The 59257-nt window shown below is 47.1% G+C and overlaps 3 protein-coding genes across 3 annotated transcripts; all 3 read left to right on the forward strand.

Moving 5' to 3' along the window:
- Positions 1-11632: 11632 nt before the first annotated feature.
- Positions 11633-16005, forward strand: LOC141027535 (uncharacterized). The gene is made up of 4 exons (XM_073504602.1): positions 11633-11768; positions 13716-14722; positions 14881-15114; positions 15612-16005. The coding sequence occupies exons 1-4, from the start codon at positions 11633-11635 to the stop codon at positions 15906-15908; spliced, it is 1674 nt and encodes a 557-aa protein (XP_073360703.1). The 3' UTR covers positions 15909-16005.
- Positions 16006-28115: 12110 nt separating this feature from the next.
- On the forward strand, positions 28116-28679 carry LOC109780880 (polyubiquitin-like). Its single transcript, XM_020339472.1, has one exon. The coding sequence runs from the start codon at positions 28116-28118 to the stop codon at positions 28677-28679; it is 564 nt and encodes a 187-aa protein (XP_020195061.1).
- A 6016-nt stretch (positions 28680-34695) lies between these two features.
- LOC109768362 (aspartic proteinase CDR1-like) lies at positions 34696-48665 on the forward strand. Its single transcript, XM_040396291.2, has 3 exons — positions 34696-34892; positions 38593-38641; positions 47769-48665. The coding sequence occupies exons 1-3, from the start codon at positions 34696-34698 to the stop codon at positions 48663-48665; spliced, it is 1143 nt and encodes a 380-aa protein (XP_040252225.2).
- The last annotated feature ends 10592 nt before the right edge of the window (positions 48666-59257 follow it).

Here is a 59257-nt window from a genome sequence, read left to right on the forward strand (position 1 = left end):
ATGGGTTGAAGAGTTACTCTCATTAGAAGGTGGGCATGGGTGATCAATCCGCTCTTCCTCCTTTTGTTCTTCGCTCTCCTCCTCATCTTTTTCATCCAATGAGCTCACAGTTTCATCAACTTCTTCTTCCATAGATTCCTGCAAAATATTAGTCTCTTCTTGGGCAGCGGAGACTTTCTCAATAAGTGCATTAATATAGGAATTATATTCATAATTATCATAGCAATATTTTAGGATAGCTAAATTTTCAGGCCTATAAACATCATCATCAAAAGCTTCATACTTTTCAAACAAAGATTCAATTTCATAAGCACCCTTAAAAGCAACAAATTCTTATATTTGTTCCACATCATAGTAATCATATATACCTCTAGCATAAGAAGCCAAGGTTTCATTATCATTAAATTTGCATGAAAAGGGAAGGTGTGGAGCCTTCATCCTAGAGCAACAAGTATAATCATAACTCAAGCATACTTGCCGAGCATACCACTTCAATATATAAATTTGATCCCATAATAGTTTCCCTTTTTGTGTCAAGCGATAATCCCTAAAGTATTCACGTTGATCCAACGTTACTCCCATTACCAAATTGAATAGGGTTTTCTCTGGATTATCAAAGTAGTACATAATTTCTGTCACATAACGAGCATCGAGGGTTTTAGGAGGTTCCCCATCTCCATGAGTAGGACGTACACCTAATTTTTTTGGTATCTCGTGTTCCATATCCATAGCTAAAGATAGAGAACAACTAAGAACAACAAATAAAAATTACTTAGTGATAAAGCAAACAAGCACACACGAGAATATTCACCCCACGCTATTGCTCCCCGGCAACGGCGCCAGAAAAAGGTCTTGATAACCCACAAGTATAGGGGATCAATAGCCTCTTTTGATAAGCAAGAGTGTCGAACCCAACGAGGAGCTAAAGGTAGAACAAATATTCCCTCAAGTTCTATCGACCACCGATACAACTCTACGCATGGTTGACGTTCGCTTTACCGGAAACGTATGAAACTAGAAGTACTTTGTAGGTGTTTTCGGATAGGTTTGCAAGAAAGTAAAGAGCACGTAAATAAAAGCTAGGGGCTGTTTAAATGAAGACATAACTAAATTAGTTTTAGTAAAGAGCTTGTTGTCACGAGAAAGTTATTGTCCCTAGGCAATCGATAACTAGACCGGTAATCATTATTGTAATTTTATTTGAGGGAGAGGCATAAGCTAACATACTTTCTCTACTTGGATCATATGCACTTATGATTGGAACTCTAGCAAGCATCCGCAACTACTAAATATCATTAAGGTAAAACCCAACCATAGCATTAAAGCATCAAGTCCTCTTTATCCCATACGCAACAACCCCCTTACTCGGGTTTGTGTTTCAGTCACTCACGCAACCCACTATAAGCGAATCATGAACGTATTGCAACACCCTACAGCGGGAATCCCTCACGCTTGCGTGACACGGAGAGCACCATAGGACAGCACCAATAATAAAACATGCAACTCAAACCAATCACGATCATCAATGAACCCATAGGACAAAACGGATCTACTCAAACATCATAGGATAGCCATACATCATTGGGAAATAATATATAGCGTTGAGCACCATGTTTAAGTAGAGATTACAGCGGGTAAGAGAGAGGTTACACCGCTGCATAGAGGGGAGGGGGAGTTGGTGATGATGGCGGTGAAGTTGTTGGTGAAGATTGCGGTGATGATGATGGCCACGGCGGCGCTCCGGCGCCACCGGAAGAGAAGGGGAGACGGGCCCCTTCGTCTTCTTCTTCCTTGACCTCCTCCCTAGATGGGAGAAGGGTTTCCCCTCTGGTCCTTGGCCTCCATGGCGTGGGAGGGGCGAGAGCCCCTCCGAGATTGGATCTATCTCTCTGTCTCTCTCTGTTTTTGCGTTCTCTTCTGCCGCCCTTTCACCGTTTCGTATATATATGGAGATCCGTAACTCCGATTGGGTTGAAACCTTCGCCCAGATCTTTTTCCAAAAATTAGCTTTCTTGCGGCAAAAGTAGAGCATCAACCGCCTTACGGGTGGCCCACAAGGGTGGGGGCGCGCCTGCCTGTAGTGGCCGTGGGCCCCACCCTCGTGGCCACCTCGGGCACCGTCTCGCGTTGATTTTCTTCCCAAAAATCACAAATATTCCAAAATAATTCTCCGTCCGTTTTTATCCCGTTTGGATTCCGTTTGATATGGATATTCTACGAAACCAAAAACATGCAACAGACAGGAACTGGCACTGGGCACTGGATCAATATGTTAGTCCTAAAAATAGTATAAAAAGTTGCCAAAAAGTATATGGAAGTTGTAGAATATTGGCATGGAACAATCAAAAATTATAGATAGGACGGAGACGTATCAGGCATCGGCGCGAGCCGTGGACAGCCAAAGAGAAGGAACCATCACAGGATCATAGCTCTAGTGAGATCCCTGAAGAACCTCCCAGGTATTGGAGAACCTGCCCTCCAACGCAACCATGTAGCGACGGACGTGCTCGTCCTCCTCGCTGACACGGTGACGTACCACCTCCGCGGTGTCCGGAAGCCTCTTCACCATCACTGGCCCACGCGACCGCCACCAAACAAGGTTCGGGTCAACGACGGGCTGGCTACTCACTAAGTTACGCCCCCGGAAGGTAGCACCTCCCAATACCAGCCCGGCGGAGCCCAGTCCCGGACATGGCCCCTCTGATCAAGCAGGCCTCCTCCGCCAAGTCGACGACGAGGATGCGGGATAGGCATCGTCAACGTTGATGCGGGAATAATTGCTTTAACTAAAAAAAATAAACTAGTTCTCTTAATTTTATTACTAAAAATAAACTACTTCTATAGTAAAATAAAGTAGTTGTATTAAATCAACTAGTTCAACTACTAAGCACTTACTATAAATAAAATAAAGTAGTACTTACTAAAAATAAACTACTCCTATAGTAAAATAAAGTAGTTTTATTAAATCAACTAGTTCAGGTACGTACTAAGCACCTACTATAAACAAAATAAAGTAGTACTTACTAAAAATAAACTAGTTTAACTAGCTAGTTCTATTATTTTTCTAACTAAATCTATTAAACACTTACTAAAAAACATCTAATTCAACTAATCTAAAATGCACAGTAACCTAACATCTAATGCACTAACCTAAATCAGAGAATGTTCAAATAAAGTAGTATTGCTTGTTTTTTTAAAGAAATGTTCAAATAGAAAAAAATACTAGATATATACATGAAAAAAAATACATATATGAAAAAAATAAAAATAAAAAGAGCCGGGGCGGCGGCGGCTCACAGCGGGGCTGGCCGGCAGGGGCGACGGCGGGGGCGGCTAGGGCGTCGGCGGGGGCGGGAGACGGCGACACGGGCGACGGCGTGCGGGGGCGCGCGGGGATAGGGGCACCGGCGACGGCGATGTACGGCGTGCGGGGGCAGGGGCACGGGCGACGGCGACGGCGTGGGCGGCGGACGGCAACAGCGCGGGCGGCGGACGGCGTCGGCGTGGGCTCCTGGGCGGGGGCGACGGCGACGGCGTCCGGCAGCCTTTCGGCGTCGAGGAGGTCCGCGCGCGCGTCGTCGGGGGCAACTGCTAGATGAAAAGTGAAATTTTCTAAGTGTTTGCTATATATACATGAAGCATTGGTCCCGGTTCGTGGCACCAACCGGGACCAATGCAACCTTTAGTCCTGGTTGGTAAACAGAGACCTTTGGTCCCGGTTGGTGCCACCAACCGGGACCAAAGGGGGGGCATTGGTCCCGGTTGGTTCTAAGAACCGGTACCAATGCCACCCATTAGTCCCGGTTGGTGCCAACCGGGACCAAAGGTCGTGTGCTGGAATTGGCGCGGTGCGGTGCGATGTTTAGTTCCACCTCGCTAGCCGAGAGGGGCTCGGAGTGGTTTATAAGCCCTGCCGAGCCGACCACTTCGAGCTCCTCTCTACTACAGGCTTACGGGCCTAAATCCACTCTTTGTGCCCGTGGGCCTACTGGGCCTACTGCGGGCCTATATCCTGGCCCCACTAGCGGGTTTGTAGTCGTACGCAGGCCGTGGTGGCCCAGTAGGTGGCACTTTTTTTTTATTTTTTTCCAGTTTTTTGCTTTCTTTTTTGTTTTATTTATTTTATTTTGTTTCTACTTACAGCAAAATACTTACTAGTTTTTCAGTTATTCTTTTTGGTTTTAGGTTACAAAAATTATAAACTTTCTGTTAGTGCCATTAATTTTCCAATTTGAATAGTTTAAATTTGAATTATTTGAAATTTGTGTGAATCACTAGTTTGTGATTAACTTTACTATAAAAATAGATTTTGGAGTGATTCCTTTTCCTGCTATTTAATATTACTGTGGTTTATCATTATATTCAATTTTTTTTGTTATTTTAGTTTCTAAGAAAAGAAATCTTTATGATAATTCTTTTTGCTATTAAAGTTTCTAAGAAAAAAAGTTCTTTATGAAAGTTCTTTTTGCTTTTAATGTTTTGAACAGAAAATACTTTGATAATTTTAGTTGCATAAATTTTAGTTTATTATTTTTGCTATTAGAGTTTCATAAAGGTTGAGAGGGTTACGGGAAAAACTATATGCACTTCGTGTACAAAATGGACAATCTCTTTCGAAGTATCAGGGTTTCAGACGAAAACTCATCTGTTACAAAGGGATTTCATTTTTTTAACTTATTTGAACTCCAGACTCTTTGTGTGTTCAAAATGCACCATTCAAAGCCACATCATCAATTTTCAACCCTTTCTGACGTCATTTGTTATTTTTCATGCATTTACTGATTTTTTTGAGCTAAATGACTCTGAAATTGAAAAACACTACAGATGAACTCTGAAAAGGTTGCAAGTTGGCGTGGTATCATCATTTCTCCCAAATAGCATGTGCTAAAAAGTCGAGAGGGTTACGGCAAAAACTGGATGCACTTCGTGTACAAAACGGACAATCTCTTTCGAAGTATCAGGGTTTCATACGGAAACTCGTCTGTTACATGGATATTCTAGATCAAAGGCATCATTATAATAGTCGTGGAGAGAAAGTCTTCACTTTTTCTTTGCTTCTGTCCTTTGCTTATTGCGCCGTAACCATGGATAATCTTCATCGTTTAACAGGGTGCTTGGGTCAGCCTTGACTTTGAAGGGAGGAATTTCATGAAACTTTTCATAATCTTCGGACATGTCTGTCTTGCCCTCCACTCCCGCGATGTCTCTTTTTCCTGAAAGAACTATGTGGCGCTTTGGCTCATTGTATGATGTGTTCGCTTCCTTATCTTATCTTTTTCTCGTTTTGGTAGACATGTCATTCACATAGAAAACCTGCGCCACATCATTGGCTAGGACGAACGGTTCGTCTATGTACCCAAGATTGTTCAGATCCACTATTGTCATTCCGTACTGTGGGTCTACCTGTACCCCGCCTCCTGACAGATTGACCCATTTGCACTTAAACAAAGGGACCTTAAAATCATGTCCGTAGTCAAGTTCCCATATATCCACTATGTAACCATAATATGTGTCCTTTCCCCTATTGGTTACTGCATCAAAGCGGACACCGCTGTTTTGGTTGGTGCTCTTTTCATCTTGGGCGATCGTGTAAAATGTATTCCCATTTATCTCGTATCCTTTGTAAGTCAATACATTCGAAGATGGTCCCCTGGACAACGAGTACAGCTCATCACAAATAGTGGTGTCACCTCTGAGACGTGTTTCCAACCAACTACCGAAAGTCCTGATGTGTCACATGTAATCCAGTCGTCACACTGCTCCGGGTGTTTGGAGCGCAGACTGTTCTTGTGTTCATCGACATACGGGGTCACCAAGGTAGAGTTCTGTAGAACTGTGTAGTGTGCTTCAGACCAAGAATGCCCGTCCCTGCATATTATTGAGTCCCCTCCAAGCGTGCCTTTTCCAGTCAGTCTCCCCTCATACCGCGATTTAGGGAGACCAATCTTATTAAGGCCAGGAATGAAGTCAACACAAAATCCAATGACATCCTCTGTTTGATGGCCCATGGAGATGCTTCCTTCTGGCCTAGCGCGGTTACAGACATATTTCTTTAGGACTCCCATGAACCTCTCTCAAAGGGGAACATATTGTGTAGAAATACAGGGTCCAGAATGACAATCTCGTCGACTAGATGAACTAGGATGTGCGTCGTGATATTGAAGAAGGATGGTGGGAACACTAGCTCAAAACTGACAAGACATTGCGCCACATCACTCCTTAGCCTTGGTATGATTTCTGGATCGATCACCTTCTGAGAGATTACATTGAGGAATGCACATAGCTTCACAATGGCTAATTGGACGTTTTCCGGTAGAAGCCCCCTCAATGCAACTGGAAGTAGTTGCGTCATAATCACATGGCAGTCATGAGACTTTAGGTTCTGAAACTTTTTCTCTGGCATATTTATTATTCCCTTTATATTCGACGAGAAGCCAGTCGGGACCTTCATACTGAGCAGGCATTCAAAGAAGATTTCCTTCTCTGCTTTGGTAAGAGCGTAGCTGGCAGGACCTTCATACTGCTTTGAAGGCATGCCGTCTTTTTCGTGCAAACGTTGCAGGTCCTCCCGTGCCTCCGGTGTATCTTTTGTCTTCCCATACACGCCCAAGAAGCCTAGCAGGTTCACGCAAAGGTTCTTCGTCACGTGCATCATGTCGATTCAAGAGCGGACCTCTAGGTCTTTCCATTAGGGTAGGTCCCAAAATATAGATTTCTTCTTCCACATGGGTGCACATCCCTCAGCGTCACCCGGAACAGATAGTCCGCCAGGACCCTTTCCAAAGATTACGTGTAAATCATTGACCATAGCAAGTACGTGATCACCGGTACGCATGGCGGGCTTCTTCCGGTGATCTGCCTCGCCTTTGAAATGCTTGCCTTTCTTTCGACATTGATGGTTGGTCGAAAGAAATTGACGATGGCCCAGGTACACATTCTTCTTGCATTTGTCCAGGTATATACTTTCGGTGTCAGCTAAGCAGTGCATGCATGCGTGGTATCCCTTGTTTGTCTGTCCTGAAAGGTTACTGAGAGCGAGCCAATCGTTGATGGTTACAAACAGCAACGCGTGCAGGTTATATTCCTCCTGTTTGTGCTCATTCCACACATGTACACCGTTTCCATTCCACAGCTATAAAAGTTCTTCAACTAATGGCCTTAGGTACACATCAATGTCGTTGCCGGGTTGCTTAGGGCCTTGGATGAGAACTGGCATCATAATGAACTTCCGCTTCATGCACATCCAAGGGGGATGGTTATACATACATAGAGTCACGGGCCAGGTGCTGTGATTGCTGCTCTGCTCCCCGAAAGGATTAATGCCATCCGCGCTTAAACCAAACTATACGTTCCTTGGGTCACCTGCAAACTCAGCCCAGTACTTTCTCTCGATTTTTCTCCACTGCGACCCGTCAGCGGGTGCTCTCAACTTCCCGTCTTTCTTACGGTCCTCTCTATGCCATCACATCAACTTGGCATGCTCTTAGTTTCTGAACAGACATTTCAACCGTGGTATTATAGGAGCATACCACATCACCTTCGCAGGAAGCCTCTTCCTGGGGGGCTCGCCGACAACACCACCAGGGTCATCTCGTCTGATCTTATACCGTAATGCACCGCATACCGGGCATGCGTTCAAATCCTCGTATGCAGTCATTAGGGCATGCATGTATCTTCTGCACCTCCAATCCTAGAGGGCATACGACGTTCTTTGTTGCGTACGTACTATCGGGCAATTCGTTATCCTTTGGAAGCTTCTTCTTCAATATTTTCAGTAGCTTCTCAAATCCTTTGTCAGAGACAGCATTCTCTGCCTTTCACGGCAGCAATTCCAGTACGGTACCGAGCTTTGTGTTGCCATCTTCGCAATTGGGGTACAACCCTTTTTTGTGATCCTCTAACATGCGATCGAACTTCAGCTTCTCCTTTTGACTTTCGCACTGTCTCCTTGCATCAAAAATGACCCGGCGGAGATCATCATCGGGCGCAATATCGTCTGGTTCCTCGTGATCTTCAGCAGCTCCCCCCATTGCAGCATCACCGTATTCTGGGGGCACATAGTTGTTATCGTCCTCTTCTTCTTCGCTGTCTTCCATCATAACCCCTATTTCTCCGTGCCTGGTCCAAACATTATAGTGTGGCATGAAACCCTTATAAAGCAGGTGGATGTGAAGGATTTTTTGGTCAGAGTAAGACTTCGTATTCCCACATATAGGGCATGGACAACACAAAAAACCATTCTGCTTGTTTGCCTTGGCCACTTCGAGAAAATTATGCACGCCCTTAACGTACTCGGAGGTGTGTCTGTCACCATACATCCATTGTCGGTTCATCTGCGTGCATTATATATAATTAAGTGTGTCAAAAACCATTACAGAATATCATGGATAGATAAGTGACCAAATTAATAGAAGTACGTCATCACATTAAAACCAAAGTACATACATAGTTCTCATTGATAAGCAATAATAAAAGTAAGAAAATTAGACAAGGATCTATCTAAAGTAAGAATTCTTTTCTTTCAGAAAGAAGATAAGAACAAGAGGCTCACCACAGTGGTGCCGGCGACGAGATCGGCGCGGGCGATCGATGGCGGTGAAGACGGGGACAGGACGTGACAGACCACTAAACCTATGCAAATCTCGGGGAAAATGGAGCTTGGAGGTCGAGCTTTGAGAGGAGAAAGCTTAACTAGTGTGGCTCGGGCATTTCATCGAACACCTCATGTGCATAGGAGGTGAGCTAGAGCACCCAAATGCCCTCCCCTCGCCGGCCAGAAAAAATAGAGCACTGTGGAGTGCTCTGCTGCGGTGATGGGGTATATATAGGCAACTCATTTGTCCCGGTTCGTGGCTGGAACCGGGACTAAAGCCACCCCTTCTGTCCCGGTTCGAGCCACGAACCGGGACAAATGTATGTGGGCCAGGAGCGAGGCCCATTGGTCCCGGTTCGTGCTAGGAACCGGGACAAATGGGTCCAGACGAACCGGGACCAATGCCCACGAGGCCCCGGCCGGCCCCCTGGGCTCACGAACCAGGACGTATGCCCCCCATGGGTCCCGCTTCGTGACTGAACCGGGACTAATGGGCTGGCCAGGCCCGAACCAAAGCCCTGTTTTCTACTAGTGTTCTTTCCCCTCACCGCCATCCAAGGAGGTCGCTAGGCAAGCTCGTGCAGGCCCCGGTGACGGTGGCGGTGAGTCTTTCGTTGCTTCGGCTCCCATGGAAGATTTAGATCATGGGGTGGCGGCCCCGGTTGGTTAGGAACATCATATTTGTGGCAGTTTGCGTACACGAGAAAGCGGCTAGTTGGGTAGTAGGAGGCGGTAGGCGGCTGCGACGTGGAGGTCTCTATTCCTCGTCAAATTTGGAGATACATGCCCCTTCTTCTGTCGGATCTGGTGTAGTTGGGGTGCTTGGTAATGTAGAAGACCCAATGGCAGCGATACCCCGTCGTCTTTCCTCCGTGGAGGCATGTTCGTGGTCCCTTCTCTCTAGACCGTCCCCTCTCCCGTGTGAAAGCCCAAAATCTGATCAGACTAGGCGGTGGTGGCACACTGTGCATTGTGCCCTCCTTGGAGTCTTCATTTGCGGGTAATTTGGGGTTCGGTTTTGGGTGTCATGTGGGGAGGGGCTCTAGATGTTGTCGGGTCTTGAGCGACACCGGTGTCGGCATGTTGGGTTGCGCTCGGTGTGTCTCCTCATTCATGTTGGATGTTGTTCCACGGCGACGGCGTGCACGGCCTTGTTCTAGCGGTGCGGCACCTTTGAGCCAGTGGTACGGGATTATGGTCCCCTTCCCGCCTTCCCGGTAGTAGCGACAGTGGATGTCACAGGGCAACCGGTCATTTTTCATATGTGGTCTGTGGGAATGGATCGATGGATCCTCGACAACTTGAGATTTCATTGTGATATTCCTATCGCCCCTCCTATGCGGTTGCTCCCGTTGGTGTTCTTGCTACACTTGGGTAGTCATGGCTTTTGGCGGCGTGGTTGGTGTGGTGTGCTCTCCATGCCAAAGTGGTCCTTGCTCTCATGGTCTCTGTCCATTGCTACCCCCTCCCTCGCTTGTGTTCGCCATTCAGTCCCCCACCCCCCATGTCAAAGGACGATCAAAAGGACAGAGTAACTGGTGAGCCAAACACCGTTAATGAAGAGTGTGATGGCAACATGAGAAAGAAAGACATGCCAAAGAACATGTACAACATCCTCGAGGGGTTGGAAGGATCGGCTCGTGTCATAGATAATAATGGCGAGGCACCAGTGAGCAGAGACACGAGGTTGTAACATGTAACTAAACATCCTGAAGAAATTTATTTGTATATATTCAATATCTAATGTAATACGATTTGTTTTGGCTATTACTATTTGCTTACATTTATATTGTTGAATGATTAAGAGGACTAGTCGTCAACCCGTGCATCTGCACGGGCTAGCGATATTGCAGTTGTTTACCTATCAAATTCAAGATGTTATATAGCCATGCATATACACTTTTTTGATACATTATTGTTCACAATATTGGCTGTAGGTGAATTTAAGATAATGTATACACTTGCTGAATATTATAATGCAAAGACAGCCTAAGATAAAGTTATAAGTTTTGAATTTGATTATTTTTTATTTCCTAATTTGAACTTAAAAATGAGCTTAGATATATAGAAGGACAACATGAGAACATTACCTTGTTCATTGGATGTCTTTGATCCCATATTGGAAATATGTTTAGCAGCTCCCGATCCTTCGTAACAAAATAGACAGCTCTTATTTACCCTTCTTCATCTTGCCCAAGAATGGAGCAATGTTTTTCAGGAAAGCCCAATTTTTTTGTACCAATCAATGTAATGACACAACAATAGTAGTAAATAATGTTTGCACGGCAGAAACGAATAAAAAATATATACAAAATGTATGGATTTGTGCAATCTGAACAGAACAAATGCAATATAGAGTAGGCGGATTTACATACTTGCTACTTCCTCTTGTTGCTCATTCTGATTAAATCGTGCAGCTTTGGTAACTTTGCAATTCGATATGTTTCGTGAAACATCTACCTTTCCCCTTGAAAGACACATAACCGCAGAAAGTGGGAAGATTGAAAATCATACCAAGTTTCCAGGAGAATTTACCATGTGCACGTTGTACTTTTCAATACGTTGGCACAAATACATCTCCTACACAACTTTCTCTTGCGCAACTATCAAGCAAACGCCATCTGTATTAATCGATCAGCAATACGTCAATACACAATAGCAAGCCCAACCGCAAAAAAATACAAAAAATACACAATAGCTAGCTAGCTAATTAACCATAGATAGATCAATTCTGGAGAGACAACACACAACGCACGCACGCTGAATCATTGGATTGATTACAGGCTTTAGTACTACTGGGACATGTACGTGTACAAAGTACGGACGCCCGCATCCAACAAACACCGCTATAGACTATACACATATGCATGTGCATCCATTACGTGCATGATAATTATTATATTGACATAAACCTGAGCTCGTCATCTGCGATGGGAATTGCTCGTCACACTCATCCTATGATGCGGCGATGGGGCTACTCCTGCTTGAACCGCAGCAGCCGCCATGTCCGGGCGCACCTGAAGGCACCGAGACACGACGATGGACAACACTGGCGGCCAAGCGCAGTCCTATCTGATCACCCTCACCGTCACGAATGAGTTGATCGCGGCGACGGCGGCATCGGGGGCTTTCTGGGATGTCGCTGCGTATAGCTGCAGAAAATCAGGAGAACGTGGTTTGTTAGCGTTCATATTTTCTGTTAACCAAGTTCTAGATAGGTTGGCACGGGAGTTGTTCTTTTCTTCTGTTTTTAAGCGAGATAGAGTTTTTTCTTTTGCAAGGTACAACCGTGATAGATTGACACGGGAGTTATTTTCTTTTAAGATTTTATTACAACCGAGGGAAAAAAAACGTCCAGGATTTTATCAGTAAATCTACACCGTAATAATTCGGCCCCACCAGGGATCAAACTCACTTTTCCATCTCACTTATGTGGATTAGCAACGTGGGCGTTTGTGTGAGTGCGCGTGTGTGTCTATTATCTTGAAAAAACATACGGATACCATCTACACGCAAAGATTATTATATGATGAGTGGAGGTGTGTCTCGTGCGGATCTCGCAGGATTTGGTTGGTGGTTGTCTTTGGTGGATCCGCTCAGATCCGGTCTTTATTCGTCTTTGTTCATGTGCTTTCAGGTTGCGTCCTTCTGACATAAGATTCTCTTTATCGGCGGTGGTTGCTGTTCTGGTGCCTGCTGCTATGGGGCCTTAGCACGACGACTTCCTGACTGTTTATTACAACTAGTTGTGCCCGGCTCCGGTGAGGGAGGGCGATGACGGCGGCGCTTCTTCGGCTCGCTTCAGTGCTTATAGTCGTCGCTAGGTGGTCTATGAATCTAGATGTAATTTTTATTGTTTCTTATGTTCGATGTACAGCTATGATTGGAGATGAATATATCGAAAGTTTCGGAGGAAAAAAGAGAGCTTTACGAGACTTCTTTCCCAACAATACAAGGTTACTATTGGACCAACATGGTAAAGTTAGGTGTGTTCAAAAAAGAAAGGACGCCGATAAGTGCCACATGTGTGGGCGTTAGGGGGTTTGCCACACATTTTGTGTGGTGTATAAGAGGAACAGCCCACACACCCACGTGTGGGCAAAAAAAGTAATGCACACACACCTCTTTTTTTCCCTCCCGATCCCTCTCACACGCGTGCGTGTGGGCGAAATAGATAACGCCCACACGCCCCGTACGTCGGGCCTCGTATCTTGTGGTCCCGCACGCCCCGCGTACAGTCAGCGCGCGTCCGGTAGTTGCCATGGTTCAGACCCTCGTTCATGTTTGCTTAACTGCAGTTGCCATGTCGCTGAACTTTGGTTGCCATGTCGGACAACTACAGTTGCCATGGTTGCTCAACTGCAGTTGCCATGTATGGTCTGGTCTACTGCAGTTGCCATGATTTCAAAACTTTAGGAGTTGCCACCCACTAAACACTAGGCAGTTGCCATGTAGCACTACAAAAAGGCATGGCAAAAAAACATGTTCGGGTAAAAGAGAGAGTTGCCATGTGCTCACAAGCAAGCTAGGGCAGTTGCCATGTAAAAAGAAAGAGTTGCCATCTTCTTACGTGCACGCTAGGGCAGTTGCCATGTACCATGCAAAAACACATGGCAACTCGGGTAAAAAGAGTTGCCATCTACTTACAAGCAAAGCTAGAGGCAGTTGTCATGTACCTGCAGAAACACATGGCAACTGCCAGCTTTGGGTGTGGGCTAGGAAACGGGCGTGTGGGCGAAGTGATAAACGCCCACACACCAGCCCCCTCTGCGTGCGTGAAACTGGTGTGTGGGCGAATTGCTAAACGCCCACACACCAGCCCCCCGTGTGGTGAAAAAAAGACGTGTGGGCAACCGGATGAATGCCCACACACCAGCTTAGTCCTGCGTGGCACACAAAAACTATTAGAACGCGCCAAGATTTGTGCAGAATTGGTTGGACGAGGATCCATGCGTGTGGGTGAGTTGCCACACGTGTGGGCGTTAGACTTTTCGAAAAGAAGAGGTTAGGTATATCTCTTTCCCCTAACAGAAAAAGTTAGGTCGGGGCGCCGCCTAGCCAAAAGATATATCTCCGTTTCTTGCCAAAAGATATACCGTACTAGTATATATACTTGCCCCAGATCGATACGTACAAAAGAGAGCTGAAATCGATGAAGCCGCGATCGGGGCGCCGCCGACGAGCGCGATCTGTCTTTGGTGCAGGCAGCGGAGCGGACCGTACTCCCTTCCCGACGATCTGCTCCTCCTGGTCCTCGCCCGACTGCGCTGCGTGCGCACGGCCGCGCGCGCCAGCGTCCTCTCCCGCCGGTGGCGCGGCCTCTGGACACGCCTCCCGGCGCTCCTGTTCCGTGACGTCGCCTTCCGCTCCGTCGAACCGGCGCTTGCCCATGCGGTCTCCTCCGCCTCCACCGACGGGGTGTTCCTCGTCGACATCCAGCTCCCCAAGCGAGAGTGGGCGCTCCGCGCGTCGGCGCCCTGCGTCAGCGTCGCTTCGCTGCTGCGCGCAGCCGCGCGGCTCTCGCCGGAGAAGCTCGTCCTCTGCCTCCCGTGGGGCGCAGCCGCGATGTTCGAGGAGGTCGAGCTGCCGAGCTTCCAACGCGCCACCTCAATCTCGCTCACCTCCTGGTCCCCTATCAACCTCCGCGCGCCGTCCGCCGGTGAATCTTTGCCCGCCCTCACAACGCTCGTGCTCTCGGGCTGCACCGCCGACGGCCTCGCCGCCTTGGTTGCCCGCTGCCTGCGCCTGCGCACGCTCAGGTTCTCCCGCCCAGGCTCCTCATGCAACGCACGCATCCCGCTCGACATCACGGTCCGCTCCTCATCGCTGCGGGAGCTCGTCATCGAGGAGACCCAAGCATATGTCAACCGCATCGACGTCGCCACACCCATGCTCGAGCACCTGACCGTGTCCGCCCTTGCCGACTTCCGCCTGAGAGTCTCCGTCCTGGCGCCCATGGCCGCAAGTGTAACGTGGCGCTGCCGTTACTACAAGGACATTTGGTTACAGGACGACGATGATAGAACTAGAAGTGCTTACTGGACACTCGACATGGTGAGCTTGCTGTCGGCTCCACCGGCAGCGGCAGAGAGACGACGACCTCCTGTGTTGCGCCTAGATGCTGTCAAGGTTAGGGCAACTCCTCCTCCCCTGCTCTGCATAGGGCCTCCTATGTCAGTCTCACATGCTGAGCTTGTTTGATGGAATTTATATGTCGGCAGAGAGACGACGTACCTACGCAAAACATGTGTAATTTATATGATGGAATTGTTTGCTCGAGCTTGCAGAACAACTTTCGTGCCTCGGCTTCATGGACGCAAGATGTGCGGCAAGTAGAGCAACATCTGTGGATGGAGGTTGCCGCGGACTTATCTGTCTTGGACTTGGAGCTGCATCTCACAACTTTGGGCCATGTCTATGGAGCAGTAGTCTTCTTTCTCCTTAAGATACATCGGATTGCTACTGCCGTACATAGGCTTAAGCTCAGGGTTGCAAAACTCGACCCGGAGACGATACCCACGGTACATATTCTCCTCCCGTACTTGTTATTTTTTTAAGGGGGCTAGCGCTTGTTATTCTTACTAGCAAAAGAGCCCGTTCCTTGCAACGTGAGAGAAAATAACATACCCTCTTAGCCCAATAACCATGACTCAAGACCCTAATAGGTTCATGTCCTTTATTTTAACATGGCATCACATTTGTGTTGCCGACGGTGACCTCCATGCTGACACAACTAAAACGCGGCTTAATGTGCTTAGTCCTAAGGCGTCTCTCTCTCTCTCTCTCTCTCTCTCTCTCTCGTGCTTGTTATTCTTTTCTTTTTCATTTTTTTGATGGAGGGGGCTAGCGCTTGCTATTCTTATTCCGGGTGATGTACTACAACGTTAATGCATTAGCACACTGCCAAAAAAAGAATGTATACATACTATTAGAACATATGTACTTGTTCATTATTTTCTTATTGTAGATATATTCATTCTTGTATGTACACTAGCTAATTGTTATTATTCTTATATAGGAGGAAGAGGAATGCGGAGAGTGTTGCAACTGCGCGCCTACCAATAACTGGAGAAGCGAAGTTGTCACCTTGACAGAGCTCACAGAAGTGGAAATCGACGGCTTCGAAGGAGACGACCACGAGTTTGATGTCCTGAAACATCTACTTAAATGTGCCCCCATGCTTAAAAGGATGACCCTGAAGCAGTCACACAAGGTCGCCCCAAGTGACGCAAAAGTTCATGACTTCTTCAAGGCACACCCTTTTGTGGAATGCTACTACATTTCATCTTCCGACACTACACCTATGGCTTGCTAGCTTGATGAAATGAGACTTTTAAGTTCCACCGAAACCTAATTAGACACAAGTTGTTGGTGTCTTAGTTTCAGGTTATGCAAATTTGACAATTACCAAGTTTGACCATGCACCTATATGCACTAGCAGCCCATGGATGACAACACGCTCCGCAAGGGTGAAAGTGGTTAGGATAATTTATGTATGAAACCGTTTCCGAATCCATTATTTTAGGATACGGTCACAGATTTTTTACATGCGACAATAATCTGATCCGAATCCGAGTCCGGTTGATAGGATATGGGTGACGCTACGCGTCGGCCGGCGGATCTTTTTTACAATATCCGTCACCTCGACAACTTTTTGATCCGAAGTCATCCAGCTACACGACCCTTTCCTCAGAATTGCAACAAGGGCAGTGTTGCAGAACCCTTTGCAATAGACCTCATGTTGTGGTAACATTTGCAACAGTCTATTGCAGAATTATGACTTTTTCGTCTTAACTTTTTTACAATATGAGTGTTGTTGCGAAAGGACTTCTGCAACACAGATGATGCTGCAGAATTTTTTTTTCGTCTTAACATTTTTGCAACATGGATGTTGTTGCGGAAGGACTTCTACAACACGGATGATGTTGCAGAAAAATTGCCACAGTGGCAACGCACGCGTACAGTGGCGGCCGGCAAGAAAAGGAGGAGAGGAGACCAAGAGAGGGAGGAAGGAAGGCAGGAGGTGGTCGAGGGGTCACCAACAACAGCGGGCGTCCGGGCTCGACGCGGAGCAATTAGAAGAGGAGCTGACCATGGCGGGGGACTGGCGTTCATGGTTGGCCGCGAACACGAGGATAAAGAAAGGTGGGGGAGGAAGGGAATGGGGTGCGGTGGTGAACGCGGGGCTCGACGTCGGCGGAGCTCCAGCGACTGGTTGAACGATGCGGCGACGGCTGGATTGAATCGGGCGAGGTGGTGCCGCGGCTCCCGGACTGATTTGGACGGAAGACTCTAGGATTTTGCAACATCTAGTCTTTTGCAATCGGGAGTTTTGCAACATCTAATGTGTTGCACTAAGAATCTAAGATGTACGTTGTGCGCCATCTGATGAAATTCGGATCTGACGAACACGTCGGCGGCGTAAGTCTACGCGTGATCCATGGGCAGATTCTAATTGTTTCCCATAGGATATGGTATTACTAATATACGGCGTAGTAGGATAATCCGTTTATCTAGCCAGATAATCTGACCTTTTTATTTCTGATTCTGATTTATGGGTGAAGTTATAAGTATCAACTAGCAATGCGTGAATGCTATCTTTGCTTAGGAGACAAAACATTCGCTTGTTAGTGATTTATTTGTCTAATTTTGTTATCATCTAGTGATTTATGTGTTAGTAAAGTATATAGGTATTAATATTTGCTCATTGTTTATGTATCTTTTAGTTTAAGGCATTTATATATTTATCATATATGAATATGGTAAATAACATAGACTAAGGCATAGCCTAGTGGTGGAAAGGGGTTGAGACCTTCCCACCCACCAAGGTTCAAGGCATGGTACTTGCATTTTGGGTTTGTTGCACCAATTATGCTGTAGGGGCTTTCCTTATAGTCTTTCCGTCAAAAAAGGTAAGTAACCGTTTCCGATCCGACATCGTATCGGTACGTACCATGCCCGAATCCACATAATCCCGTATTTGTATCCGCATTTGTTCCACTATCAGATCCAAAACTAAATATGTGTAATACGATACGGTATAAGGGTTATCCATCTGAATCCGATTCGGTGTCACCCCGACACCGTATCGGTATGTACCATGCCTGAATCCACATAATCCCGTATTTGAATCCGCATTTGTTCCGCTGTCAGATCCAAAACTAAATATGTGTAATACGATACGGTATAAGGGTTATCTGTCTGAATCCGATTCGGTGTCACCCCTAACGTATTGAACCATCGTGTGTTGCAAATCATTTCTGTGCGCTACCAAAGTTCATGCTACTATTACTTATCCTGTGATACTTCTAGGGGATCATAGTTTGCTCATCAAAATCAATTTTACAGAGTGAATCGTCTGGTGTTCATGTATCTATCACTCGAAGCACATCAATTTGTTGTGGTGTTTACTTTTGCAATGAAAGGGTTACGCTTTACACTTTTATGTGATATGTGTTCTGCCCATCATGATCATTTTCAATTCAAATTTGAAATTTGTCTCCAACTTACAAAGATGTTCTGCCTTTATTAGCCTGTTGCACAGCATGTTATCGTATAAAATGATATTTCTTTTTTTTATACAGGCATGTAAACCTCGATGTCTGGCTACCATGGCTCGGAGGACGATGACGGCATGTTGTATAGCATTTGCAGTTGTACATGCAGACATATGCATATGCATCACTATTTGTTTGGCGTTTGAAAACTGAAACATATTTATTTGGAAGGACCACTGATGCACATCAGTTCCTAATGTATAAATTTGAATGCAGATTAGGTGTGTGTATTACCTTCATGAATCCACTTGGTAGATTGTAGTTCAGATATGGATTGCAGAACTTGCAATTTGTAACTTGCGAATTTCTAATCTTAAACTGTAAATTTGATAGATAACTGCAATCTGATTCACTAGTTAAAAATGTTGTTATTATACTTATATGTCAGAAGCATTTGTATTTCATGTAATATTGGTCAACTGGCCAAGAAATATTATGTTCCTCCATTAAATTGTGAGATATGTGTTGCTATGTTCCTGTCATGATAAATAATTGATTCCCCCCTTAACTCGATTTAATAATCTCACTGGAAACATATCAATTATACTAACTTTTGCCCTTGCAAATAAATTATTCAGACTTTTAATTGTACTAGCTCTAAACATTTTGATCATGTATTTTTCTAATAAATAATGAATAAATACAATTGGCCAACTTACTCTGTAAAAATGGTCATTGCTCTGCCCTGGATTATTATTACTATCTGACAGACGTAAATGTTGCTTCTTCAGTTTATAAATCCTCAACCTCACTCCCTGCTCTAATCTAGTTCTCAATAGCTGAGTCACAAGCTTGTTCTGGCACACGATTACTTCTTCAACACAGTAGCATGTCTCTATTTTTGCTGCTAGTGGTTTGGGTGGATGTAATAAGAAAGAACCAATATATTTTGCTGTTTCAGGGTGGTCACCGAATGGGCACCACGTATCCCCTTCAGCTTTGGTGCAGACACCATTGGGATGGTTATGGCCGCGTCATAACCTTCATGTTCGGCTAGTACACTTCGTTGGACTACGTCCTCCGTGGCTGCTACCTCGACATCCCCTGCAGCGTGATGATGGCCATTGGGCCGTGTCCACTTGTTGTGCCGGCCATCGAGCCAATTATTTAGTGTTTAGTTTTTCTGTCATTTTGATTGTGATGGTGGTCTTCTGGCCACTGATACGTTCATTTTGCATCATGTTTTTTTACTATTATTTATGATGTTTTTATGCATAATAATGCTTTTTGGAGTAATTCTAATGCCTTTTCTCTCATAATTTGCAAGGTACACCCAAAGAGGGGGAATTCCGGCGGCTGAAAATTTGCACGTGGAAAAGCTACGTCAGGCTACCTATTCTGCACAACTCCAAACAAGCTGAAACTTCACGGAAAACTTTTATGGAATATAAGAAGAATATTGGAGCAAATAAGTACCAGAGGGGGCCCACCAGGTGGGCACAACCCACCTGGGCACGCCAGGGAGCCCAGGCACGCCCTGGTGGGTTGTGCTCACCCAGGCCCACCTCCGGTGCCCATCTTCTGGTATATAGGTCACTTTGACCTAGAAAAAATAAGGAGATGACTTTCGGGATGGAACGCCGCCGTCTCGAGATGGAACTTGGGCAGGAGCACTTTTGCCCTCCGGCGGAGAGATTCCGCCGGAGGAACTTCCCTCCCGGAGGGGGAAATCATCGTCATCATCATCACCAACAACTCTCCCATCTTGGGGAGGGCAATCTCCATCAACATCTTCAACAGCACCATCTCATCTCAAACCCTAGTTCATCTCTTGTGTTTAATCTTGTTACCGGAACTATAGATTGGTGCTTGTGGGTGACTAGTAGTGTTGATTACATCTTCTAGTTGATTACTATATGGTTTATTTGGTGGAAGATTATATGTTCGGATCCAATATGCTATTGAATACCCCTCTGATCTTGAGCATGATTATCATTTGTGAGTAGTTACTTTTGTTCTTGAGGTCACGGGAGAAATCATGTTGCAAGAAATCATGTGAAATTGATATGTGTTCGATATTTTGATAGTATGTATGTTGTGATTCCCTTAGTGGTGTCATGTGAACGTCGAATACATGACACTTCACCATATTTGGGTCTAAGGGAATGCATTGTGGAGTAGTAATTAGATGATGGGTTGCGAGAGTGACATAAGCTTAAACCCTAGTTTATGCACTATTTTATAAGGGACCGATTGGATCCAAAAGTTTAATGCTATGGTTAGAATTTATTCTTAATACTTTTCTCGTAGTTTCAGATGCTTGCGGGTGGGTTAATCATACGTAGGAGGTTTGTTCAAGTAAGAACAGCACCTAAGCATCGGTCCACCCACATATCAAATTATCAAAGTAGCGAACATGAATCGAACCAACATGATGAAAGTGACTAGATGAAATTCCCGTGTACCCTCAAGAACGCTTTGCCTATTATAAGAGACCGTTTTGGCCAGTCCTTTGCCTCAAAAGGATTGGGCTACCTTGCTGCACTTTTCCTACTATTATCGTTACTTGCTCGTTACAAATTATTTTGCTATCAAACTACTCTGCTACTTACAATTTCAGCACTTGCAGACATTACCTTGTTGAAAACCACTTGTCATTTCCTTCTGCTCCTCATTGGGTTCGACACTCTTACTTGTCGAAAAGAGCTACAATTGATCCCCTATACTTGTGGTTCATCGGCCACCACAATCATGTGATTGTGATGATGGCATTGTTGAAATTGGTCCATTTTCTGGATAGGCCTTTGTGCTTCTTATATATGCTACTCCCTCCATCCCAAATTAATTGACTTAGACTTGACTACGTATGTATCTAGAAAATAGATACATCCGTATCTAGCCAAATATGAGACAACTAATTCGGGACGGAGGATGTATTTGTTTGCGTCTAAAAATTATTTAGATTTTTGTTAGTTGTTTGATGTTCAACTTGTTCTAGTGGTGGTTCTCCAGGAGTGAGACCTCTTACTATTAGGCATCCTAGGTTTGACTTATATTGTTCATGATTGGAATATGATCCATTTGCTGATAAAATATATAACAGACTTCCTTTTTGGTACCCAGCTACCCATTTAGCATGATTTGCAACTATATGCTTGCAAGTCGCGGTGAACCATCGTGTGCTACAAATTATTTCCGTGTGCTACCAAAATTCATGCTACTCTGATTCTGATAGTATTTAGTGTTCTTATATTCCTTTTCACATGATACTCTATCTCTAGTGATATTTTTCTGTAACAGTTTTGTTATGTGTGGTCTTCTTCTAGCTTATCTGGGTTCATGATGGAATCATTGTTGCATTTTCCTATAGCTTACTCCCTTGTGCTATATGTATATGATATTCATTGAGATTTGGTAAACATTTAGGGTCTTGTCATGAAACTGCCCTGGGTGTATAACGTGATAACATATTTGTTACTTTAGTTGCATGACCATAGAGGATTTATTGGCCCTTATTTCCTGGTTGCTTCCTACTTGTAAGAACAATTACTATGTTTTATCTTTTTCAACCCATACGAAAATGCAAGTACTTGTTTGTATGCCTTGTTCTTTCTCATAATCTGTCCATTGCATAGTCCCTTTGGCATGATACTATCTATCTTTGCTCATTGTTATATATAGTCACATTATTGATACTGATCTATTATGTGTTATCTTGGTCTAGCTTATTTTGGGTTCATGATGGAATCATGGTTCCATGTTCCTGCAGCATGGCTATGTGTTTGTGTTGATTAGTATTAAATATTGGAATGCTATCATTTTGTGTTATGCCCATTCAAGAGACATGAGTTGGTTGTTTGAATGAATATTGCATGAGAGCCTAATTAAAGAAAAAAACCTAATTTTGAAGTCATGTTTGCTATAGGCTGAGGGAACTTGATGCTCTCAAGGGACACATGGAGTCGGTTGTCAAGCTGAAGGGACTCGACATCCAGCAATCCCTACACGGTACGATGATCTGGGCTGCAGTTTGCTCTTAGCTGATGAGTTTGATGTGGTTGGGTTCCACCTCTCTACTATGTTATTTCCTGCATTTTACATGATCTTAATCCTGGATCATGATCCTGCAGAAAGTATCACTATTTATTTTCCATTGCTTCAGTTGCAAATCGCCATCACACGCAGCAAAAGATATTATCATGTGTGATGCCATGTGCGTCAGGTTTCTCATTTGTACCGGTTACTTTATGAATCTGTAATGAGTGTGCATAGTATACTCCACCACGCATCTTTGTTGCTCAGGTGTGTTTCTTATATGGTTCTTATGTTTAGGATTATGTAAAAGTAGGACTTATGTGCATTTTAGTGTGTACGGATTACTTTGATTTTGCATCAATTTTTTTATGCTTTACGGACCCCTTGTCTCAATTTTTTCTATCCTCCGCCACGGAATGCAGGGTATGGCTCTTGCCATCCGACATACAACCCTTCCGATCATTGTTCAGTCGGATTTCTCAGAGGTCTTATTGACCTTATCATGCCATGGGCTAGATCGTTCGGCGTATGGGCATCTGCGGTAGAGATTAAATCATTCATGAGCCGCAACTTATAGTTGCACGGAGTGTACTAATTTGGTGTAGCTAGACCATAGTCCCCCTTGTATAGAGCAACTTTTGCCTCTCGAGTGTAACTCTATAATTCATGAACTCCCTTTTTACCCCGCAAAAAAACAAGAAGAATACATCTTGAAAGATTTCAAAAAAAACAAATAAAGTGAAAATCATCCAAAAAAATAAAATAGTTCATCTCAAAACTATATACAAGGAAAAGGCAAGACCGGATCTTCTAGCAATTAATTATGACTAGCAAAAGGCCAGTGCATTGCAACGGGAGAAAAAAAATCCTCTCATATCGCTAGCTGAGTCATTTGGACAAACTGTGCGTGGCCGGTTGGCATGTTATGAGATCGAACCTTTCCATCTGCAATTTTAATTTTTGCTACCTCTCCGGACCTGGGCCACAGTGCGCCGCCAGGTGGGCTTCCTCCGTTGGGCCAAAACAGTTAACAAGTAACGAAACCAAATAGCGTACATGAAATTAATTGAAGCGGGACCAAACAAACACTACAAGAATCTTGTTAATCCATGACGGATTCAGTCTGTCATGGAACAGTTCAAAACCGTCAAGGAGGGAGATCCATGACATCATGTATATCGCGTCATAATTTGACAACTGCACCACCATGATAGTTCCCGGCCGTCACCGATCAGTCCCAGGCCCGCCACAGGCCCGATACTCCATGACATACTAGTCCGTCATGGATTTACATGACTGTACCAATATATGGACCTCATATGGCATCTACATGGCACCACTGTAGATCTGACGTGGCATACTGCCATGCCCATTAGCCCATTTTTTTAGTGTGGCGGTTTAGTGCATTTATTTTAATAAGACCCATTCATCCAACCAGCCGCATCACGACCAATAACAGATAATTAATCAAACATTCACAACACAACTGACTTCCATTGAACAGACCCATAATTTGGACCATTTCATAAATTTCTATTCAATTACTTCACCGAGTACAGGCCTTCAAAAATTTGCCAAAGAACACATCCAACATTAGTTCGAACGCTCTCAATAACCAGATTACATCAACAAATATACAAATTGTACACACACGCTTTATCATCAGCTTCACCTCTACAGCTCAAACTTCCTTTGCAGCTCTCACTACCAAGGAAACCTGTACAACAAAATGCTTCTGTTACAAAATGGCAGGTTAATTACAACAACAGCAATAGTATTATTATGATCTGAAACATTAAAAAAAATCACATGATTTGGACGTCACTCATGAAGTATAGGTAAACCTATATACCTAAGAGTTATGCTAGGAATGCTTTTCTTTCAATAATCAACAATAGTGTTTCGTTGCAGCAACACAACATCGATGGCTAATCACGAGCAACCTAGTGCCAAATAATTCAAATCATTCTGGAGGGCATAGGAGCTTACCCATGCCAGAGGGCTGAGTGCTTAACCTTGTTATGCAGCTGCATGTACCTTTACAAAATTACTGGAAAGAAAACTGCCATGGTTACAAACTAATTATGTGTCATTTTTCTTATGTAAATATATACATCTATCTACCTGTGAGAATAAACCTAATAGGTATACTATATTATCAAGAACAGCCAAGTGGACTCTATTACAAAAATATCTAATGAAACTAATTCTGTGGTGGAGATGTTGATATAGCTTCCTATAGATTTGGTCAGATTCAATTAATTTGGAATTGAGGAAGCATATTACAAATAATAGCATTCAGTGGTAGAGAAAACAAGAATTAAAAGAAATGTTCAAGGTGAAGACATTTTCAAAGTTACATTGCAGTTAATTTTTTTAATTATTATATTTTGATTTGGATAGAGCAAATCAATCAAACCTAGAGAACTTATATAATGGGCTATGACAATTTGATCTCTACCAGTAATGCAAGAGCATAAGAGCTATGATGAACATAAAAGCTATGCATCCAGGCTAGAAGTAATGATGAACATGAGAGCTATGCAGCCAACGATGGTTCGCATAACAGTTCAGGCAACTGTATCCATAAAGTAGTTATGACTGAATACATACTGTGGTGTGAGCATGTAGTAGTGGCTGCTGCTGTTGATGAAGGTCCTGAAGAATTAATACACCAAGTTCATTTGTCTCCAGCTCTCTTTAATTATGCCAGTGGGGCTGATTCAGTCGTGAAGTTGTCATCATCAACCTTGCTCACTGATCAGTGGACACCTGAGCTAGGAAATATTCCCCAAATACAGCATGAGTACTATAAATAGCAAACATCGAGAACTTTGAGACACCGTTTAAGAAATCAGAACAAACCTAATAATACTGCATTAGTATATACACTTCACATCACTAGAGAAATATGCCACACAAGTTAATATGTTTCCACAATACAGAAAGACAAAAATGCTAGAACTTAAAGCGACATCCTGTAATACATAAAGTTGATAACTCCCTTTTCCCGATATATCAAACAGCCTTCTGGAAGTGATTGAACCAGTTCAACATTCCCTTTTATTAGGCATCACTTTTCTCTTTTGGTTCTGGAAAGATACAAAAATGCACAGCAGAATAGCAGATACGATTTTGTCGTAAGTTCTGAAATCTACCTACAAACGAGAATAACAAGTATATACGCCAAAAACAATGGCATCAATAACAAACAATATACACGATGCAGAGAACTACAAATTAATATATTGCATGGCTTATGTGATTGCTAAATAGTTATTAAGGTGCAAGCCGAGTCAATACACATGACACCAGGAGATGGTCGAATCAAAACAAATGGGAAAATAGTTATTAAGGTACAAGCTGAATCAAGATACATGAACACCAGGAGATGGTTGAATCAAAACACATAGGAAAATACTTATTAAGGTACAAGCTGAATCAAGACACATGAACACCAGGAGATGGTCGAATCAAAACACATAGGAAAATAGGTCTATTATATTAAACATAGCAATTGTTATGCAAAGACTTCAAAAACAAATTTGAGGTTAATATAGCAATCTACCACCCAGAAGTGTTAGGCCTTCACTATACATTTTCCCGTCCATGAGCTGCAGAACTAAAACCAGAGAAATGACAGTGTTAAGCAACAAGGCATGAAATTCAGTACAGAATGAATAACTGAGGTCATAGATGTTGCGAACATGAGACATGCTAAGATAAGTACGATACTTTTCCAGTTTGAAGATCAACCTTTTCGCACAGATTATTGCTGAACATAAAAGATGGAGATACATATGTAGTGATTACGAGAATCAGTTAATAATACAAGAAAATAGAAACACACACATCATGCAGCATAGAAGAATTATGCATCGATCATCCATTATGGGTCCAAGATCATGTTATAAGTTTTAAAAATAACTCAGAATAGTTGCCACTTGAGATTCATCAATACCAACTACCGTCAACTAAAACTAGGGCTACCTGATTGTCACTGTAATTTTAATCAAACCAAGAAAGCATTAGACAGTTTACTGGCTATAAACCTAATTTGCTACTAGACTATAAATGTTATACCGGACGGATTAATATTGAGAAATATTATAGCATGAGTTTTTTAGAAGAAAGAAACAACGGAGAGGAGCCGCTGGAGAGAATACAGCAGGACGGCGTGGTGAACCAAGTCGGATCTTGCAGCTGGAACGGGAGTGGGCAGAAGTAACAGTGCTGGGAGGTCGCATACCAGCCATGGAGGCGCTTGTGGAGGTTGACGGTGTACTCCCTCATGACGACCTCCTCCTTCCTCGGCGCACGCGGCAGATGGGGTCAGGGTCGCCACCATCCAGACAAACGCGTGCAAGCATACCGAGCGAAGGGGCGCCATCTAGGAGGAGGAGAGGGCGCGAGGGGGCGCGATGTACGACGGAGAGGAGCCGCTGGAGCCGCGCCGGTGACGGACGCGACGCCGCAGCCAAAACCCTAGCCATGGGCTAGGGGTCATGGGCATGCGCCAGAGGCCGGGAACGGCGGATCCAGCCATACTGGAGGCCGGATGGGTCGGAGAAGAGCTTGTGAGCGTGCTGCGCGGTGGTGGACATCGCCGGAATCGGCGGGCATTGCTGGCGGCGCGAGGGTTCGTAGGAAAGAGAGAGAGAGAGAGAGAGAGAGAGAGAGAGAGAGAGAGAGAGAGAGAGAGAGAGAGATGGGTCGCGAGAGGGGTGGATGGGTGGGGCTTGTGGCAGATCTAGCAGCCGCCTGAGCCGCGAGGTGAGAGGAGGGGAGGGCCGGCGGCGAGCCGTGGGAGTAGGGAGGAGGCGAGGTGGAGGCGATGTGCGGGAGACGATGGGGAATGGGAGGGGGCTGCGGAGGAGGGAGGGGCCGAAGTGGAATGAGTTGGGTTAGGTTTTTTATACGGGGAACAATTAACCGGGCTTCAGCGGGCTTGCAGGGTTGTATCAGCCCATCCATGATAGTTTCTGAAAATGTCATCAGAAATCCGTCATGGATTAACAGGTTTCTTATAGTGAAAACGGGACCAAACCAAGAATATTACCTCCCTTTAATAGTAGCTATAGATATAGATATAGATATAGATACATGACGCAGGTATAGGATGCCTTGTTTAGCTACATATAAACGTTATGGCTTCCAACCGTGAGAGTTTTGGATCCTTCGATTGGAAAAAATAGAGTTTTGGATCCTAACAAACTTATACTACCATTATTATACCCTAATTTATGTGCGGCAAGCTCCTTGGCTGTCCTACCTCCCCGACCACCTCCAGCGCTGCCGAGGCCAGCGGGTACCACTTGCTTGTTGTCGAAGGCCACTCGCACACCCACGCACCCATCCGATCTCGCATGTTCGGTACCAATGGTCGGAGGCCATTGCTGGTGCATCCTCTACTTACCTGACGGCCATCACCTCTACAAGGCCGGTTCCATGTCGTTGGTTCTTTTCCTCGCCGAGAGTACCGCTGCAAAGCCTGCAGTGAAAGCGCAGTCCGAGTTTAGTTTCGTGGACGAGAGCTTGAAGCAGGAGCCGACACGTATCCGTGACCATACCCAAATATTTGAGCTCAGAGGGTTGGACGGAGCCTGCAGATACGGAAGGTTCGTCGAAAGAAACTCCTTGGAGAAACACCTCAAGGATGACAGTTTCACCGTCAGGTGCGATATCATTGTCAACAGTAATGTAATCAATGAAAAAAATAGCGCGCTACAGCAAAATAGCGGCGACCTTAAAATATGCTATTAGCGTGCTATATTGCGTTATAGCGTGCTATTAGCGAGACGTTGTACATCGATATATTTAGCGAGGCAATTCTCAATACACTATAGCGTGCTATTAGCGGCGCTATAGCGCGCTATTTTTTTCAGTGAATGTAATTGTGGTACCGGTGCCGGTGACTTTGTCTGACAAGCATCACAATTTCAAGGGCTCTTTCGACATGAAAAACTATAATACTTTCTAGCATAAATGTCATGGCGGCAAAAGTCAAGAAGGAGAAGATGAGAGCGAAGAAGATCCAGGTCTTCGTCGTCGTGCCGAGGCAGCACTACAAACCGGTCACCCTAGTCGCCCTAGAAGTCTCAACCGACGACACCGTGGCGAGTGTCAAGGGCAGGCTCCACGACATGGAGGGCATCACGCCGAAACGGCAGCACCTCGTGTATGGCGACTCGGCCCTGCCGGATGGCGACGTAACAACCCTGGCCGACCACGGCGTCGGGGACTCGTCGACAATGCAGCTAGTGGAGACGAAGATGCAAGTATTCGTGCGCGCGCACCGCACCCTCGTATTCAACGGCCTCGAGAGCAGCGACACAGTGGAGAGCTTCCGCGCCAAGTTCGAGGAGCGGGAGGGATGCCCGCCGGAGCAGCAGTGGCTCAGCTATTGCAGCATGCCGCTGAAGGACGGCCACATGCTGGCCGACTTCGGTGTCCGGGACTCCTCGACGCTAGAATTCCTCCTACGATGGGCTGTGGCCTTGCGCGCCCAAGGTATTGTTAGAAGTGTAAATGCATCTCCAACACGGGGTGCTTGAAGGGTTCCCAGTTTAAACTAGCGTCAATTAGCACCGACAGTTGGCGTCTCGCATGGGGAGACATGGACCAGACATGGGGTGCTTGGAGAGCTCGCAAAAAAAAAAGATTCCTTCTCTATTGAATTCCTGGTCCATCGACGGTTGAGGCCGTCAAATCCTAGGATCGGGCGCTGCTGCATCGGGCGCTTCGCTCCTTTCTTTATGGCATGCGGTGCATGGTCATTTTAAATTAGCGTTCAATTAGCACCGGCAGTTAGCATCTCGCATGGGAAGACACTGTCGGTTAGATATTTTTAAATTTAACAATATTTCTTTTCGTCTATAAACGCCTAGTCAAGCTCCAGGCGTTGTACATTCCCTAAATGTGATTAGGTTAGAGACAAGAAAATAAGAATAGAAATAGTTAGTACTTCAAACCTCCAATGATATGGCACCTTTATTCAAAAAATACACACAGAAAATTGCATAAAAAAGCTTCAGCTTCAGCATAGCGTACTGAAAAATGCTCATGTTTCAGTGAATTGTTTTTACAATGGCACTATGTACAATGACTTGACATGACGCTATATTTGAGCTTCCATCGCAAACATATCGCTTTTACAGAAAGAAAAAAAAAGTAATGTACTCAAAACTCCACATAACTACTCCAGTCGCACTACAAGAAAATTTGCTAGGTGTCAGGGCAAACGATTAAGACCGGTTCTTTTGGCGGCTTATAAATAAGCCGCCTCCTCCCCAGCTTTCCTCATAAGCCGCATCCCTCATTCGTCGGTGGGCGGATGGTGCAGTGCTCGCTCGTCCCCAAGCTCAAGCTCAAGACGGCGGTCGCTCCTGTCTCACCGCTCTCCGTGCCCGCTCCTCGAAAGCGTCAACGGAGTAACACATGCGCGCCCGAGGCACGTGCATAACTGGTAGTGTGCATGCTTCCAACCGACCTCATGCTTGAGATCGTCGCACGTTCCTACCAATCCACCCTCATTCACTGCGCTGCCGCCTGCAAGGACCTCCGCCGTGAGATCCTAAACCCACCGTTCATCCGCCGTGTGACCCAACAAGGAGGCATTCTACCACCCCGCATCCTCGCTTAACTCCACGTCCATGATGACGTCCATGCTCCGCCTCCACCCCTCACTCTTGTGCAACCAACCACGCCCGCCGCCATGTCCTTCTCCAACCATCTGCCTCCCTTCATGTCATGCAAAGCCGCTGATCTGCATGCCAAATACAGACTCCTCACGCCGTGCGGCGATCTCGTCCTCCTACGCCGCCGCTTGTGACACATCAACGGACGGAAGAGATCCGAACGCCGCTCTGACCTGTTCGACTACGACTCCATAACTGGTGAGCGCACCTTCTTCTCTGAGCCACCATACATCTCTTACATTCGCTGCAAGATCAGCACGCATGTCCTACTCACTGCTGCAGATGGAATCTACGATGACTGCTCCTTCACGCTCTTGGTCGCAGATCACAGCGGCTATGTAGATAGTTGGGATAGTATAACGATTCAGGCAATATCGTCAAATGCCGGTGGCACATGGTCACCTTCCATTCATGCCAGCCACCTTGTTCTTCCTAGTGGCATCATCCATGGGCTCCTCTGGCATGGCAACAACATCCTCACGTATGACATCCACACAAGAAACCCCGGCACGCTAAAGATCCCAGTCCTACCCTCAAACTGTGAAGTAAGAGCATGTTCAGCCGTTGTGCGCCCCCAGGGACGTTTATTCGTCCGGCTGGGGCTACGCCGGCGCAAGTTTTGGGCTTGGGGAGCAAATATTTCCAGCCGTGTCCACCCCAAGCACCTCTGCACCTCGACGAGGAGGACGCGTGGCGCGCAGCGAGGAAGCGGCCGGGCGCCACCGCTCCTCAAGCTCGCCCTGCGGCGGCTCGGGCACGCCCGGGCCGGCACACTGTGAGCAGGGCGGTGATGGCGGCGCGCGGCGGTGAGCAGAGGGCGTCGGTGAGGAGGCGGCCGCGACCAGCGGCGGTGAGGAGGCAGCGCGGGCACCGGCCCCGTCGCTTGCTGGAGACGACGACCGCCCGGAGCGTGGCAGCGCGAGCAGCAGCAAGGTGAGCCGCGGTACGCGGGCGAGCTCCGCATCAACGCTCCTCACCGCCGCAGCGAGGTGAGCCGCGGCCTCGCGGCGCTCCTCTTCTGGTCCTCCTCCCGCGGGATCCGTGAGCTCCGCATCATCGGCAGCGGCTCCGGCGACGCCGACCGCCTCGAGAGCTCGCCGTGCCGGCCCATCTTCTCCGACCGGGTCCGCCCCGGCGCGCGTCGTCACCGACACCACCGGATTCACCTCCTCCTCCTCCTGCTGCAGCGTCACGGATGAGGTCCGCCCCCGTGGCGATTTGCCTCTGCCCCGTGTCCTCCGCAACTCACCGCTGGCACTTTGCTAAAAACCTCACCCGAGCGCCTCGTTTTCGTGGTCGCCGGGAGCCGTTTCCTACTCCGCCTTCTCTGCTGAAGAACGGGCCGCCGCGCCTTGAAGCTCCCGTGTTGAGCCGCCATGGCCAAGCGGTCTCAGACCCCGTGGCGGACCTCAGCCACGACGAGTTGCGGAGGATACGGGGCAGAGGCAAATCGCCGTTCCAACTGCTGCGGCGTCACCGACACTGCGGCGGCCACGGACGGCGCGCGGGAGTAGGACCAGGAGAGGAGCGCGGCGAGGACGCGCGAGCGGCGAGGGCGGGACGCGCGCACGGCAGGGCGGGAGGCGCGGAGGCGCGGCCACGCGAGCTTGGGAGGGCGGGAGGCGGTGTCGGGGCGGGAGCCTGGCGAGGGCGGCGCGCGGCGGACCGGCGGGGACCAGAGTGGACGAGCGTGGGCGCGGACGAGCTCTTCCTCGGCGCGAGAGACGGAGAGAGAAGAGAGTTTGCATGTGCAGGAGAAGGAAGGAGAGAGGCTGGCAGTGGGCCTTGCAGCAGCTAAATATAGCGCCGGCGCCCCCAGCTGACCCCCAGCTTTCTGGGTTTCTTTTGCCAGCGCCGGCCGCAGTTTTCGCTAATACCGGCGCAAAACGAACCCGCGGGAGTGTGGCTGGGACCGTTTTTCACTGCCGGCACCGAAAAAATGCTCCTGGGGGCTTTCTGGGGAGCCTAGTGGAGATGCTCTAAGCCTACGCCACCTGGGGACGTCACCCGATGGGACACTGCGCATTCTTGCCGTTGACGTGTTCATCATATTGGTGTGGAAGTTACACTCGGGTTACTGGACGCTGGATGACGTGATCGACACAGAGAAGTTGCGGGCACTGGACCCCAAGACCCCTTCGGGGCCTGTGACCATTGAGTTTGAGTACAGATCTGGGGAGAGGAGCGGGGTGGTTTTGCTACAGGTATGCAGTCCCGACCGGCGGCTCAACAAGGACCGTCCGCTCATCGTCCTAGACTTGGAGACGAGACAAATGCGTAAGCAAGACTCGGCCTCATTTGTGTTGTTGGAAATTGACATGTTATCTCATGTAAGAACCTGAAAACTTTTTCCTAGCTAATACGCCTTAGCTAAGCTAGCGGTCATGCTTTCAAAAGATTTGGAGCTGGCGTGAAGCAGACAAAGTGACTTGAAACTCAATATGGGTTCTAGAAGTACGGTCGACAAACAAAACCCAGTAAACACACCTCCCAAGTTACAAATTCTGAATAAATCCGTCGACTCTGAATTAATCCACACTAGATGCGTATAATACTGGTCATACAGTAAAGAAAAAAAATATTGTCTCAACCATCGGTTTTATATATTTTGTTTATAGTAGAGTTAAAAATGAATCTTGGGGATACATTTTCGAGGGGCTTTCTGCCTTGTGAAAAGCAAAAAAGGAAAAAAAATGTGTGTACACGATTGGCGGCATGGGGTAATCTCGAAATCACAACTTCAGTGGTACCCTCGCAAAGGTCACTCCCACCTCCTCGGATGGTGACAAATCACTCATTGCATGTAAGACCATTGTCACAACTTGGAATTTTGTCCTTTTTTGTAAATTTGTTTTTAAAACGTTTTATCTCATAAATTATGTGTCCGAATCACGAACCGTTTTCACCGTTGCATTTCTTGGGTCGGGAACTTCTAAACTAGATCTCATGTTAATTAGTTTAGACCAATTTTTTTTCTGAAATAACACGTGAACCGACAAAACTAGAAATAAAAATACAGAAACAGAAAGATTGGAAACAAAAAACTAAAATCAGAAGAAAAAAAAGACAAAAACCAAAAGAAGCGAAAAAGTAAAAACAACCGGAAGCAAAGTTGTGCTTCACACGGAAGCACATTTTGTGCTTTTTCACTTTTCAGGTACAATTGTGCTTTCACTTTCGGGAAGCACGGAAGCACAACTTAGCTTCTCACTTTACGGGAAGCATCTCGCAGAAGCACACTTGGTCTTCACCGTGAAGCACAACGATGCTTTTCACACTGTGTGCTTAATGAGAGAAAAAGTTAAGATAACCTAGGAAAAATCAAGCAAAATCCAAAAACCCAATAAGAACTCGGAAAAATAAAATGCGTGTAGAGAAAAACTGTGCACCCAACATGAGACACGGGACGACAGTTGGGCGCACCACGCGGCGCGCTGGGGCTTTCCCACATGCGTCCGATGGGATTCCCCCGAAGTGGCACCCGTTGACTAGTTACTCCCCGGTAATCCTGGCGGGCCACTAGCACTAGCACGAGAGCCGGCTGTTGCTTCGACTTAGTAGCCCAGGCCCATTCTGGAAACGAGCGCAGGCCCACTGTCTTGCACTGGCTGCTGCTTCCTCCATCTCTTCTACAATAGCCGCTCTCTGCCTTTCCTCGGCTACGTCAAACACTGGAGCTCAAGGAACTTCTATTTGAGGGGCGTGTTGTATGCCATGAGTGCCGATCGTATGCCACTTTTTTCGTTTCTTTACTAATTTTTTTTGTTTAATTTTGTCTATCTTTTATTTTTCATATGTTTTTTTTCTTATTATTTGACAAAAATGTAGTCTTGTTTAATACAACATTTAGTTTTATTTTTATTCTTTCAGTTTGTCCCTTTTATATATAGACAATGTTTTTCAAAATTCATAAATAGTTTGTACAAATTTTATGAACAATAAAGAAAATGGTGCCTACATTTTGTTAAAAATATATGAACATTTCTTTAAAGGCATGAACACATTTTGAAATCACACAAACATTATTTAGAATACAAGATCACTTTTACTTACATGAATATTTTAAAATAGATGAACACATTTTTAATCACAATAATACATTTTCAAATATGAGCCATTAAAAAATTGCACTAACATTATTAAGGGATCGAGGGAGGTGATGGCGACCGGTCGGAGCATATGATGTTGATTCGCGAGATTACTTCGCGTCTTTGGGAACATGGTGAATTCTTAGTTAAGCTTGTTAGGCGAGAACAAAACGCCGTTAGTCACTTTTTGGCAAACTTTGGTCAAATAAAGAAGCGCGTTGCGGTGTGGCTTAGATCCGGTCCGGCCGAGGTTCCGGACCTATGTAATGCAGGCATGGCTGCTGCTTAATTAATGAATTCACATTTCGCCCACAAAAAAAGGCACTCTTCCAAAGAAACAAAATCGGGCTTCCAGCCCACAATCTTGTTCAGATCCATCGCTTGCTTGATTTGGTAATCGCCGTCATGGCAGCACTCCATACCGGAGTTCACCATGGCACGGTGTGTTTAAGCACTCGCTGAAGGCGAGCGCTAATTTTTGGTTTATTTAGCATCATCGAGAAGCTCACTCATGAAAAGGCGGCGAGGGTTGGGGTGACAATGTGGGCAATTCATGAGAACATATAGCAAAGAGATTGTTTCATTAAGCGTTTCTTGGCAGTTAATTAATACCCCGCAATACCAAGCAATCAATCACTCTGGATATCTTTTAGATTGGCAAGTAATTAATTTAATCGTCATCATCGATCTTTTAGCTGGAAATCAATTAATACCCCGCGATCTCCATAGCTGCAGCACCCAGCAGATGGAGAGCAAATCCTTGGGAGTTGAGGGAGTAGGACACAATGCCCCGCGGTCTCCTGCTCGTCGGCGTCGTCCTGGCGGCACAGCTCTGTGCGTGCACTGCGCAACCGTACGTTGGCAGCCGCGGCGCCGACGGGTTTAGCGTGGAGTTCATGCACCGGGACTCCGTCGGATCGCCGTTCCACGACCCATCGCTCACCCCCCACGGCCGCGTGCTGGTGGCCGTGCGGCGGTCGACGCACTACTAGAAAAAGGGCTATAGATGGGATTGACACTAATGGCGCACCAGACAAGCGGTGCGCTGCCATTAGTATAAAAAAAAATTTAACTAGTGCGCCTGTCCAAACATACTAATGGCGCATCCAGACACAGTGCGCCATTAGTAGTTGAAACTACCAATGGCGCACCTGACCCAGGGTGCGTCATTAATATCAATTTTTTTTAACTAGTGCGCCTGTCCAAACATACTAATGGCGCATCCAGAGACAGTGCGCCATTAGTAGTTTTTTCAACTACTAATGGCGCACCTGGACCAGGGTGCGCCATTAGTATCCAAATTTTTTTTAACTAGTGCGCCTGTCCAAACATACTAATGGCGCATCCTGCCCACGGTGCGCCATTACTAGTTGTAACTAGTAATGGCGCACCTGGCCCAGGGTAAGCCATTAGTATAAAAAGTTTTTTTTAACTAGTGCGCCTGTCCAAACATACTAATGGCGCACCACCAGAAGGTGCGCCATTAGTAACCTGGATTACTAATGGCGCATCTAGAGTTGGTGCGCCATTAGTAAGTGGGCAGCAACAAGATATTTTGGACAGCCTCTCCTACCCACACTCACTTTCTCCCCACTTCATTCTCTCCACCTCCTCCTTGTCTCGGGTGCCTCCTCTTTTTCACCTCATTTCCACCATAGATTCATTCAATTTAAGTGGTTAAATTACCTTGTTTTGATAGGTAAGTAAGGGGGGAAGCTATATTTATGTTGTTCTCCCTACAACAATGTGCACATGCACTTTTTATGGCCTAGCTAGATCTATGTATGTTCGTGGTGTTGCATATGTTTGTGGTGTTGCATATGTGTTTGTGTTTGGAGGTGTACCGGTATTTGAAATGCGATAGTTGCCAATATTTTGCCGGAATGTTGATTCATTTCCGTTTCGGCGAGAATTTTGGCATTAAGCATTCTTTTTGGTCCTATTTTTAGCTAAAGTCATGCCAAATTTTTTCTTGGTTCTAAAATATCGTTTTGCTCTACCCCGCAGGCAACCATGGTCCGCATGATGACCGAAGGCATCGTGAATAGGTTTTTGAGGTCCGCGAAGGCCGAGATGCTTCAAAAGAACGAGACGGAGATAAGATGTCCGTGTCGAAGATGCAAGCTGAAGAGCCTTATTGCGGACCCGGAATCCTGGCAGGTGCGGGACCACCTGCTCTTGCGTGGTTTCATGGATGGCTATCGGTGGCAAGGTGATGAAGATGACTACGAAGTCGTCCATGGGGGCCGGGCAAGAAATGAGGAAGGGCAGCAAGACAACCACCGCGGCTCGGGCGGGCGAGAAGACGAAGAATCCCCAGGAGATGATCACGACGGTGATGCTGTACACAGTCATCATGTAGAAGATGCAGGACATGATGATGAGGAAGATGCTGGAGCAGACGACGGGCATGATCATGAAGATGATGATGCCGGCGGAGCAGACGACGCTCGACCATCGATGGGCTGGGTGCAGGACCCTCATATTCAAGAGCTGCTTCTCAAGCAGACGGATAACGCAAGAGCTGCCGCCCGAGAGAAAGCCAAGATGGATCAACTTGAGTTAGACGCGGTTACTCCATTGTATGAAGGATGCAGGCCCGAGGATACCCGCCTGAAAGTAACGCTCATGGCTCTGGAGATGAAGGTAAAACACAAAATGACCGACGCATGCTTCGACGAGAACATGTCATTCTGGCACGAACGTCTTCCCAAGGGGAACAAGTGCCCGACCAGTTTGGAGGAGGCGAAGAAAATCGTGTGTCCTCTGGATTTACCGCACGTGAAATACCATGTGTGCATGAACAATTGCATCATTTATCGGGACGAGCACGCGGAGTCTACCATATGTCTGGTGTGCGGCGTCACTCGATACAAGAAGAGGAAGAAAGCTCCTCGAAAAGTGGTGTGGTACTTTCCGATCACTCCTCGTCTGCAGCGGTATTTCGCGGACCCTAAGGTAGCAAAGCTCCTGCGTTGGCACGCGGATAGGGAGGAGAAGAAGCGAGAAGATGACGCAAATGATCCGGAGATAGATAAAAAGACAAGATGCTGAGTCACCCTAAGGATGCGAGCCAGTGGCAAGCGTTGAACTTCGAAGACCTAGAATTTGGGAACGATCCAAGGAACATCGTGCTGGGCGCGAGCACCGATGGAGTCAATCCGTTTGGCAGCCAGAGAAGCACACATAGCACCTGGCCTGTGTTTGTGTGGATGTACAACCTTCCCCCCTGGTTGTGCATGAAGAGGAAGTACATTCACATGAGTATGCTAATCGAAGGACCGAAACAACCAGGGAACGACATCAATCTATATCTGGGGCTGCTGAAAGAGGAGCTAGACACGATGTGGAAAACGCCAGCCAATACGTGGGACGCCGCAGAGAAAGAATATTTCCCTATGAGAGCCGCGCTGCTCACGACGGTGCACGACTATCTCGGTTACGGATATCTCGCAGGGCAGGTGGTCCACGGATTTTCTGGATGCGTCAGGTGCATGGATGACACAACGTATCGCCAGCTAGATAGAGATCCCGGGTCTTCGAAAACCGTGTTCATGGGACATCGAAGGTGGCTTCGCGACGATGACCCGTGGAGAAAACGCAAGGATCTATTCGATGGTGAAACCGAACCCCGAGGACGCCCGCGTACGAGGAGCGGCGAGGAAATAGACGAGTTGTTGAAAAATTGGAAAGACTGCCCACTGCCGGGAAAGAAGCAAAAGGCGCCAGAGCCGGGAAAGAAGCGAAAGGCGCCAGAGCCGCTGCTGAAGGTATGGAAAACGAGGTCTGTTTTCTGGGACTTGCCGTACTGGAAGATCCACCGTGTGCCTCACAGCCTTGATGTCATGCATATCACGAAGAACGTGTGCGAGAGTCTGCTTGGTACCCTGCTCAACATGCCAGAGAGGACCAAAGATGGGCCGAAAGCAAGGGCAGACTTGAAATCAATGGGCATCAGGCAGGAGCTTCACGCTATATATGATGATGATGATGAGGCGAAGCAGGACACGGAAAGTCGTCGCAAAGGCAAAAAGGCCAAGAAGACTGGAAATGACTACCCTCCCGCGTGCTTCACTCTAAGTCAGGAGGAGATCGAGCAGTTTTTCACCTGCCTCGTAGGAGTAAAACTTCCTTACGGTTACGCGGGGAAGATAAGCAGATACCTAGACCTAGCGAAGCTGAAGTTCAGCGGGATGAAGTCTCACGACTGTCACGTGCTGATGACGCAGATACTTCCAGTTGCAATCCGTGGGATCATGGACGCGCACGTCCGTGAAACGCTATTTGGCCTATGCAACTTTTTCGACGTCATCTCTCGGAAGTCTGTTGGCGTGAGGCAACTCAGAAGGCTACAGGAAGAGATCGTGGTGATACTATGCGAGCTTGAGATGTACTTCCCGCCCGCATTCTTCGACGTTATGGTGCATCTGCTGGTCCATATCATGGACGATATCATCCAACTCGGGCCGACGTTCCTGCACAGCATGATGCCGTTCGAAAGGATGAATGGTGTCATCAAAGGATACGTTCGCAACATGTCACGTCCAGAGGGAAGCATAGCCAGGGGCTTTCTGACCGAAGAGTGCATCTCCTACTGCACGAATTATCTAGGCATCGAGAACCCCGTTGGTCTGCCCGTCAACAGGCACCTCGGCAGGCTCGCTGGATGGGGTCACCGTGAGGGTCGCCGCGAAATGCATGTCGACTTCGAGGGTCGACTCGCCGACTTTGAAAGAGCAAACCTAGTCGCACTACAACACATAGACGTGGTCGATCCTTGGGTGGTAGAGCACAAAACCTTTATTAAGAAGACGTACAATGACCGAGGCCAACAGAGGACGGACGGAGATATACTCAAAGAGCACAACTCATGTTTCACGCGTTGGTTCAAGCAGAAGCTTCTGTCGTACCCTTTACATGAGGATTCTTCCGCGGAAGAACAACTCATATTCGCCTTGTCACAGGGCGCCGAGCACAACCTGATGACCTATGAGGCGTACGATATCAACGGCTACACATTCTACACCGAGGCCAAGGACATGAAGAGCGATGGTTATCAGAACTCCGGGGTAACGATGGAATCCTACACCGGTAACGACAAGGACAGATACTACGGAAGGATCGAGGAGATCTGGGAGCTGAGCTACGCTGGAGAGAAAGTCCCGATGTTCCGTGTCAGATGGGCCAAGAGCGTCCTAAAAGAAGACCGGTATTTCACCACCATGGTTATACCCGAAACCAAATCCAAGACCGCAGGCGCAAACGTCACCGCAAAAAATGAGCCATGGGTACTGGCTTCCCAAGTGGACCAATGCTTCTTCATTACCGACCCGTCAAAGCCCAGTCGTGTTGTCGTGAGGAGAGGCAAAAGGAAGATCATCGGAATGGATGGAGTAGCCAATGAGCAAGACTTCGACAAGTACGGCGACCCGAGAATCGAACATGACGACGATGATGAAGTACCAGCATACACCACAAGAAGAAGCAGGACCACCCTACCTAAAGGACGTCCGTTCCACAAAAGAACTCCATTTGCGAAAAAGAAGGGCAAGAAGATTGTGAACAGATAGCTAGCTAAGAGATCGATTGTATTTAAATCGTAGCCTTCATTTCTCGATTGTATTTCATGGGCACTTTTTGAACTATCATGAATATTTTTAAATTTCATGGACACTCGATCTCGATCCCCCTCCATCTCGATCGCTATCCCACCTCGCCAGATCCGGTCCCCCTCGCCGCCGAGCACCCCCCGGTCCACCGGCCCCCCGCACCCCGCGCACCCTCCCCCGCTCCACCGGCATTACTGTTTGATGATATTTTTAAAAAAAATATTACTGTCTTATAAAAAAATATTACTGTTATGATTTAAACAAGTTTGAACATATTTAAACACAAATAAATATGAAACAGCATTTTAAATGCATAAAAAAATTGTGGAGCCTGGGAATCGAACCCAGGACCTCCTAGTGTGAGAACTAGCTGCTGACCAGTCGAGCTAGTAGAGAGAACTTGGTGTGGACCAGGTCAGGTGGAAGATAACCTGTTGGCTCGAGCAGAAATAAAAAAACAATACTAATGGCGCACCAGGGTGAGGTGCGCCATTAGTATGGATGTACTTATGGCGCACCGAGGGGTGGTGCGCCATTAGTATTGTGCCCTCGCCTATCCCCGGCCCAAACCTATCCCCTCTCTCTCCCTCGCCCTCGCCCTCGATCCCCTTCCCCTCTCCTCTCCGGACGCCGCTGCCCCGCCGCCTCGACGCCGCCCCGTCGTCCTCGTCTCCGCCCCGACGCCCCGACGCCGCTGCCCCTTCCCCTCTCCTCTCCCGACGCCGCTGCCCCGACCTCCTCCTCGCCCCTCGACGTCGTCCGCGCCACCGCCGCCCCGTCGTCCTCGTCCTCGCCCTCCTCCTCGTCCGCGCCACCGCTGCGCCGCTCCGACCTCCTCCTTGTCCCCTCCGGCCTCCTCCGCCTCCTCAGGTACTGCCCCACCTCTCCCTCCCCCTCCGGCCTCCTCCTTCCTCTCCCTCCACCACATTTGCAGGCAGCTACTGAGAGTTAGGTTTAAAGTTGTTGAATGCTATTGTTTTCATTACTTATCTCTATATAAATAGAGATTATTGATGGTGCTTTAAAAAACTCTAAGCATTTTGATTGATCACAAACTAAAAAAATAGACGATTATATATGTGAACCTCATGTATTGGGAATGTCGCAAATAGCAAGTTATACATTTTCAAGGCAATTTTATTTCCAACCAAACGGCATGCACACTGGTTGGCTCATTTACCCTGGAGATGAATTCATCCAGATCATCTTGTAGACCATCCATCACTTTGTTTTGCCTACAGTTCCAGTATGTACAAGTACAACATGACACTGTTTTCTTTGCTTGAAACCATCCATCACTTCACTCAGCGGGATGAACATGCACATAGCAGAAGTAAAAGTCAAGTTGGGAGTTGTATATTTTAGACCAAAAAGGATCTTTATTTATTTTCTTAAAAGGTTCCTTTATAGTTTATTTTTTTTTGTCAGTAAGAGTAAGTAGGAAGACAAGATTATGGTGGAAGTTCTTTTTCTCTCTTTCTCTGTTCTTGTGGACTGCAGGAGTGATAAAATGGTTTCTTTTGTTTTAAGCACTAAAATATTACTTGAGCACACGAGCGATAATATTTTCATTTAGTTGATAAATCATCAAACTGTTTTCTTTGCTGGAAACCATGTGTGCAATGTAGGCCAGTTTTACAACATGAGCAATAGCATCAGCAAGGAAAGTAATATGTAATTACAGAGAGCTAAACCCATATATGTCCTCTCAAAATCTATATTCCAATGAACTGTCATTGTCTTACTATCCTTCCTGTAGTATTTATAATTATTTTGAAGGAAAGCTTCACTCAACAGTTGAGAAACTTGCATGTTCCATTTAAGAGAAAATTTGAGACATGGTTTTCTATGCATTGATCTATCAATGATGTTGACAGCAAGGAATAGTGTTTCACCCAGTAGCTCAAGCTTATAGTGCACCTACATTGGACAATGAAACATTGGGGTTCCTAAGAACTTTCCATTCCGGAGCATACTAAGTTAAGACTAATTTGCACAAGCAGTATCACTAAACTATCACTTTAGAACCAGAGCATGCCTTGTGCACCCAATTTTATCTTTCCCAACGAGATGTTTCTCATTACCAACTATCATGTGAAATTTGAAAAGTTACACTATACTGCAGTCAAATATTCAGCAAACGAGTCCATCAAACAAAGATCCTCTAGTAGAAGAAACTCTTCTTTTTCTATCAGTACTAAGCTACTGTTCATGTAAGTAAAACCAGCATACTACTGTTCAGTTGTGTAATTGCATATGTATCGAAGCACTAGGGGGTAAACCAAGAAGGTAGATAGCACAAAATTCTTCACTAGGACAGTGACAACAGTGACTTTCTGTTATCCCTACTGTTCCCTTGGTAAAACGTATAGGATGTACTTCTCACGATCAGGACTGCAGCTAAGATGAACATGCAATCTCTCTTTTCTTTTAATTTTCAGAACATTTACAGTCTTGCTCACTACTCTGATTCTTCTTTATCAGTGGATGCAAAGTCAAAAACAAGAGCTTTTAGGACTTCATGTTTTGAAACCAGTTAAATCATATAGTTTCTGTTATTTTTTCTCATGCTCCTGTTCTCTGAACATATTAGCTGGAAGCATCACATAGTTTGTTAGCTTTTTACAGACAAGTGTGCTTTGATTTTTGTTTAAGATTGCAGCTATCTTCATGTTGTTTGTTCCATAAATATTCTTATATACCATCAAAATAACTTCTGTTAATTATGTTCAGTACTGATGAATTTTTCATTGACTATTTTGAACACTGTCATTCTCAAGTTAAGTTTGTACTCTGTAACCAAGTCCATAAGAAAAATATATCAAGACCTACAACGCCAAATTAGTTTCATTACACTGAAAACTAAGTTTCTGATTTATTTTGTTATAGAAGTGTATTTAGTTAGTTACTTACTCCTGATAGCTAATATTTTCAGTCATTACAAATATGATACTACTTGGAGATGATACTGCTTGGAGATGATACTTCTTGGTGTATTTTCCATGTTGTGATGGAGGCCTTTTTTGCCTTGTCCACCCGAGAGGCCCTTGAGTTTGCCGGAATGTCGATTAACTTCCGTTCCGGCAAATTCGGGTACTCCATATGTCCTATTTTCAGCAAAGGTCATGCTGAAATTTTCCGTGAATTTTAGCATGACTTTGCTAAAAATAGGACATATGGGGTACTTGTGACTAATGCATGGGCCGGGGTATCTTAGTAGTTAATTAAGTAGGATCAAGTGCCCCGGCGTACTTGTGACTAATGCATGGCTTTTAGGGTGCCTCGGTGTCGATAAAAACCGAAATGATGAAAGCTTAGGCTTTTAGGGTGCCTCGGCGTTGAAAAACCCTCAATGATAAAAGCTTAGCTTTTAGGATGCCTCGGTGTCGACAAACCCTAAATGATGAGACCATGATCTTGTTCCTTGACAATAACCAACTTTTTGACCAAACTTTGTTCCTATTTAGAGAGAAACATGGCCAACAACGATGAGGCCGGGGGTTCGAGCGTCAAGCCATTCTGGATGCTGTCCCAGGAGATGGAGGAACAACCTCACTTGTATGAGGACGCCGCCTTCCCCACCGATTCTGAGACCACTGATGGTACCGCCGAGGATGACCCCAATGATGCCACCACTGATGGTGCCGCCGAGGATGCCACCACTGATGGTGCCGCCGAGGATGCCACCACTGATGGTGCCGCCGAGGATGCCACCACTGATGATGGCGGCGCACGCACAGATGGCAGCCAACTGAAGAGGCAACGGAAGGACCGGCGCCCGACCGTGCTCCGCACCCTCAAGGAGGAAGTTACTCAAGTGGACTCCGACGGGAATCCAACGGCGCCCGAACGAATAGTCAAGGGGTACTCGCTTCAGCTCGGGTGCATTCTCCGGAGCACCGTCTCGATCAACACCGAGAACCTGAGGCATCCTGACCGAGGGAATTTGCGCAACCTCCTCTTCACGAAGCTGCACGAACGATACAAGTTCCCCGCTGAATTTGAAAACACAAGCCTCAAAGGGAATAAAGTGAACAATGCTGCCCTCACGAAGATGAGCAAGGCCCTGTCTACTTGGAAAAGCAATGTGAAGAGAATGATCGAGAAAGGTGAGAGTTATGAGAAGATCAAGGAGAAAAATCCTTCGATCACCGAAGATGACTACAACGACTTCAAGATCAATTGCTCGAGCACCGCAAACTCCGAATCAAGTAAGTGGGGGAAAGAAATGCGGGAGCTGAACTTAGGGGAACACACACTCGGTCCCGGTGGTTACAGAGTGGCGGAGCCTATATGGGACAAGGAGGAGGCGGACCGTGCCGAGCAAGGCCTACCGCCCCTCTTCGATAAATACGGTGACAAGCAGACCAGGAACTTTGTCAGGGCCCGGTACAAGAAGGACCCGAAAACAAACGAGCTTACCACGGATCCGAAGACCAGGGCGCTTGAGCTTGTTCTGGTAAGGAATACACCCCCTCGTAATTAGCTCCATATGGTTGCATTCTAATTAATGAAGCCAAATTTCTAAATGTTCACATTCCTTCCGCAGGCGACTGAAAGCAGTAGCGCGGGGTCGACTAAGAGCAACCCTTGGGACACCACTCTAAATAGGGCGTTGAATGTAATGAAGAACAAGGATAAGCTCAGTAAGCCGACGTCAGCTGGTCGTGTGGCCGGCAAAGGCTTGTCGACAAAATGGTCGTCATACTATGACACTGCTGGGCGTAAGGAGAAAAAGACCAGCTCGGAAAGCCAGGCGCGCGAGGTTCAAGAACTCAGGGCACAGGTGGCGCGGATTCCAGAGATTGTCCAAGAGCAAGTGCAACAACAACTCGGAGCGACGATCACCGCCATTGTGCCTACCTTGATCCAGGGGATTAGTGCGTGGATTGCAGGCGGCCAACAGGGGCCGCCCCCGATTCCTAGCTTCACGGCCAGCAACTCGCTGAACGCGATGGCGGGGCCATTGGTGTCTCCGGCGGAGGCGGCATTGGTGGCTCCGACGCCGGCACGGGAGCTTAATGCACCCGGGTGTACGCCGGCCGGCACCTCTGCAGCAAGCGGCCCCTCCGTTAACTGCACGCCCGCCGTTGGCGGTGCCTCGACATTAGCCGAGCTCGACGCCATCATCACGGTAACTAATTAAGCCTCTCTCGGCCGAGGACTTCATCTCCTTGCCTTTGACTGGGCATCCCTAACGCCCTACATGTTTTCGCAGGGCGCCGCCGACGTTCCGTGCACTCTCCTGCACTTCGTGAACAACGAGTTGGTCGATGTCGCCAAGGGCAAAATCGTTCAACCGGGCAACCCCTTGTTCCACGGTACCCAGATGCCACCCAACTTGTTTAGGGTTCAACTGGTTCGGGTGCTGCCAGGCTGCGACGAGGTGTTACCTCCGATTCGACCCATGGGGGCCGACGATGATGACGTGATGAACCTCAGCGCCTGCCTGAGCTGGCCCCTGCTTTGGCCGAAGAGCCAGATTCGTTTGGGGGTGGGGGACACCACCCCAAAGACAACACCGCCAGTCGTGCCGGCGCCAAGTCGGCCCCATGGCAAGACCGCCGCAACGGTGCCGGACATCCCTATGCCACTGGATCCAAACATGCATATGGCACAGGATCAGAACGACGACGACGACGATACATTTGCCAACGTCGATCAGTACTTTGCCGATCATGGGGACGGTGGCGACTTCATGGGGCCTCCTTCTCAAGAACCCAACCCAACAAAAGACGTGTGCGATCTAGCTGGTACCGCGGAGAAGCCAAGTTGCAACAGGCGTCGTCTGCAGTTCAGCTCTCAGGAGACGCCTCCAGCTGCCAACTTCACCGAGCCTCAGATAGGCGAGGTGCCAAATATGATCAGCCCCAACACACTCAAGAAGGCGGTCTGTGAGCAGAACTCGGTCCCATTACAGGAGATCAAGAAGAAGGCACGCAAAAGAAAGACAACAAGGGTGCGGGCCAGCCGGCACCGAGTACGATCCGTGCTCAGGATGGGCCACCTTCAACTGCGGATATCTCGAGGAGGGTGCATGTGGCGGGTAGGCCGATGCTACCGAGAAATATGCTCGATGCTGCAACCGGTGCTATGCGGAGTCTGCATGACAGTGTGCTTTCTTTGGAGAAGCGGCGTCTCCGAGAGAAGGATGTGGCATACCCGGTTTTCGCGGCCAAGGTGCCAGAGGGCAAGGGCTTTGTGGATAACTCCATCGGGGGTACGATCGTCCTGCGGTTTGATGACATCCATGCTATGTTGAACCTTCATCCGCTGCACTACACCTTCGTTCGGCTATTTTCGCTGAGTATGGAGATGCGGATCATTCGCGACAAGACCCCAGACATCGTGATAGTCGACCCCTTCTACATGCGTGCCAAGATCTTGGGCAGCGCTGAGGACCGGCAAGTCGCGAGTTCTTACCTCGAAGGCGTCATTCTGGCAAACCAAGATAAGGACAACTTCCTCGTGCCTTACTTTCCCGAGTAAGTCCTCCCCTCAACCGCCCCGTAACATATGAATTCTTAGATTTCGATCGTTTTTCTTTTAACATTCCGTGTTTTCTGCAGTGACACACATTGCACGCTCATCCTCCTAAGCCCCAAATATTCCATGGCCACGTATTTCGACCCGGACCGTCAGTCGAACGTAGACTACACAAATGTCAAGAAGGTTCTTGATGATGTTCTCCCCGGCTACGTCAAATCTGGAGGCACCTTCACCAGGCCTATTCGTAAGTACGGCAAGCACGTGTTCTCCCACAACACGACGTTTTGCTGCGTCAAGCAGCCGCCTGGCGGTCAGAAGGATGCCTACTACGCCATCTATCACATGCGGGCGATCGTGCGGGACCATAATCACCTTCTCCTACCAAATAATCTCAAAGATTGGGCCGCAAGCTTGGGGGCAATCCAGGACGCGGACATCAGACAAGAATTCTTTCGCATCCAGTCGGAGTTTGCGGAAATCATCCATCAAGATGTCCTTCGTACCTCGGGGCAGTTCTACCTCATAAATCAACCGTCCAACAGTGACATCGACACAATCCTACAAATGCAGGCTGACAACGCCCGTTGTTTCATGACTCCCACGATAGACGGCGGCTTCATCCACGCTCCGGTCCCTTGAGTCGAGTCGAAAGCAGTGATGCTGTGTCTAGTTCTGAAACATCGATTGGCTCATGTTGTAATTAAACTTTAATGAACTTGTAGTATGTCTCTTTGGTTTCGAGAGTCGTTCAACTTAGATGTAATCGATGCTATTAATGTCTTGCTTTTCTCTTCCGATCGTTCTGTTGCATACTTATATATTGCTTATGTATTGTCTGTGAATTGGTACTAACGTTTCGTTTGGCTACTGCATAGCGATGCCGTGGTATGTCGTGTACAAGGGTAAGGTTCCCGGAGTCTACGACGACTGGGAGGAGTGTCGGAGACAGGTTCACCGATTCAGCGGTAACAGTTACAAAGGGTACGCCACTAGGGCCGAGGCCGAATCTAGATACGACCGCTATCTAGCGGGAGAGGGGAGGGAGCGTTGGAGGAACCGGATGAAGACGAGTTTCATCGTGATGATGCTCATCGTGATGACCGCAGCTCTCTTCTATGTGATGGTAGTTTAGATGATCGATATCGACTTGTAATGTGAAGACAAACTCGCGGTCTCGAGACTTGTAATATAATGTTCTATCTTTGTTCGGTCTTTTCAATTCGGAGACTAATATGATGAATTGTATTCGGAGACTAAAATGATGAATTGTATAATCTTCTATTGTATTCGATGAATCTGTTGTTGATGTGTGCTGTCTATATTTTGTCCAATTATACATTTTGTAACCTGTGCAAAAAACAGAAAATAAAAAAAATAAAAAAAACCTAATATTCATACTAATGGCGCATCACATCATAGTGCGCCATTAGTATGCCAGAGCATACTAATGGCGCATCACTAAACAGTGCGCCATTAGTATGCCGAAGTTACTAATGGCGCATCCCGTTGGTGTGCGCCATTAGTATGCCAAAGCACCTGGGTATAGATGGCACCCAGGGAGGTATACTAATGGCGCACTGTTGTATATACTAATGGCGCATCTGGGGTGCGCCATTAGTAAAATACTGGTGCGCCATTAGTAAAATATACTAATGGCGTGCTACTAATGGCGCACCACTAATGCGCCATTGATGGCCAAATTAGGTGCGCCATTAGTAGGCCTTTTCCTAGTAGTGACGGCTCGCGCCCGCGCCATCGACGACGGCACCGTGTCCGAGGCCATCCACAGGTCGTTCGAGTACCTGATGGCCGTGGGCATCGGCACTCCACCCACACGGATGCTCGCCATCGCCGACACCAGCAGCGACCTCGTCTGGTTCAACTGCAGGAACGGCACCGGCGCCGCCCCTGTCCGTCCTCCGAGCGTCGTCGTGTTCGACCCAGACAACTCGACGACGTTCGGCCTCGTGGGCTGCAAGTCCCGCGCATGCCGCGCGATCCCCGACGGCATCACGTGTACCCTCGCCTCCAACTGCAAGTACATCTACTCCTACGGCAACAGCTCCAGGACGAGCGGCCTCATCTCCACCGAGACCTTCACCTTCGCCCACGTCCCCGGCACCGCCCGCGGCCATCGGGGCCGGAGGAAGCGCGTGGCCACCGTGAACTTCGGCTGCTCCACGGCCACGGCCGGCACGTTCCAAGCGGACGGCGTCGTGGGCCTCGGAGGCGGCGCCCTCTCCCTCGTCACGCAGCTCAGCGCCCACAAATCGCTCGGCGGTCGGAGGTTCTCCTACTGCCTGGTGCCCTACTCCGTGAACGCCTCCTCCGCGCTCAACTTCGGCGCCCTCGCCACAGTGAAGGACCCAGGCGCGGTGACGACGCCGCTGATCCCATCCCTAGTGGACACGTACTACACCGTCGACCTCCAATCCGTAAAGATCGGGAACGCGACCTTCGCGGCGCCGCACGGGCACCACCACGTCATCGTCGACTCCGGCACCACGCTGACGTTCCTCGCCAAGGCGCTGCTGGACCCAATGGTAAAGGAGCTGAGCCGGTGGATCAAGCTCCCCCGGGCGCCGTCACCTGACAAGCTCCTGACGCGGAGTACATGGCAGCCTCGAAGTCACAGACCGGATACGTGTATATATTGAATGGAGGAGCAGTAAGCTGGTGCAGTTGCAAGCAAAGCGTCGTGGCGGGATCTACATGTGAAGCGGAGTACATGGCAGCCTCGGAGGCAGCACAGGAAGCAGTCTGGATGAAGGAGTTCATTACCGACCTAGGGGTGATTCCCAATGCGTCGGGCCCAATGACTCTCTTATGTGACAACACTGGAGCTATTGCCCTTGCGAAGGAGCCCAGGTTTCACAGGAAGACCAGGCATATCAAGCGTCGCTTCAACTCCATTCGTGAAAATGTTCAAAATGGAGACATAGATATTTGTAAAGTACACACGGACCTGAATGTAGCAGATCCATTGACTAAACCTCTCCCTAGGGAAAAACATGATCAACACCAGGACGCAATGGGTGTTCGATTCATCACAATGTAACTAGATTATTGACTCTAGTGCAAGTGGGAGACTGTTGGAAATATGCCCTAGAGGCAATAATAAATGGTTATTATTATATTTCTTTGTTCATGGTAATTGTCTATTATTCATGCTATAATTGTATTGTCCGGAAATCGTAATACATGTGTGAATACATAGACCACAAAGTGTCCCTAGTAAGCCTCTAGTTGACTAGCTCGTTGATCAACAGATAGTCATGGTTTCCTGGCTATGGACATTGGATGTCATTGATAACGGGATCACATCATTAGGAGAATGATGTGATGGACAAGACCCAATCCTAAGCATAGCATAAAAGATCGTGTAGTTTCGTTTGCTAGAGCTTTTCCAATGTCAAGTATCTTTTCCTTAGACCATGAGATCGTGCAACTCCCGGATATCGTAGGAGTGCTTTGGGTGTGCCAAACGTCACAACGTAACTGGGTGACTATAAAGGTGTACTACGGGTATCTCCGAAAGTGTCTGTTGGGTTGGCACGGATCGAGACTGGGATTTGTCACTCCGTGTGACGGAGAGGTATCTCTGGGCCCACTCGGTAATGCATCATCATAATGAGCTCAATGTGACTAAGGCGTTAGTCACGGGATCATGCATTGCGGTACGAGTAAAGAGACTTGCCGGTAACGAGATTGAACAAGGTATTGGGATACCGACGATCGAATCTCGGGCAAGTAACATACCGTTTGACAAAGGGAATTGCATACGGGATTGATTGAATCCTCGACACCGTGGTTCATCCGATGAGATCATCGTGGAACATGTGGGAGCCAACATGGGTATCCAGATCCCGCTGTTGGTTATTGACCGGAGAGGCGTCTCGGTCATGTCTGCATGTCTCCCGAACCCGTAGGGTCTACACACTTAAGGTCCGGTGACGCTAGGGTTGTAGAGATATATGTATGCGGAAACCCGAAAGTTGTTCGGAGTCCCGGATGAGATCCCGGACGTCACGAGAGGTTCCGGAATGGTCCGGAGGTGAAGAATTATATATAGGAAGTCCAGTTTCGGCCACCGGGAAAGTTTCGGGGGTTACCGGTATTGTACCGGGACCACCGGAAGGGTCCCGGGGGTCCACCGGGTGGGGCCACCTGTCCCGGAGGGCCCCGTGGGCTGAAAGTGGAAGGGAACCAGCCCTTAGTGGGCTGGGGCGCCCCCCTTGGGCCTCCCCCCCATGCGCCTAGGGTTGGGAACCCTAGGGGGGGAGTTTCCCCTGGCCTTGGGGGGCAAGGCAACCCCTTCCCCCCTTGTGGCCGCCTCCCCCCCTTGAGATCTCATCTCTTGGGGCCGGCGCCCCCCCAGGGGGCCTATATAAAGGGGGGGAGGGAGGGCAGGAGACAACAGCCTTGGGCGCCTCCCTCCTCCCCTGCAACACCTCTCTCTCTCTCGCAGAAGCTTAGCAAAGCCCTGCCGAGACCCGCTACATCCACCACCACGCCGTCGTGCTGTTGGATCTCCATCAACCTCTCCTTTCCCTTGCTGGATCAAGAAGGAGGAGACGTCGCTGCACCGTACGTGTGTTGAACGCGGAGGTGCCGTCCGTTCGGCACTCGGTCATCGGTGATTTGGATCACGGCGAGTACGACTCCGTCATCCACGTTCATTGGAACACTTCCGCTCGCGATCTACAAGGGTATGTAGATGCACTCAATTCCCCTCTTTGCTAGTATACTCCATAGATGCATCTTGGTGAACGTAGGAAAATTTTAAAATTATGCTACGATTCCCAACAGTGGCATCATGAGCCAGGCCTATGCGTAGTTACTATGCACGAGTAGAACACAAAGCAGTTGTGGGCGTTGAGTTTGCCAATTCTTCTTGCCGCTACTAGTCGTTTCTTGTTTCGGCGGCATTGTAGGATGAAGCGGCCCGGACCGACCTTACACGTACGCTTACGTGAGACAGGTTCCACCGATTGACATGCACTAGTTGCATAAGGTGGCTAGCGGGTGTCTGTCTCTCCTACTTTAGTCGGAACGGATTCGATGAAAAGGGTCCTTATGAAGGGTAAATAGAAATTGGCAAATCACGTTGTGGTCATACGTAGGTAAGAAAACGTTCTTGCTAGAAACCTACAAACCACGTAAAAAACTTGCAACAACAATTAGAGGACGTCTAACTTGTTTTTGCAGCAAGTGCTATGTGATGTGATATGGCCAGAAGATGTGATGAATGATATATGTGATGTATGAGATTGATCATATTCTTGGAATAGGAATCACGACTTGCATGTCGATGAGTATGACAACCGGCAGGAGCCATAGGAGTTGTCTTTATTATTTTGCATGACCTGCGTGTCATTGAATAACGCCATGTAATTTACTTTACTTTGTTGCTAAACGCGTTAGCCATACAAGTAGAAGTAATCGTTGGCGTGACGACTTCATGAAGACACAATGATGGAGATCATGATGATGGAGATCATGGTGTCATGCCGGTGACAAAGATGATCATGGTGCCCCGAAGATGGAGATCAAAGGAGCATGATGATATTGGCCATATCATGTCACTATTTGATTGCATGTGATGTTTATCATGTTTTTGCATCTTATTTGCTTAGAACGACGGTAGTAAGTAAGATGATCCCTTATAATAATTTCAAGAAAGTGTTCACCCTAACTGTGCACCGTTGCGAAGGTTCGTTGTTTCGAAGCACCACGTGATGATCGGGTGTGATAGATTCTAACGTTCGAATACAACGGGTGTTGACGAGCCTAGCATGTACAGACATGGCCTCGGAACACACGCAATACACTTAGGTTGACTTGACGAGCCTAGCATGTACAGACATGGCCTCGGAACACGGAGGACCGAAAGGTCGAGCATGAGTCGTATAGAAGATACGATCAACATGGAGATGTTCACCGATCTTGACTAGTCCGTCTCACGTGATGATCGGACACGGCCTAGTTAAAATCGGATCATGTAACACTTAGATGACTAGAGGGATGTCTATCTAAGTGGGAGTTCATTAAATAATTTGATTATATGAACTTAATTATCATGAACTTAGTCTAAAATATTTACACTATGTATTGTAGATCAAATGGCCCACGTTGTCCTCAATTTCAACGCGTTCCTAGAGAAAACCAAGCTGAAAGATGATGGCAGCAACTATACGGACTGGGTCCGGAACCTGAGGATCATCCTCATAGCAGCCAAGAAAGATTATGTCTTAGAAGCACCGCTAGGTGAAGCACCAATCCCTGAGAACCAAGATGTTATGAACGCTTGGCAGCAGCGTGCTGATGATTACTCCCTCGTTCAGTGCGGCATGCTTTACAGCTTAGAACCGGGTCTCCAAAAGCGTTTTGAGAAACATGGAGCATATGAGATGTTCGAGGAGCTGAAACTGGTTTTTCAAGCTCATGCCCGGGTCGAGAGATATGATGTCTCCGACAAGTTCTTCAGCTGTAAAATGGAGGAGAATAGTTCTGTTAGTGAGCACATACTCAGAATGTCTGGGTTGCACAACCGCTTGTCTCAGCTGGGAGTTAATCTCCCGGATGACGCGGTCATTGACAGAATCCTCCAGTCGCTTCCACCAAGCTACAAGAGCTTTGTGATGAACTACAATATGCAGGGGATGGAAAAGACCATTCCCGAGGTATATTCAATGCTGAAATCAGCGGAAGGGGAGATCAGAAAAGAACATCAAGTGTTGATGGTGAATAAAACCACTAAGTTCAAGAAGGGCAAGGGTAAGAAGAACTTTAAGAAGGACGGCAAGGGAGCTGCCGCGCCCGGTAAACCAGTTACTGGGAAGAAGTCAAAGAATGGACCCAAGCCCGAGACTGAGTGCTTTTATTGCAAGGGAAGTGGTCACTGGAAGCGGAACTGCCCCAAATACTTAGCGGACAAGAAGAAGGCCGGCAACACCCAAGGTATATGTGATATACAAGTAATTGATGTGTACCTTACCAGTACTCGTAGTAGCTCCTGGGTATTTGATACCGGTGCGGTTGCTCATATTTGTAACTCAAAACAGGAACTACGGAATAAACGGAGACTGGCAAAGGACGAGGTGACGATGCGCGTCGGGAATGGTTCCAAGGTCGATGTGATCGCCGTCGGCACGCTACCTCTGCATCTACCCACGGGATTAGTTTTAAACCTCAATAATTGTTATTTAGTGCCAGCTTTGAGCATGAACATTGTATCTGGATCTCGTTTAATTCGAGATGGCTACTCATTTAAATCCGAGAATAATGGTTGTTCTATTTATTTGAGAGATATGTTTTATGGTCATGCCCCGCTGGTCAATGGTTTATTTTTGATGAATCTCGAACGTGATGTTACACATGTTCATAGTGTGAATACCAAAAGATGTAAAGTTGATAACGATAGTCCCACATACTTGTGGCACTGCCGCCTTGGTCACATTGGTGTCAAGCGCATGAAGAAGCTCCATGCAGATGGACTTTTGGAGTCTCTTGATTACGAATCATTTGACACGTGCGAACCATGCCTCATGGGTAAGATGACCAAGACTCCGTTCTCCGGAACAATGGAGCGAGCAACCAACCTATTGGAAATCATACATACCGATGTGTGCGGTCCAATGAGTGTTGAGGCTCGCGGAGGATATCGTTATGTTCTCACTCTCACTGATGACTTAAGTAGATATGGGTATGTCTACCTAATGAAACACAAGTCTGAAACCTTTGAAAAGTTCAAGGAATTTCAGAGTGAGGTTGAGAATCAACGTGACATAAAAATAAAATTCTTACGATCAGATCGTGGAGGAGAATATTTAAGTCATGAATTTGGTACACACTTAAGGAAATGTGGAATAGTTTCACAACTCACGCCGCCTGGAACACCTCAGCGAAACGGTGTGTCCGAACGTCGTAATCGCACTCTATTGGATATGGTGCGATCTATGATGTCTCTTACTGATTTACCGCTCTCATTTTGGGGCTATGCTTTAGAGACTGCCGCATTCACTTTAAATAGGGCTCCGTCGAAATCCGTTGAGACGACACCGTATGAATTATGGTTTGGGAAGAAACCTAAGCTGTCGTTTCTAAAAGTTTGGGGATGCGATGCTTATGTCAAGAAACTTCAACCTGAAAAGCTCGAACCCAAGTCGGAAAAATGCGTCTTCATAGGATACCCTAAGGAAACTATTGGGTATACCTTCTACCTCAGATCCGAGGGCAAGATCTTCGTTGCCAAGAACAGGTCCTTTCTAGAGAAGGAGTTTCTCTCGAAAGAATTGAGTGGGAGGAAAGTGGAACTTGATGAGGTGATAGTCACCCCTTCCGAACCGGAAAGTAGCACAGCGCGGGAAAATGTTCCTGTGGTGCCTACACTGACTGGGGAGGAAGTTAATGATGATGATCATGAAGCTTCGGATCAAGTTTCTGAACTTCGTAGGTCCACAAGGACACGTTCCGCACCAGAGTGGTACGGCAACCCTGTCCTGGAAATCATGTTGTTAGACAACGGTGAACCTTCGAACTATGAAGAAGCGATGGCGGGCCCGGATTCCGACAAATGGCTAGAAGCCATGAAATCCGAGATAGAATCCATGTATGAAAACAAAGTATGGACTTTGACTGACTTGCCCGATGAGCGGCGAGCCATAGAAAACAAATGGATCTTTAAGAAGAAGACGGACGCAGATGGTAATGTGACCATCTACAAAGCTCGACTTGTCGCTAAGGGTTATCGACAAGTTCAAGGGGTTGACTACGATGAGACTTTCTCACCCGTAGCGAAGCTGAAGTCCGTCCGAATCATGTTAGCAATTGCCGCATACTATGATTATGAGATATGGCAGATGGACGTCAAAACGGCATTCCTTGACGGCTTCCTTAAGGAAGAGTTGTATATGATGCAGCCGGAAGGTTTTGTCGATCCTAAGAATGCTAACAAAGTATGCAAGCTCCAACGCTCAATCTATGGGCTGGTGCAAGCATCTCGGAGTTGGAACATTCGCTTTGATGAGATGATCAAAGCGTTTGGGTTTACACAGATTTATGGAGAAGCCTGTGTTTACAAGAAAGTGAGTGGGAGCTCTGTAGCATTTCTCATATTATATGTGGATGACATACTATTGATGGGAAATGATATAGAATTCTTGGAAAGAATAAAGGCCTATTTGAATAAGTGTTTTTCAATGAAGGACCTTGGAGAAGCTGCATATATATTAGGCATCAAGATCTATAGGGATAGATCAAGACGCCTCATTGGTCTTTCACAGAGTACATACCTTGACAAGATATTGAAGAAGTTCAATATGGATCAGTCCAAGAAGGGGTTCTTGCCTGTATTGCAAGGTGTGCAATTGAGCACGGCTCAATGCCCGACCACGGCAGAAGATATAGAAGAGATGAGTGCCATCCCCTATGCCTCGGCCATAGGGTCTATTATGTATGCCATGCTGTGTACCAGACCTGATGTAAACCTTGCCGTAAGTTTGGTAGGAAGGTACCAAAGTAATCCCGGCAAGGAACACTGGACAGCGGTCAAGAATATCCTGAAGTACCTGAAGAGGACTAAGGATATGTTTCTCGTTTATGGAGGTGACGAAGAGCTCGTCGTAAAGGGTTAGGTCGACGCTAGCTTCGACACAGATCTGGATGACTCGAAGTCACAGACCGGATACGTGTATATATTGAATGGAGGAGCAGTAAGCTGGTGCAGTTGCAAGCAAAGCGTCGTGGCGGGATCTACATGTGAAGCGGAGTACATGGCAGCCTCGGAGGCAGCACAGGAAGCAGTCTGGATGAAGGAGTTCATTACCGACCTAGGGGTGATTCCCAATGCGTCGGGCCCAATGACTCTCTTATGTGACAACACTGGAGCTATTGCCCTTGCGAAGGAGCCCAGGTTTCACAGGAAGACCAGGCATATCAAGCGTCGCTTCAACTCCATTCGTGAAAGTGTTCAAAATGGAGACATAGATATTTGTAAAGTACACACGGACCTGAATGTAGCAGATCCATTGACTAAACCTCTCCCTAGGGAAAAACATGATCAACACCAGGACGCAATGGGTGTTCGATTCATCACAATGTAACTAGATTATTGACTCTAGTGCAAGTGGGAGACTGTTGGAAATATGCCCTAGAGGCAATAATAAATGGTTATTATTATATTTCTTTGTTCATGGTAATTGTCTATTATTCATGCTATAATTGTATTGTCCGGAAATCGTAATACATGTGTGAATACATAGACCACAAAGTGTCCCTAGTAAGCCTCTAGTTGACTAGCTCGTTGATCAACAGATAGTCATGGTTTCCTGGCTATGGACATTGGATGTCATTGATAACGGGATCACATCATTAGGAGAATGATGTGATGGACAAGACCCAATCCTAAGCATAGCATAAAAGATCGTGTAGTTTCGTTTGCTAGAGCTTTTCCAATGTCAAGTATCTTTTCCTTAGACCATGAGATCGTGCAACTCCCGGATACCGTAGGAGTGCTTTGGGTGTGCCAAACGTCACAACGTAACTGGGTGACTATAAAGGTGTACTACGGGTATCTCCGAAAGTGTCTGTTGGGTTGGCACGGATCGAGACTGGGATTTGTCACTCCGTGTGACGGAGAGGTATCTCTGGGCCCACTCGGTAATGCATCATCATAATGAGCTCAATGTGACTAAGGCGTTAGTCACGGGATCATGCATTGCGGTACGAGTAAAGAGACTTGCCGGTAACGAGATTGAACAAGGTATTGGGATACCGACGATCGAATCTCGGGCAAGTAACATACCGTTTGACAAAGGGAATTGCATACGGGATTGATTGAATCCTCGACACCGTGGTTCATCCGATGAGATCATCGTGGAACATGTGGGAGCCAACATGGGTATCCAGATCCCGCTGTTGGTTATTGATCGGAGAGGCGTCTCGGTCATGTCTGCATGTCTCCCGAACCCGTAGGGTCTACACACTTAAGGTCCGGTGACGCTAGGGTTGTAGAGATATATGTATGCGGAAACCCGAAAGTTGTTCGGAGTCCCGGATGAGATCCCGGACGTCACGAGAGGTTCCGGAATGGTCCGGAGGTGAAGAATTATATATAGGAAGTCCAGTTTCGGCCACCGGGAAAGTTTCGGGGGTTACCGGTATTGTACCGGGACCACCGGAAGGGTCCCGGGGGTCCACCGGGTGGGGCCACCTATCCCGGAAGGCCCTGTGGGCTGAAAGTGGAAGGGAACCAGCCCTTAGTGGGCTGGGGCGCCCCCCTTGGGCCTCCCCCCATGCGCCTAGGGTTGGGAACCCTAGGGGGGGGGGGATTTCCCCTGGCCTTGGGGGGCAAGGCAACCCCTTCCCCCCTTGTGGCCGCCGCCCCCCTTGAGATCTCATCTCTTGGGGCCGGCGCCCCCCAGGGGGCCTATATAAAGGGGGGGAGGGAGGGCAGGAGACAACAGCCTTGGGCGCCTCCCTCCTCCCCTGCAACACCTCTCTCTCTCGCAGAAGCTTAGCAAAGCCCTGCCGAGACCCGCTACATCCACCACCACGCCGTCGTGCTGTTGGATCTCCATCAACCTCTCCTTTCCCTTGCTGGATCAAGAAGGAGGAGACGTCGCTGCACCGTACGTGTGTTGAACGCGGAGGTGCCGTCCCTTCGGCACTCGGTCATCGGTGATTTGGATCACGGCGAGTACGACTCCGTCATCCACGTTCATTGGAACGCTTCCGCTCGCGATCTACAAGGGTATGTAGATGCACTCCCTTCCCCTCGTTGCTAGTATACTCCATAGATGCATCTTGGTGAACGTAGAAATTTTTTAAAATTATGCTACGATTCCCAACAACAACCACTACTCCGGACCGGACGAGCGGAGAGCCTGACCAAGCTACTGGCACCGGATGGGATGGAACCGGAAGACATGGACAAGCCTAAGGTGAATCTCCTTCCGATCCAAAATAGAAATCCCCAATTAATGAATGTGTAGTTTCTGTTTGGATTTAGAGATATAGTTCCTGAGCTGATGAAGTGGCTAATGTTATGAAGATCTGATTGCCTCATCGTTTTGATTGATTTCCAACTGAATTAGGCCACTTCTATTAGGGTGGAAAAAAAATTTGAACACCCAAAGTTGAATTTCTGGACCTGCCACTGCTCCGCGGAGTATATTCTATTCTATCTATTCTATCTTGGGTGTGGCTACATCACCATCGATTAAGAAATACCTATATTTCTCAACACATTTTCATAGAACATTTTTTTTGAAAGCTCAAAAAGGAAAATAAATCTGCACTAATCGCTACCTGGATCAGATGGTTTGGAGTTGATTGAGAAATAATGATTCGATATATTTTTGCAAAACTCTTCTGGTTAATCCTAAATAACTAAATAATGGTCTCAACTACTTTCATTTCTCTCAACATGCACACATTCCACCTCACCACGGCTGCCACATATGTCATGTCATCTCATCAAAGGTGCACCTTAGCATGCATGGGAAAAAGCTTTCCAATTATTTATGCTATTTATGTTCAATAGAAAATATACAATAAACAAACGCAATAAATATTATATATTTCACTTTTATTTGCATATGTTAATCCAAAATATTAATCTTTCATAAATATATTATAACTGATTCCCGGAATAATGGAGGTAAAGAATAGAGGAGAACAGGCGAGCGATTCGAGAATGGCTAATGGAGAAAGTATCCTGTGAAACGCCCAAATTGGTGCACCAGATGTACCAGTAGATACTGGACCACTCGATCGAGAATTAATGGACTAGATGTATCAGAAGATGGGCTGCTCGTACATTTTACATCCTGCACCTCATAGAGTAAATCATTTGCGTGAAATAGTCCTTCCAATCCTATCGTCTCCTCCCCTTCTCTACTGTACCGTACCTCTACCTGCGGGATCCCCTCTCTCTGTACCAGGCGATCCATGGTGCTGGGAGCTGTCTAAAGATTGTCGCAGCCGGCGCTGCCGCCGGCGCGTAGCGTGCTACGATTTGACGGTGCCGCAAATGGTTAACAAGCTGAGGTGCTTTCTCTATTCAGATCTTCAGTCACATGTTTTATTCTGTAGGAGTAGTGGGGAAAAAAACTTCTAGTCCTGATTGGATATTGATGAAATTTTCGTATGTGATTCTGGTGCATTTGGTATGCGTATAACAGAAATCAAAGAAGAAGAGCTCAGTTTGAGGTACCAAAAAATTTGGGCAATAATTCTAAGAATCCAT

Source organism: Aegilops tauschii, chromosome 7, assembly GCF_002575655.3.
Source record: "Aegilops tauschii subsp. strangulata cultivar AL8/78 chromosome 7, Aet v6.0, whole genome shotgun sequence".
Lineage (NCBI taxonomy): Eukaryota > Viridiplantae > Streptophyta > Magnoliopsida > Poales > Poaceae > Aegilops > Aegilops tauschii.

Bases quoted from the DNA above. Each gene is read 5' to 3' on its own strand.
- LOC141027535 (XM_073504602.1), top strand. From the start codon at position 11,633: ATGGACAACACTGGCGGCCAAGCGCAGTCCTATCTGATCACCCTCACC. The intron at 11,769-13,715 runs GTTTGTTAGCGT...TACTTGCCCCAG, and splicing joins CAGAAAATCAGGAGAACGTG to ATCGATACGTACAAAAGAGA. The intron at 14,723-14,880 runs GTTAGGGCAACT...TCGAGCTTGCAG, and splicing joins TGCGCCTAGATGCTGTCAAG to AACAACTTTCGTGCCTCGGC.
- LOC109780880 (XM_020339472.1), top strand. From the start codon at position 28,116: ATGGCGGCAAAAGTCAAGAAGGAGAAGATGAGAGCGAAGAAGATCCAG.
- LOC109768362 (XM_040396291.2), top strand. From the start codon at position 34,696: ATGCCCCGCGGTCTCCTGCTCGTCGGCGTCGTCCTGGCGGCACAGCTC. The intron at 34,893-38,592 runs GCACTACTAGAA...GGTCACCGTGAG, and splicing joins GTGGCCGTGCGGCGGTCGAC to GGTCGCCGCGAAATGCATGT. The intron at 38,642-47,768 runs AAAGAGCAAACC...CGCGCCATCGAC, and splicing joins GGGTCGACTCGCCGACTTTG to GACGGCACCGTGTCCGAGGC.